General features: G+C 37.3%; 3 protein-coding genes and 1 long non-coding RNA gene across 4 annotated transcripts in view; 2 read left to right on the top strand and 2 right to left on the bottom strand.

Moving 5' to 3' along the window:
• LOC139128730 (neural cell adhesion molecule 1-like) overlaps positions 1–2,346 on the top strand; it is an 8,242-nt gene extending 5,896 nt beyond the window's left edge. Inside the window, exons 7-9 of the mRNA XM_070694460.1 lie at positions 301–426; positions 1,363–1,668; positions 2,210–2,346. Of these exons, the coding sequence (XP_070550561.1) occupies positions 301–426; positions 1,363–1,668; positions 2,210–2,346 (569 nt within the window). The remainder of the gene's footprint in view (positions 1–300; positions 427–1,362; positions 1,669–2,209) is intronic.
• Positions 2,347–14,415: 12,069 nt separating this feature from the next.
• On the top strand, positions 14,416–16,561 carry LOC139128729 (tyrosine kinase receptor Cad96Ca-like). Its single transcript, XM_070694459.1, has 5 exons — positions 14,416–14,569; positions 14,891–14,999; positions 15,842–15,972; positions 16,146–16,242; positions 16,447–16,561. The coding sequence occupies exons 1-5, from the start codon at positions 14,416–14,418 to the stop codon at positions 16,559–16,561; spliced, it is 606 nt and encodes a 201-aa protein (XP_070550560.1).
• Positions 16,562–45,552: 28,991 nt separating this feature from the next.
• Positions 45,553–53,826, bottom strand: LOC139128733 (neural cell adhesion molecule 1-like). The gene is made up of 14 exons (XM_070694462.1): positions 53,564–53,826; positions 52,770–53,041; positions 51,511–51,770; positions 50,959–51,220; positions 50,382–50,645; positions 49,819–50,127; positions 49,005–49,277; positions 48,536–48,679; positions 48,311–48,335; positions 47,902–47,996; positions 47,420–47,541; positions 46,930–46,972; positions 46,428–46,468; positions 45,553–45,913 (listed from the first exon to the last, which is right to left on the bottom strand). The coding sequence occupies exons 4-14, from the start codon at positions 51,140–51,142 to the stop codon at positions 45,776–45,778; spliced, it is 1,638 nt and encodes a 545-aa protein (XP_070550563.1). The 5' UTR covers positions 51,143–51,220; positions 51,511–51,770; positions 52,770–53,041; positions 53,564–53,826; the 3' UTR covers positions 45,553–45,775.
• Positions 53,827–53,973: 147 nt separating this feature from the next.
• On the bottom strand, positions 53,974–56,578 carry LOC139128704 (uncharacterized). The gene is made up of 3 exons (XR_011551385.1): positions 56,408–56,578; positions 54,896–55,179; positions 53,974–54,243 (listed from the first exon to the last, which is right to left on the bottom strand). It is a non-coding gene; the product is annotated as an uncharacterized lncRNA (long non-coding RNA).
• Positions 56,579–72,089: the final 15,511 nt, after the last annotated feature.

The following is a 72,089-nucleotide window of genomic DNA, read 5'->3' as shown; positions in this document are numbered from 1 at the left end:
CATGTCCCATCATCATTGCACAAACAAAATAAACCCAAGGGACGTTTTTATTATATAATCGACATCCGACAAGCGTCTTACGACTAAACGCAACATTAATACTATTAATGCTTTTTTGTTTTCTTTACATAATTATTTTGTTTTTATTTCTGTTATTTCTCAAGATCCACCATCAATCATGTCGCTCAATGGCACGTACGCAGAGAGTACGAAAGTGTCACATTTACATGTGACGTTATAGACGCAAACCCGATGAATACACTGTTCACGTGGTTGTCTTTGATGGACAAATGACCACAGGTTCAGAATTAGATTTACATAACGTTACACGTGACAGGACTGGAGAGTATGTATGCTTCGGAAATAACACGTACCACAATGGGGAAAAGGGAACCGGCAGTAACACAACGTACTTCGATGTCCAATGTAAGTTGAGAGAGAGAGAGAGAGAGAGAGAGAGAGAGAGAGAGAGAGAGAGAGAGAGAGAGAGGAGAGAGAGAGAGGAGAGAGATGCATGTTGAGAATTCATAGTAGAAGACAATTTGATGCATGTACTTAATGTTACCACATCCCCACTTGTCTTACATGTTTCATTTAAATAACAAAAGTCCTTATGCTGGTATTTCTTCGGTTAAAGTATCATAAAACACTTTTTGAATATCAACATCAGCAAAATAAACATAAGAAAAAACAAGGCTTAATTGTTCCTACAGACGGACCCGAAGTTATGGTAAGGGAGTCAAATATCAAGATCAGAGAGGGCGCAGGGATGACCCTTACTTGTGAAGTTGATTCTAATCCACCCGTTGACAGTCATTGTTGGATGAAGAATGGTTTACAATCTCTTCGACTTTGAGTTACACTGTTGAGGTGGTGAATCGTAATGACACTGGTGTATACAATTGCACAGCAAAGACAACCTTCTATAACGATGATATTAATATCGGACACGACACGACCCACGTCCGTCGTTGAGTGTGAGTACATAAGGTTAAATCGAATACAATAAAAGCACGAATTAGTCTGGATTAGTAATAAAGCATATCTATTCTCTTTCATACGAGGGATGTACAACAGAGTATATCTATTTATACCCTTTATAGAGAGAGAGAGAGAGAGAGAGGAGAGAGAGAGAGGAGAGAGAGAGAGAGAGAGCGAGAGAGAGAAAGGAGAGAGACTAAACACGGGTGCAACGTCGGCTGATTACGTCAGATTGTAGAATGTTGGTTGAGATTTGATTTACGTAGTGAGATGTATTCGTTGCAAGGAATATCTTTAGACAGAAGAAGTCAATGTCTGAAGTTTGCAGGATGCTTGAAACTAAAGTAACAACTTGAAGTATTGTTTCACACCCTTCAACAGACTTGTCAGTTGTTGACATTCTCGGACCATCAGATGCAGTCGAAGAAGGCAAAGACCAAGTCACGGTCACGTGCACAGTGACTGACGGGGTACCTGATCCTAATTCCATTACACTGTTTCACGTCAATGAATCTGTGAACCAGATCGACAATGTTGAGAATCAGAACGGGGTCACGATTCATACCTTTGACCTTGGAGTAGTGCACCGCTGGAACAACGGAAGCTACTATTGTATAGCAAACACAACATTTGCAGACCAAAGTGTAGACAGTGCAATTAGTACAAAAATACCCATCATTGTTCATTGTAAGTATTCTAAAAAAACATAACCTGGGGACATTTTCAACAAAGAACTAAGAATTAATTGACGTGCAATTAACACTTTCAATGAAAAGAGTCTGGACTTGTATTCTTCACAACTGTGTTTATCAGTCTATATTTGAAGGGCTAGTCTTTGTAACTCGTGACGATCAAAGCTTCGTTAACTTATTTTTGTTTGTATGTGGATAAGAAGTCAAAACTACATAGGAACACAAACTATTCAGCTTGTCACTACAGCGTAATCATATATGTTTAGCCATAATCGTTGACATTCAAACTGCTTTCTTGAACTGGTTTCACATCAAGCTATTTTATTTTATCAAGGAGTATAAAAAAGGGGTTTCAATCATTATCAAACTTGACAGATAAGTATGAATGATTTAAACAAAATTTATCACCAGTATTTGAAAAGAAAGCGAGTGGACCGATGTAAATCAAATGGAAAGAATGCCTTAATACTCGATGGAAAGTTTGACATGTTTTATTTATTGAAATGTTCGTACATCTTCATTCTCTTTCTTTCCAGACAAACCAAGCATTTTAGACGAGGATAATGAGACAATCGACGTGACGATAGGGTCCTTTGTGAGTCTTAACTGTACCGTTGATGCCTACCCAGATGCCAACGTAACATGGAAAAAAGATGGCGAAAACTTGATGTAGGAGAAGACAGTGCTATTTATACCATCACGAGTGTCGTCGAAAACGATGGAGGGAAGTACATCTGCATTGCTGAAAACTATCTTGGAACAGATCAACGTGAAATACAGCTCAATGTAATTTTATCAGGTAAGGAAATTGCAAATATGCACAAATGAATATTGCTTTTGATACGTATTGAAATAAAGTATTTACCGCGGATATGAAACAAGTTTGGTGTCTCCAAGCGGGTTTGAAATCCCTACTTCGGTATTCTGTCACCAAGAGGAGAAGAAACAGAACCGCTCGGCGAAATGCCCACGCTAAAAGATTGGCTCAAGAAGCAGGTGTAGTTGTACCGGGAAGTTGTCACATTTTGCTGACTTTTTCCCCTCCAGACGTGTGTAGTTCAGAAGTACGCTCGCAAACTAACTATTACACATCGTACACTAACTGTATCAAAGCCATAAATACATCGCTGAAAACTGAGCGAATGACAGGTCAATCGATTATAGATATAAGCAGTCAGTTAAAGTAGCTTGATACTTTATAGACACTTTCAGACTTTTAATTTTTCTCACTTATAAAGTCCAAACCCACTAAAGTATACATTTTCTGAAAGCCCTGATATTGGGAGATTCGACTTTGAACAGTACATAATCATTATTTGCATAATAGTCATATTACAAGGGTTTTGCTTAACCTTCCAAAAATCGTTTTACTTCCCTATTCATTTACACGTTTTGGTAATACCCTTCGAACGCGTGTCTGGGGTTTCCTTTGTTTGTATTTGTGTTTTTGGTTATGCACTATTAAATGTGTTAAAATATGGTGCTTTTTAAGGAATTGTAATTGTCGCGCCCTAATTTGAATGGGGATACGGAGAACAAATCGCATACATGGATTTGAGGGTATTGCTAATTTATAAAATAAGGCTCGTCAATGCATAATTTCAACAGGAAATCGTGCAGCGTGTTCGCTAAGGGAAGGATAAACTTATTTAGGGAAAACGTTTTGTCACGTGACTATTATGCAAAAAATGACTGTATAGTGTGTACGGTCGGATTTCCTAATATCAGGGCTTTCAGAAAATATATACTTTATTGGGGTGTGGGTCTTCTATAACTGAGAAAAAAATACAAATCTGAAAGTATCCATAAGGTATCCAGTTACCTTTATGAAGATGTTGATTAAAGAAATGATCATAGTTTTTCTTTCCAAATTTACTCGTAATCATCGTAAATATATAAGTTCGCATTCACTATTGAATCAATTGTAAACACATTTGTGCCCTTTGTTGGAATATTGATGGTGGATCGTGATAAATTGTTGACAAAACCTACTATTAATGACGTAAGATTTACCTTGCGACCCACACCCAATCAAAATTCTATGTTTTTGCTCATTTGCTTCGTAAAAACGTTCATAATGTATTACAGTTGTCATTTTGCCTTTTTTCAATGATGTAATTCTCTCTTCAAAAAAAAAGACAAACAGTAGTTGAATGATGTTTTTATTTTAAATTGCACGATGCTTTGTTGTAGTCAGAAAATATATCTTGCAAGGTTTTTTTGAATGGCTTTACTAAATATTTTGTTATCGTAAAATGTATATTGATAACAATAAAGTTTACAGCGCTTGCCAGAAAAGCTCTTTCAAATTTATTCATATTTTTTTCGTCTTTACCTCCTTTATATCTGATAGTATTTAACTATTTGTCGAGAGTGTTTTTACAATTTTATTTGGAATTCAAAACAAGATAAAGTAAATAGATTACGCCTCTGTTGTGATCGACATGGTGGCTTACGAATGACTCATCTCCCCTTCTTTTATACAAGCAGTTCATGTGTCATGGGTTCACAGGTTGGATGTTAAATCAGGATTCACAGTGGGCTAAATTGTTTACTTATTTGGGGTGGTATCAGTCTCACTTACCTTTCTCACTTTTCGACCGACCAAACTATAGATTTTGCAAAGAAAAGATTTTCGAGACATAATTTCTGGTATTCAGTTTTGCTAAGTTGGTCCAACCTACAGTGTGAGAAACCCAAGAATTATGTATCATTCCAACTTTTCCCCACACACAGAAACTGGGCAGTTTGGATTATTCATACCTATCTTAATCCTACTGTTCGTAATGTTTATGTTGTAAACACATCTATCGCACACTTTAAACACCTTTTCCCGGGTTCTTGAACCCGGTTGGTCAAAATTGGCTGTTCTGGCCTTTTTGATCACCCTCTTAAAATGCTTGGATAGTTGACTTGGAAAACAATTAACATTAAAAGTTTCATTAGCAATTAAGCCAAACACCGGAGACATCATGAGACACGAACAATCGCAACAACACCAATTCAAAGAAAAGTCAAATTGGACTCCACGAACAGCAAAAATACAAAAACCTGAAAGCTATCTGAAGCTGCTAAACTCGCACTTCTAGAGATACCCTTTCAAACAAGGAAACAAAACATGTCGCGTGCCCAAAGAATCGCGATAAACCAGCTTGCAAACAGTAGACAAATTACCGTAAAAAACCTTTGACAAGGGTCGGGTTTTGTCTTTGTCAACACAAAAGATTACGTACACGAATGCGAAAGGCAATTACGCAACACTAAGTATTATACACAACTAGCCAGTGACGACACAGAACAAATAGTAAACAAAGTACACGAACTATTAAACAAATGTACGAGAACAAACACATCGATCATGATACTTGTAAGTATCTTGATCAAGAAAACATAAAATCCGTACTCCCGCAGTGGTAATTATTGCCTAAAAATTCACAAACCTCGGCAAAATTCTAAAAGACACACTATTCAAAACAAAATTTACTGAAGTAAAGAAACATAGAACAAACAAACTGAACCACCAAACGGACTCACAACGAGACCCAAACATTAATATACTTGCCTCGCTACTCGAAGAGCAAGACCACTAAAATGCATTAAAATAATTTTTCACAAACACAAACTAAGGAAAGAATCTACACTGCGACTGATGAGAAACCACACTCGGGTTTCGAAACGCAAGCGTCAAAGGGCCACTCTATCAACTCTGTAACACAATAGGTCCGGCTGCGTCTCGCCATAAGCTTTCCCCACACAAACAAAACATTACCGTACACACTGATCCAAACTTCCCTACAAATATCCGAGGCGAACAAACATTTTTGTTAACACAAACAATCGGATAAGAATGTAGGAACACATTTTTGAAACGAATCAAACACAAACTCGACACAAAAACATTTTGGATAGTTAGGTGGGAGCGTCTTTCACACTTTTTACATTCATTGCTCTGTGTGGGGGGTTGTCAACCTGATGTAATCGCAAATCCTCAGATTTCCATCTGATATAGGTATGTACGTAAACAAGAAAAGTAAACTCATGAATTTTAATAGACGGGGTGGCTGAGACCAATTTCAATAGAGATTGGTCTCAGCCACCCCGTCTAAGTCTGTGTGGGGAAAAGTTGTCATGTATCCCCAAAGTGTATTTGGTTTAACCCGGATGTGAAGGTGAATAAGACCACGGTCTTTTATTCAAGTTGGTATCAGAACGGAGTCAAGTATTTGTCAGATCTTTTAGATGAGACTGGCTCTTTTTTGACATTTCAAAGTTTTTTGCGATAATATAGTTTTACTCCGAACTTTTTAAAATACATGGGATTAATAAATGCAGTTCCAAGACGTTGGTTAAGGCACTTCCGTCAGTCACGTTTTAATTATGTAAATGATACACTTCCAATATTTTTTTGTCAAGGGGATCATGTAAAACAGTTATGCGATGCTATTTGAGATATTTTCAATGGAACACTTGAAACCAATGAAATGCAAACAGAAATGGGAACGCCAATTTGGGCACTTTGATTCTAATATATTTTTTTCTTTACCGTTTACTATTACAAGTGATTGTACTTTAAGCAATTTTCAATATAGAATTATCTGTAGAATTCTGACCACTAACAAATTTTTGAAAATAAGAGGAAAGGTCGATTCAGACAAATGTTCCTTCTGTGGTAATTTTGAGAAAAGCATTCTACATCTTTTTTTGAGTGTGAATATGTTCTAGATCTATAAAAACATGTAGAGATTAGATTACAGAATAAGTGCAACATACGATTGAGATTTCTCCTTTTGACGCTTTATTAGGTATTAGAAAAGATTCTGATCTGTACTTGTCCAAGAAAACTTGGAAATCAATGAATTATTTCTTATTGCTGTCAAGAAGTTTTTGTTTAATTGCCGCTGTAAAAAAGTGAAGCCAAGTATGAATGGACTGATATCTTTTCTGAATATTGTACAAAACGCAGACGCTTATCAGGCAAGAGTGATGGGAAATGACATTCATCTGAAATACTGGAGTGATTTCACGCATTTTCTTGATTTAATTTAGTATTATATATTCAGTTATGTAAAGCTTTGAGTAAGTGACAATAAAGGAAAAAAAATTAAAAAAAATGTATATTGATAACAATAAAGTTTACAGCGCTTGCCAGAAAAGTGCAACAGAAAATGTTCTCAATTATATGTTGGTTTTTGTTTGTAAATTGTATTTATTTCATCATATACAAGTGTCTTACTCTTCTTCGAAAAGTGTTAGAAATGAAAAGGCAATTTTCTTACTTCTTGTGCATTGCAATTGCATAAAAAACAACCTTTACGATATTTATGGTGTTATATTAAATATTTGAAGAAGTTATGTCTCCAAAACGTAGTAGTATATATGGCATTTCTTATGATAAACAATTAAAATATTAGTGTTCCACACCAGTAAGTCGAAGTCATTCTAACTCCTCAATGACACCAGAAATGACCGAGCTTGTTTTCAAATTACAGTAAACTATTAAAATTGTTTATTTTTTATTCAGGATGCAGTTCTTAAATAATTACTTACGCTACTTTTTGAAGTTACAGTCTTTGTAGCAAATGGTTAGATTTTGAGTCTGATCTTTGTATTACGGATAACAGGCAGTGTTGTCTTATATTTAAAAGTAGCCGGGTAATTTAAGAAAGTAGACGGGTGGACTGCGAGGAAGCGAAGCGACCGAGCGGCGAGTGAGCGTAGTGAACGAGGGTGGGGAGCGCCCTCTGGCAAGGCAAAAAATGAAATTTTGGAGTGGAAATGGTGTTCTCTGGTGGCATCTGAGGTGACATTTAGCTGAGACTGAAACAGTAGTTTTGTTGTGTGTCTTAGACGTGGCTCACATACAACACAACAAACAAACAAACATGATTTTGTTTTGTTTGTATTATTTATGACACACTTATGGTTTTATTTTCAGTGAAGATGTAACTATTAATCTTAAATCACCCGCTGTCTGCTCATTTCATTGCTCATTTCCCATTCTTCATTACCACATAGTAGTTTCCGCTAACCATCAAACTCATTCTATTCTACACATTCGTTTTTCTTAAGAAAAACATCGGTAAGATAATTCACTGTAACATTGTTCGCATTTACGAAAAAATGCGAATAGAAACTCAGAACAATGAAAAAATGCGTAGAGAGTCGATCCAATGCGTAATAATATTACGCATTGGATTGAGTCTCTACGCATTTTTTCATTGTTATGAGTTTTCTATATGCAAACGGTTGCGAAAGCACTCTCCGCGACTGAGCTTAGGCGACATCAAGACGAGATGAGAGCCCGCTTAACATTAAATTTGTTGCAACATTTCTGTCAGTCACTCATTTTATGTGGAAAGTTTCGGATTCTCTGAGTGTAGTCTGAAAAATCGGCATCGTCGAGTCAGAGGCACGTTACCATGTCAGTTGCTAATTTTCAGGCTAGCGATAGTTTCTGAAACTTATGACACAAAGTGCGTGATTGACAGAAATGTTGCAACAAATTAAATGCAAACCGCGCACGATCATCGCGTTTCGCTGTCCCAAGCGTCAGAAGGAAACAATTCTATTTTCTTTCAAATTTGCTCCACGAGTCCGTGAAAAAAATGATTCAGAGGGTCCATCGAAAGACACTATCGGGCAACCCAACATGGAGAACATGGAGAAGCGTAGTGAAATTGAACCCATGCCGGAATCCACGACGTGTTGTCCTGTTGTCTTAAGCAATAGAGGATCAGCGCCACGGTGAAGCCGTGAGCCGTGACGATGATGCGCCGGTCGGCAACGGTCGGCAACACACATGCCTGTCACCGTGGATTCTAGTACATAAAAATAATGAACGAAAAAAATACATATTTAAATAAACAGTTGCTTCTAAAAAAATCAGTTCTAGCTCATTTTTTTAAATCTAGAAAATGCGTCGGTATTGCTCTTAGAATAACTTGATTTGTTGAGAAGATCATACTCGTAGTGACCGTGACGTTGGCAGCCAGCGCGGCGGCGGAAAACTCTCAGTCTCATGAACTTCGAATCGTCGATCAAAATCACATCTTTTCGGCGCTTTTTTCTCACAAATTCAGCGAAATTGAAGTTTTTCATACATAAACTAAATATATTTTTGGAATCAAGTATACCTTTCGAACGGGCTTTCTTTGGGTAAAATATTCCATCGGCAAGGTGCCAGTGGCCGACGCCACATTTCTTTTTGACGCCATCGTTAAGGTAGTATGCACCTCGAAAGTGAAAGGCTTAAACTTTTGCTCAAACTTTCCTCAAGGAATCTTTCAATCATTCTCTTTCAAAATCAAGAATAAAAACAGGGGGTCACCATGCAAATTTTGGTACTAGAGAAACAAATTACCCAAGATTTACCGATATTAGAAATTCAAAATGGCCGCCATCCCTGTGTTAACTCTATGGAGAATTTTTTTTTTTTTCGAATTTCGAAAAACTAAGCCAGTGAAAAGTTTTCTTTTACCAAGAGCTTTAAAATGAATCCCCACATGCCGTATATCAGAAGAGAATTGTAAAAGTTTGAGAGTCCGAATGTCTGTCCCCGAGGTGCGTTCTACCTTAAAAATCATGACCTAAGATGACCTTCATACTAATCAAACCAATTGCACTGCTCGTAACAAAGACAGCACCATAGGCGCGTCCATCAGCCAATCACACTATTTAACAAATAAAAGATCGGGCTCAAAAAGCCACAAACGGGTATTTAGAAACTGTTTTATGTTTGTGCAATCCCGAATTACAGGTCTATAAAACAATCTAATGACGTTAAAAGTAGCCGGGAAAAAATGCAGAACAGCCGGGTTATTTACCCGGCACCCGGCTTCTAAGGACAACAATGAACAGGTATTTATGTACATGGTCTTTTTTTCTGCCCTTTTGAGGTGGATCCTCAGTCGCCGTACGGTTATTTCAACGCTCTTTATCATCGTGGTTTTAGCAGTGTTGGTTGTTGTTTTTGTAGCCGTCTGGAGAAAAGAAAACGAAAATTAGTGCAGGATAGAAAGGTAAGCGGCATATTGAAGTGAATCGAAATTAACTGACCTGATAATGAAATCTTATGGTGAAGAAATCGCACCTTAATTCTGAAACCTCGGTGATGTTATTAGGTTTGGATATTCAGGCGTGATTTTGACAGTTAAAGTATATATACATATTAATATGTGGGTGGAATACCTCATAGCAATTATGTCCACTCTTTCCTGATTTATCGAATTCATATGTTATAATGCAGTTGCAGGAAGATATAGATCATCCATATCAAGAGATTGCCCTGAAAGATATACCAGAGGTAAGATTTATCACATTTGTTTCTCACTTTAGGGCACGCTTATCATATCTTGTATGAGAAGTCCACAAACATCCTGTCGGAAATACAGTGTGCGGATAGGAACACTGGACTGGTTTTGAAAATTGCGTATTGTAAGCCTGCTCAACTCTGCGCAGTAATAATCTCAAAAAACAGGATGGTTGGACAGTCTCATATACATACGTTTACTTTTCTTGTACGTGGCACACAAGTTGTGTAGATAACATTGTAGATAAAAGAACTGACTCATTTGAGTGTCTGGATAGAACACACAAGGGAATTGCTAAGTTACTTATCGAGTTGATAGTAGAGACCGAAGTTAATTAGGATAGCACTCAGCTAACAATAAGACGTACTGATGCCAATCTTTTTTTATAGACACACAAAGATAAACAGTAGAGTGGAGTGTTACATGGTTAGTATTTCATTCAAATGAGTCGGTTCATTTTATCTGCAATGTTATTTACAATTTGTGCGGGACGTACAAAAAAGTAAACGTAATGTCTATGAGGCTGTCCAACCTACCTAGTTTTGCTTTATATATATAATATAATATATATATATATATATATATATATATATATATATATATATATATATAGATATCGGATACGTACACTCTGTGGCGTGGAAACGTCAGGCTCTAGAGAGGCAACGGGTACACAAATATACTCTAAGTCGTAGCACTTTATTCAGCTGAGTAACATAAGTTACACGGTAAAACTTCTATGTCTCACACTAGTCTAATAATAGGCGTCGGTCACGGTCAGTGTCGTCTCGAGCGTCGCAACAGGTTCTACAAAGACGTGGTCCACCACAGTCAAACAGACTGGGCTTCTCACTGAGGTCAGTGCGTCAAAGTCTCAGAGCGTCTACATCTCTGTACAGGAATGCGTCAAGACGTGAAGTGAAGTGTCTCTCTGTCTAGAATGTGTACAACTTAAATCGTCTCTAAATCTGCATATTGTCATGCCTTTGGTATGCATCTTATAATTAACTAAAAGAGAGTGAAAGACAGGAAGGTCGCTCCCATCAGTACATCTGTCAACATAGCGCAGGAGGTCCTGCTAAAGTGTCCGGTCGGAGTTAATTACTTAAGCTGTTGTCAAAACAATACGTTCACTAAAGACGGATGAACGGTTACATCAAAAGGTCACGAAAATAAACAAGTGGAAATCATTCTCACGATGTTCCTCTGAGAAGGGGTTTACCATAGGTCACAGTCATTGTCATGCAGTTAATTTAGTGATAAAATATTAAACTATGAAGGGCTATGTCACAAAACATATAAAACATATATATGTATGTAGGTATATATAATTGTGTCTAATTTGAAATGCAAATGAAATGTACTGTTATGTACGTCAACGATAACTAAGCCAAAGTGATACATTACCGAAAGACATAATATTAATTAAGCAGTAAATCACACCAAGCGATGGTATATCACGAGATTTTGACCAGTCCATGACATATAAGCACGAGCGATAGCGAGAGCATAGATGACGTGAACTAGTCAAAATCGAGTTTGAATATCCAGGTGTGATGTCTCCGGTGACAGTACGTACATATAATAAGTAGGTAGTATACATCATCGAAATATGCACCGTTTCCTGTTTAATCTAATTTATATGTTTCAAATGCAGTTGGAGGGAGAGAATGATCCTCAATATCAGAGCTTGACTTGCGAGATATACCACAGGTAAGTTTGTTTTGTTTCTCACCTTAGGGCACGAATATCTTGTATGAGAAGGTCAAAAACATTCTGTCGGGAATATAGCGTGCGAATACTAGAACATTGGATTGGTTTTGAAAATTGCATATTGTAAGCCTACTCAAGTCTATGCAGTACCAATCCATACACACACACACCACACACACACACACCACACACCACACTATATATATATATATATATATATATATATATATATATATTATATATATATATAATATATATATGTGTGTGTGTGTGTGTGTGTGTGTGTGTGGTGTGTTTGTGTGTATATATACATACATAGACCTTGTTATCATTATAGTATGACGTCACACTATAGGTATATGACTACAATGAATCCATATTCCACATGTGGGGGACATTTGACCCAGACTACTTTTAAACGTAAACAAACAAACTTAGCTGTAGAGGACACTGTCACTGCTATCAAATTCTCGGAACGCACAAGATGGAAGGTAATTAAGTTTAGGGAAATACGGGATATTAATATACATTGTGTAAATATAAAAATACGCCCGATTCTAGAATTTTCATTAATTTATGTGCGGGATGGTAAAAATTGTAGTCTGCTGTCACTTTTTTGACGATTGAGTAGACAACACAGTGCAGTCAAGTAAAAGTTTATTTGTTGCCACCAGAAATTCTGGATCAACACCATACAAAGTGATGGCAATGAGTACGAGGCATCGATCGTTACCTTTCAGAGAAAGGCTACCATTACTCCATTTGTAGGGATAGAGTTTTTTGAGGTTGCTCAAGATGCGATCTTAAGTGGAAGGGCAATGGATGTATTTCCGGTATGGTGTTGATCAAGAACTTCTTATGGCAAGAAATTTAAATAAACTTCACATTGACTGCACTCGGTAGCCTGCAAAAAGCTTATGAACTGCTTTACTGATATGTCCGTGGCGTTAACCTGTGTTTTTCGGCGTTGATTCGCGATGAATCGGTCAATTTCTTCACCACTGACATTTACGTGACGCTGCTCCGTTGCCGACATTTTGTGTTGTCTACTCGATCGTCAAAAAGTGACAGCAGACTATAATAATAAATCTCGAGCCGCCGAGCCACTGGCGGACAATGACAATAAACTTATGCTGGAAAAGAATTACGGATCGCCACCTGTGTGACATAGAACAGGACGGATAAGAATTAGAATTACCCCTGTTCTAAGTCAACAACCGGAACTTTTTCCTGCCCTTTGCCGTGACGCTTTGGTGCATAGACCGATTTGTTGCGATTGATTCCGTAATCTCGTGACATTTTACGAAGAGGTAATGCAATAAATCCAGGTATGGAAACAAGGAAGGCATGTCCAATGAAATTTCGAATCGCTAAAGCTTTTGTAGCTAGTATGGAGGTGCGCCAACGCGGCTGGTGCTCCTGCTCGGACGGACGCTCATGTCACTGTGACATCTTGAAACCTTGCGTGGCAATAAAACCCGAAACTTCGAATCTACACCTCAACTTAAGTTCAACTGGATAAATAAGTACCGTATGAGCTTCGGAAAGTGGCGTCGAAGGCAAATTTATCAAATTATTCGACGAACAACAATAAATTTCCTTCATCACATAAAAGTCCGTACATTCTCGATCGGAATCGAACCCCGCAAGTTGCACTGTAGCTGAGACATAAGCTGTCAGTTATAGCTCTAGCCTGAACTCTTCAGTGCACACCGTTAGCATGTATTTTCGAAAGTTGACTCGGGCAACAGAACAGTGTTTCTTCAATTGACAAAATTTGAAGGCATCTACAGGCGACATATGTGTCACTGCAAACATCAAAGTTCGTAAGACATAAACATTGACGACCAGGATCGGGATTGACGAGTTTGACACCGGTGGACACCGGTACCGGTGGTGACGGTCCGTGTGGCCACGTAGATTTGGGTCACAGTAACAGTAGTTGCCATCGAACAGAATTTTTCGGGTTCGCCAAGATCGTAAGTTCGCGATATTTTGAAAGCAAAACCATATCCTAGAATACGAACTACTGTTTCGATCTTGTTGTTGCCTTCCCTTCATAAATATATTTCAAAATATTATTCTTTTTATGGCGTGCTGAAAAATATGTCTGATTACCTGAGGTACGCGCCCGACGAATCCGCCGAAAAATGCAACTGAATGATGAAATTCCTGGCTTGCACCATGCATTTTAGGCAAGTATGAGACCTTGTCGAAATTCAGAAACACACAGACCCCTATTGGCATTTCAAAAACATGGTGACCCTGTTCCGAATCACAGGCGATATTGGGTAATACCGATTTATCATATACCCATGCCAGTATTTTTCTTATATATATCTATATATATATATATATATATATATATATATATATTATATATATATATATTATATATATATATATATATAATAGATATATATAATCGAATAAACTGTATTTGCGCCATCAATATACTGGTATGATAGCTTGCAAATATTCCACAATCACTCTCGACAGCATATAATCTAGTGACATCATTGCCAAGCCTGGTACAACGATATCTTGAAAGTTTGTATTCCAGCAATAGACCCAAGTTATTGCAATTCATGTTCAACTCGGACAATCAAACTTACAAATCCAGAAAATCCGATTTACCTACTACAGGTTTCTGTCCACCCGACCCTTGAGCAAATACTTCTCTGTCGAATACGAAGTCGGACACAAATACAGAGTATGCGATGCCTGGCGAGATCGTCCTTGAGTTTCCAAAAGAGTACGTCCGCCAGAAAGATTTGATTGGCGAAGGCACGTTTGGCAGGGTTTTCAAGGCTGAAGCATGGGAACTTTGCGACAGAGACGGTGTGACTGTGGTAGCATTGAAGACTATAAAAGGTATCGATGTACTCTCGTGTAATGGAGAGAGAGAGAGCGAGCGAGCGAGCGAGAGAGAGAGAGAGAGAGAGAGAGAGGAGAGAGAGAGAGAGAGAGAGAGAGAGAGAGAGAGAGAGAGTGTGTGTGTGTGTGTGTGTGTGTGGGAGAGAGAGAGAGAGAGAGAGAGAGAGAGAGAGAGAGAGAGAGAGAGAGAGAGAGAGAGAGAAGAGAGAGAGAGAGAGTCATTGGTTTACTGATGTATCGAACTGAAAATAACAAATAACTAAATAAAAAGGTCTAGACTTCTGATTTTATGGATTCTATGTTCTTGTGTGTGCTTAGATAATGCTCCTGAAGATGACAAACAGAAGTTAACAGATGAATTGGAGTTACTTAAAACGATCGCCAGCACAAGAACATCCTATCCCTGGTGGATACTGTACCAAGACAGGTCAGTGTGACATCAAGTATTTTAAAGAGAATTGATCTCGTCTATTGTTTGCTGTTAATTCCATTGACAGAGGTTTTACTTTACAGAACCAACGTATTTGCTGTTGGATTATATGGCACTCGGCAACTTGCAGGAGTATTTGAGGGATTTTCGAAAAGCAAACGCTGACACTACACAAACGCCGAAGGAAGATCGCCGCGTCTTAGTAGCAGCGATCTTATAGTTTTGCCTGGCAAATTGCGAGTGCTATGGTTTACCTGTCATCGGAGAAGGTACGCTGTGGATATGTAACTTAATAATCGGGTTTTAAAAGAGTTGAGAATACCCTTGAAAAGCGTTGCATTTTGTAAAGCGTTTTGACTGCAGATTACAAAAGTTACGCTAACCAGGAGAAGATACAAATTAACCAAAACGCAAAAGCCGGAAAGAAATTTGATGTAATATATTGATAACATTCTTATAACGTTAAATGCTGTATTGCATGGAGGCATGTTAAGAAAATGAAATCTTATAAGTTGATACACAAAAAAATATAAGTGAAAATAGCATTCACTATTCTTGTAAATATATAATATCAATGTCATCTTGAACAACATACAGGTAATCCATGGTGATCTCGCTGCGAGGAATGTTATGTTAAATGACAACAAAATTTGTAAAGTGACAAACTTTGGACGAGACTGAACAATTTAAGAGGCAACGCGGACGACAACGAAGTAGTGCGCCTCAAAGACATTCATTGATTACAGAACGCACCAAGTAATATATTTGATTGGTGTTTGTATTGTCAAAAACAGTAATAGTAAGGGGGCCTTACATTTTGAACATTTTTTCTCATAAAGTATGCGTTTCATGTTTCAGATGCGATTACCTGTACGATGGATGGCACCGGAAGCACTGTGGTCGTCTGAATTTTCTGTAGAGAGTGATATTTGGTCATTTGGCGTGGTCGTCTGGGAGATAGTCACGCTAGGTAGGTGCACAGACAAAAAGTGGTCGGTTGCATCAAAGATTGCCAACGGATATTAACGGATATGTCTTGATCTTCTATGTTATCCGGTTAAACATATTTGGCATTATGTCACGTATAAACTCGTACGGCATCAGGACTCTATGTTTACTTTCTTCATATTACTCGCATTACAGGAAACACACCATACCCAGGAATGTCAGCCAAAGAGGTGATCGAATATCTGAAGCAAGGGAGTAGAATGGTCAGACCTAACTACTGCAATGAGGATCTGTGAGTTTAGATTTTTCTTCAAATTTGAGTCCCATATACTTGGACATGGAGCAAAAGATTAAGGAATGGACTTCGTTCAGTTAACACAATATTTAAAAAAAAATATTCACGTTTTCAAATAAAACATCACTGATCGTACAAAGGTAGTGAATATGTTAGCATATCAACCATTTAAGTATCCCGCTATCATTCCATCTTGTGTAGGTACCTGCTTATGATGAACTGTTGGTCACAAAAGCCGACGCGGAGGCCAAAATTCAAGGACCTCGTTCACGAGCTAGAAGAGATGGAGTGCGACACAGAGGTAATTGCATACTAGTGAAATGATCTTGTAATATTTTAAATCTTAGACACGTTCTGAGCAGCAGTACCTAATTTCGACAAGTAGTTTGCTAAAAAGAGCGAAACTTGGCAAACTCGCTCGTCTGTTTGAAAACTTTCTTTCATTCGTTATACAGACTTGTAGCGAAAGGCTTGGGAATTCTGCGTTGACATTAATTAATATGTATTTCATCCTCAATTTGTTCGTACATCTTTCAGGGCTCATTACTATTTGACATAATGCAGTGTGAGCTGAATGGAATTGAATAGTACTGTGTATTTTCACGTATATACTCGAGTGTGCGGCTATAGGGTGTCTTGATACGTACACTCTGGGGTAGAAAATTGAAGTAGAAGAGACATCAACAAGTACACATAAATACTCTAAGTCGTCGTACTTTATTGACTGAGTAACACACAAGTTACACGGTACAGTTCTATACCTAAGCCAGTCGAATAATAATCTTCAGGTCCTGGTCGTCTGTCATCTTCAAGCGGCTTTCAGGCGTCTCGGAGATTAAAATGCCAACAAGTGGCTCCGTGTTGTTAGTATGTGATTTTCATGAGTCAACAGGCTGAAGAGGGACATTTTGAACAATTGGCGTATTTGTTTTTATCATTACATAAATATTGCTGATATCGCCTTATGTGTGGAATATGACCAGGTCTGAGTAAGCAGTCGGGAGACGAAGTCGTCTAATACTATAAATGACTACTTTATTCAATACTAATATAGTAGACAGTGGCTAATACAGTGAAGCATAACGCTTGGGTGAAAGACCGTACACAGAGTCCAGTGATGTGAAGTGTCTCTGTTAAGGGTGGAAAAGTCTCTGATTTGGTAAGGCGAGGTTCCCGATGATAAAGCAGTTTTGGCGGGAAAGAGTCTACGAATCAGAAGAAAGGCACATGATGGATTATACATATTTCCTAGCTGATGAAATCTCTTGTTGATAGAGTAAACAGTGACAGGAAGCGGTGCCTCAAGCTTAGTCTTTGACGGAATGCTATTAGTCGACTGAAAATATGGTTTGACCCTAAAAAAATTGCTACAAAAGGTTTCTCAACGGTTTTTTATAGAGTCAAATGTGCTTAATAACATACTAAAAGTCTACCAAAATCTGACCACCGGAAACGCGTCATTTTCAAGATGGCGTCCAAGATGGCCGCCATATACTTAAAATGGCCATAACTACTTAAATATTAAACTAGACTAGTGATGTCTGTATCTACCACAATGTTTTAGTGGTTTAGGAATCAAATACCATATCTAGATTATAGACAAGTGGTCATAAGTCCCATAATTTGCATATTTGTACATGTTAAAAAATAATCACTGTCACATTCTTCGTCCGGAACATGTTGTTCATGTGGATTTTCACAATTTCCAAGGTTAGGTAGTAAAGGGAAATCAACTCCACACATCGTTCATGTTTGGGTTGTTTGCGTTTTGTGTATAAAATTGTGTATAATATAAGTTTATATCATGCTTGGCTGTTTTAAGTAAATTGTGGCTTAGCCATGGCGAGACGTTCCCGTAATCTATGTGTCTTGATGTTACTCCACACTGGAGTGGAGAGACTAGTGTGACACTGCGATCCTTTGGCGCTGTGTTTCGAAAACAGAGTTTTCTTACATCAGTCGCTTAAATTCATTCTTGATTCGTGAGCTGTGTTGAATGGTTGATTGTTTTTATTTGTTAGTATGTTGTTCCACTTACGTTTGGTGTTCAGTAGGGAAGCTAGAATGTCCACTGGTTGGTCTTGATGTGTTTCTGTAGGTTCGTGTTGAACCTGAGTTCGAGCTGTTGTCGCTTTGTGAAGCCTGGCGCTTATAAGTGTATCGCCTATATTTCTGTTCCTTCTATATGCGATTATTGGTTGATTTTGGAACAGTTTTTTAGTGTTTCATCTTTTACAAGTTCACTCAAGTTTTCTGTTTTCGTTGTTGAATGGTCGATTGTTTTATTTGTTAGTATGTTGTTCCACTTACGTTTGTGGTTCAAGTAGGGAAGCTAGAATGTCCACTGGTTGGTCTTGATGTGTTTGTGTAGGTTCGTGTGAACCTGAGTTCGAGTTGTTGTCGCTTTGTGAAGCCTGGCGCTTATAAGTGTATCGCCTATATTTCTGTTCCTTCTATATGCGATTATTGGTTGATTTTGGAACAGTTTTTAGTGTTTCATCTTTTACAGTTCACTCCAGTTTCTGTTTTCGTTGTTGCATGTTCTGATGTATCGTATTGTTTCATCTTTGATCAGACTTTGAATGTTGCTGCCGGATGGCATGACTTTCTTTGTAAGAACTGGAATGTATCCGTTGTTTTGTGTGTGTCTTGGTGTCGAGAATGTTCTCTTTGTTGTATCGACGACCTTTGCAGATAGTCAGGTCTAAATATGTGATTTCTTGAGAGGAGCTTTCCAAACGAAAATTTGAAAGCAGGATGCATTTTGTTGATGTTTGATATGAATTTATTGAGTTCGTGTTGTGTTCCGATGAAAATCAGAAAATCATCATCCCTGAACCTCAGCCAGGTCGGCATTTGTTGTTTTTCTTTACTGTATTATTCTCATTTTTGTCTCGTGAAATGTAATATCTGCTATTTTCGGAGACGAGAGATACCCCATAGAGCACCCTCATATTTGCGGTAGAATTCATCATTGAATTTAAATGTGTTGTATTTTAATATTTTTTTAAGCAGAGCTATCATGTATTTCGTTGGTGGCTGCTTGATTATGTAATTGTTTGATGATCTTTCCTGATTTCATGCTCTGCCGACTGATTCAGCTGCCTCATTATGTGGTGTATTTGTGTTAATTGAAAATACATCTAGTGTTACTAGTGTGGCATTGAACGGAACTTTGATTGTTTAAATTTTCCGTATAAAGTCTGTTGTATCTTTGATGTATGTTGGTTGTTTCTTTGACGATTTGTTTGAGAAAGTGGTCATGAATTATAATATGTGAAATGTTGGACTGGAGCATCCACTTATAATTGGCCGTCCTACGAGCTTAGTTCCTGGTGGCGGCATTTTATGTATTTTTGTAGAAGGTACCAAAGTGATGTTCTTATTTCTCTATTGACTGATTCAAATATTCAAAATATGGGATAGTCAATGTGTTTTTCATTGTACATTTCTGCTGTGAGATTGTGTATGTCTTCTATTGTAGTGTTTGTGTCATCTGTTGCCAATTTTGTGTACATCGTTGATCGCTAAGTTGACGTTAGCATTCTTTTATGTGATCATCAGTGTTTAAAACTGCTGTCCCCCGTCCTTTATCAAACGGTTTTATGGTTATCTTCTTGCTCTTCGATAGCGTTTTCAACGCTATTTGTTTTACATGTGCCATGTTGTTTTTTGTGTTTCGAATAGGTGTGTTAACATTAGCCAATTTTGTCGCTTCCAAATAATTTCCTAGTTTTTAGTTCTCAGTTGTATGTGGGATCCATTTTGAGTTCATTTTGAATGGGTGTTGTAAGGTTATCAAAGACCATCAAACAATACATAATCAAGCAGCCACCAACAAAATACATGATAGCTCTGCTTAAAAATAATCTTAAAATACAACACATTTGAATTAAACGATGAATTCTACCGGCAAATATGGGATGCTCTATGGGGACTCCCTCGTCGCTGGAAATAGCAGATATTACATTTCATGAGATAGAAATAAGAATAATACAAAACACAAAAACAACAAATGGCGACCTGGCTGAGGTTCAGGGACGATGTTTTCCTGGTTTTCACGGAACACAACACGAACTCAATGAATTCATATCAAACATCAACAAAATGCATCCTGCTTTCAAATTTTCGCTTGAAAGCTCTTCTCAAGAAATCACATATTTAGACCTGACTATCTACAAAGGTCGTCGATACAACAAAAAGAACATTCTCGACACCAAGACACACATAAAACCAACAAATACATTCCAGTTCTTACAAAGAACTCATGCCATCCGGCAGCAACATTAAAAGGTCTGATCAAAGGCAAAACATTACGATACATCAGAACATGCTACAACGAAACCGATTTTACAGAGAAAGTCACACAATTTAGTGAAAAATTACAAGACCGACAATATAAAAATACCGCAATTATATGGTGTCGGTCACATTTGATCAGAATTGGTACATACCAGTGTGGATACCAAAGTTCAACAATAAATGTTGTTTCTATCTGTTCAGTGCAGGAAAATTCTACGTTGATGTTGTGACAATGATTTCTGCACAGTATAACCAGAAAACAACAAGAAATATATAAACCAGAATAAACAAGAATGACAAAAGTAAATAAGTCTGAAACTTTAGGTACTGGAGGTCAACTTTAGCAACATGCATAGCAAAAACAGCTAGTCCCCTTTAGTTTGAGCAGGTCTGTTAATAAGTAACAGTTCAAAAACAATGACAGGAAATGACTCAAGGTCAGTGGAGTAGCCTGTTTCAGTCACTGGCATGGAGTGTTGGCTCCTACACATTTGCACATTTTTGACGTCCATTTGAGCAACGTCACATCTCAGCCCCTGCATCTATCTGTACACCGAATACTGAGATGATAGCTTTGGCGGTAAGGGAACTTTTGTGTGTAACGGACATACATCCGCACTAACACACCCACATACATACATAGAGACACACAGACGCCACCGACTCACCATATAAGCTGTTTTTGTTATTTATGTACATACCAAATATGAGCTAAAAATGAAATAGAACGCATTATCAGAGAAACAGATCATAAAAGCAGAAAAAGACAGCTTGAACAACAAAAGAAAGAACGCCACAAACAATACAGTAGTCTTCATAACAAGATATAGCCCGTACATCAAAATGACAAAAATCAAGCAAGCCCTGACAGAAAACTGAAGTGAACTTGAAAAAGACGAAAGACTAAGAAAAACTGTTCTAAAATCAACAATAATCGCATATAGAAGGAACACTAATATAGGCGATACACTTATAAGCGCCAGACTTCACAAAGCGACGACAGCTCGAACTCAGGTTCACACGAACCTCCACAAACACATCAAGACCAACCAGTAGACATTCTAGATTTCCTAATTGAACACCAAACGTAAGTGGAACAATATACTAACAAAAAAAAACGATCAACCATTCAACACGTCTCATCAATAAAGAATGAATTTTAAGCGACTGATGAAGAAAACTCTCTTTTCGAAATGCAGCACCAAAGGATCGCAGTGTTACACTTGTCTCTCCGCTCCAGTGTGGAGTAACATCAAGACACGTAGATTACGGGTACGTCTCGCCATGGCTAAGCAACACTTTACTTAAAACAGCCAAGCATGACATACACTTATATTATACACAATTTCATACACAAAACGCAAACAACCCAAATATGAACGATGTGTGGAGTTGATTTCCCTTTACTACCTAACCTTGGAAATTGTGAAAATCCACATGAGCAACATGTTCCGGACGAAGAATGTGACAGTGATTATTTTTAATACATGTACAAATATGCAAATTATGGGACTTATGACCACTTGCCTATAATCTAGATATGGTAGTTGGATTCCTAAACCACTAAAACATGGTTGTAGACACAGACATCACTAGTCTAGGTTTAATATTTAAGTAGTTATGGCCATTTTAAGTATATGGCGGCCATCTTGGACGCCATCTTGAAAATGACGCGTTTCCGGTGGTCAGATTTTGGTAGACTTTTACTATGTTATTAAGCACATTTGACTCTATAAAAAACCGTTGAGAAACCTTTTGTAGCAATTTTTTGGGGTAAGGTCTTTTTTCATAAATGCAGCCGACTATTTCAAGTATCTATAGTAAGACACTGTACTAATAGTGACGTAATACAAGAATATATTTCCTAAAACTTTATTTCACAAACCAGACCAGCACCATATATACAGGGAAGAGAGACATTTTAAGTGTCTCTCCCCTGTATTAAAAATAAGCATAATGCCATCAACAAACAAATGTAAAGAAAGAAGTCGTAACACAATTAGTAAAGCAATTTCTTTTAACAGAGGAGCTTTTCCCTCTGATAATAGGCGATACAATAACAGAGAGAAGGACAATTTTTCAATCAAAGAGAGATGCTTGTGATAAACGTCGCTGGTGTGGTTTATTAAAGAAAAGCGATACTACCAACATGTTCCTCTTCACTTGGACTCAAGAGAATCATATAAAAATGACATAGAGCGACTTTTGCTGTTCAGGTAGAACACTGAGTTTGTATAATGTATGCCAAATAATCAGACCATTACCAACGAGTAATAATTTATTTTGATTTCACGAGTAATAATTTATTTGATTTCGCTATTTTAATGTTTGTAGGATTATGTTGACATGAAAGGCGGGATTGATGACGCACAAGAAGATGTTGAAACAACAGTTGAAACAAACAGTTCGGAGGTTTCGGATACAACGCTTCAGTCACAGTGACTGTTTTCTCTAAACCCTTACCTGACATCGTCTTTTACTCAGCATTTTAATCAGTATTTTCTATAGTTATATTTTGAACCTACCTACCACATAATAATATGCTTAATTTTCCTATTAACCTGCAATCTCCTGACAGAAGTAAAGAGATTTTTTAGCTCCACACTCTTATTTGTGAGGTCGGGACGTACCATCTAGTGGTATTAAAATTCGATAAATCTATCATGAACACACATAATGTGACAATGGAATGATAGACATCGGAATGCAAATTCTATTTCAATTTGTTTAGATACCAAAGAGATATATTTCTTGAGGATTGCGTAATTAGGTGTGCTTAGAGTTCTTTTGCGCAAAATAAAAGGAATAAAATGGAATGTTAAAGGAATTCACAGCTGGCGCGTACCAAGACAGAATACATATTTTGTTTCTTTGTTGTTCATTTTTACTTTATTTGAATTCATTGCAATCAGGTTAACAGTTCTTACTACATTTAAATTGAACTATCCGGAAATGTAGAAAATAATGGCAAGACTGTATATACTCACTTACAAATGTTTTTTCTTTACCTTAGATTAACTGGAAAAGCACAATATAGAATTCACTTCCATCAAAAAAATAAGATTCAATCACAAATACTTCAAATTACTTATTTGCAATATTATTTATGTATTACACATATATATATATATATATATATATATATATATATATATATATATATATATATATATATATATATATATATATATATTATCCAATTAGTGTATTCACAGCAAAGTTGTTAGCTTAACTTAGCTTTACATTTCTCTCTTTTCCGTTTGCTTTCTTTGGCGATATTCCGGTATGTTGTGATGTTTATACGCAATGTTCTTCATCCTTTGTTTTGAATTTGAACGAGTTTTTTTTTAGACCATTACAATTCATTGTATGCACGTAATCAAGGAAAAATAGAGATAGCTTCTTTACCTATACATGGGTTGTTTGCCAATTTTATTGATATGAAACTTACGCATTGATGTCAACATACATAGGGTCAGCAAAACGCCTCTTTAGGAACATGCACAATGCGCAACTGAAGATATTTCTGCATTGTGTATAATTATGCTAGAATGCGTCCCAGTTCCACACACAAAACAACTAAACATACTATACACTTACAGTACACACATCACAATGCACAAAACACAATCAACCAGATATGAATGCTGTTGGGTTGCTTTTCGATTGATTGCAAAAATAATTTTGTTGAGTGAGGGCAAATCGATAAGTCGGGTTATCGTTAAACTTGGCTTATCTAGGAGTTTTTTCGAGATTGAACGTCGAAGAAATGTAACAAAGCCCAACTTTTTGCACAGAACACAAGCAGGCATATCACAAACAGCAAGATCCGATTTTGAATATCACACATTGGTATACGGAACCTAACACGTTTGAGAAATTTGAAAAATATGAAAATCCAATTATACCAAATTAGTTCCAATCGTGTTATAATAAAAAATTAAAGAAAACAGTTAGTCATCATGCTTGCTTTTCTACGCACATTCGACGAAAAGTCACCGTTTTTCACAAAAACACTAATAAATAAATATATAAAACCGTTCGTTTTAAGTTCATGCAGTGAATAAATGTTTACATTCTCATTGTACAATAACACAAATGGGAAGTTTGAAAGTGAAAACTGGATCAATTGAAGTTTTCTTATTTTAACCAAGTTTGTCATTGTGACATCCTACATTTTCAGAGTTTGAAAGTTTTATTTGATTGACTTTCCAACCTTCCGGTTTTTTGTCAATTTTTAAAACTTATGTAAGTATCAGCTAGGTCATATATGTCTTGTACTTTTTATACTTTTTTGTAGGTCACAATGTTCAGTTTTTCATTATATGGCAAAACGAAGGCAGGAATTCATAATTTGCGTAATCTCTAATGATCGATATCCTTCGTGTTTTTCGGCGGGTTTCATTGTCCCATCGTGGTTTGAATTATTTCGAGTCGGCTTAGACTGATAAATCCAAAACGTCAACTGATGCATTTAACATGAATCAATTTAAGAACTTGCTTTTGGAATATGGCTCTACAAACTGCTGACTTTGTATAACCACTGCAGAATATTCACGTGTGAGTTGAAAAAACGTAGTGTCGATCATCAGGCAGCGGAATTGCGCAGTATAAGTTTATTTTTTTCTTCGCATACATTGCTTAGTAATCATATTCTGCTGTATGTTAATGTTTAGTTTGTTTTTTGTTGTTGTTTTTTTTGGGGGGAAGGGGCTTGAAAATTTTTGATCATAAAGACGGGGGCTGGATCTTAAAATCCGACCTTAAAAATCTGATCAGATCGCCTCAGCATTGTTTGTGAATAAACCCGTATCCCCTTGCATTGATCTCTAATAAATAGGCAACCTAAAATGCTGAATACTGCAGCTTACAGTCCATCAACTATTTTGGTAAAATCATTGTTCGCACAACAGTTATTCCGCGAGAGGACGTTTACGAGTTCAGTGTTGAGTGTTGGATTGAGCTGAGGATTATGCCATGTCGATGCGGTCTCAGCGTTGTCTGTTAGTTAGTTTTAGGAACATTTTACAACGAACTCTAAAGTCCCCGATATGTCGCAAACAGCTCCCAGGGTCTAACAAGGGGATGGAAATCCTGTATGTCTGCTCTAACATATGAGATTGCTTCTTGCATTAAATGCGATCACTTAATTACAAACACTAATATTGGCAAGACCATGTTTTGCCAGATGCATGGTCCAATCTTCGTCATTCCTTAACGGAAACCTCCCATGTTGACACCAGGAACAAAGAAATATATTATCTTATACTATGACTTTTTTAATCTCCCTGGTCTTTGTTCACCGCCAGCAACTTGAAAAAAAATTCCCTGCTTTCGGCTATTCCTTAGTCGGGTGTTGGCATCTACAAACTGTGACATAGTCCAAGGAAGAATGCATTTTTGAGTCATGGGAAAGTAAAAAGGGCGATTTTCGTTGGGGGCGCTATTCACAGTCCGAGTTAAACTTCCTTCCATCCGCGTTATGTATTACAATTTTCTAGGTGATCGCCCAAACTGCCTGCCACTACGGTATTCGGTGCTGATTGCTTCGTTTTGCATCCATTACGATAATAACCACTTTAAAAATAGGTTTAAGACTATAAAGATTTGAAAAAAAAACTTAGGTAATGTAAAAAAGACGCACAATCAAATATCCTAACCGAAAAGAGATGGCCTTCTTTCCAACTTGAGTGGGGGGGATTGATGACGAGGGAACTCTGCTCAAAGGTTTGCAAGGGACCCCTACAACCGATGTAAACACTGTATCTAGGGTACTTGACGATTGATGAAAGTTGAAACATGTTTGCTAACAATGAATATCGTAAAACTGAAATGTTTTAGCTATGTGGAAGTGATACACCTAAAGATCATGCATGAAATTCATTGATACGAAAATCGCTCACGCGCAGTTACGACGACCGCCTCACTTAAAAGAATAATACCCCACGGACGGGGTGGGTTGGGAAAAACATTATGAAGATTTCGTTCTTAGATTAAATTTTCTATCTTCATCTCGTGACGACTTAGAGCAACACAAAATAGCAGGACAAATTAGCGACGTGTATTCTAGACTGACGAAAAATAATTAAATATTATTTTTCCTGAATATTCCATAGTTCCTACAATAACAACGTGAAAGATTGAATATTGACGCTGCGAACAGTGGGCACCAAGTTAAACTCTGAAGCCCAGGTTATTTGGTTTTGTATTTTTAGTATTCTTCTATTCGCTTATTAATGTTTCTATTCATTGATTAGTCAGATAAAGACGTGGTAATCCTACATTTCTGGAATATGCTCTCATGCAATATGAATCTCTTCGTCGAATTTGTGGACTTTATCAGAAAATATCACGAAATTTTACGCCAGAGAAATTAAAAAAAGCACTTTCTGCTTCATGTTCAACAGAAAGTGCCAAAATGTTTCGTAAAGATGTTTAAAGAATAAGTAAGCATGACGTCGGATAGAATTAATCTTTCAAAACTCACATCGCTCATACGCCCTCAATGTATGTCGTGTATTATCATGTACATTCGTTTTTCATTTGACCTAACCTTCAACCTTTATCCCAGTGTAATTCATTTCACTGCTTTATAAATAGACCGTATTTTCTGTGACAGGTTTTTCCGCGTTCCATTCAAATGAGGCAGAGACGCGTAAACTATTGAACTCTAGCTGGCAACGCACGCATGTGAATTCAGATCAACACATATTTACCGCCGAATGTATTCCTTTAGTTTTAACTTTCATTTTTGAATGTCATTCATCTCAAAATTTCCACACAGCAGTTTGGAAATTTAGATGAACAAATGAACAGATCAACAAATTAAACAACATTAAATTTAAACATATTCGATTTTAAGACATTCTTTGTGACCCGAGTTCTTTAAGGAAACGAAAGGTGGTGTTTGCGAGGCGGGGTTAATAAAAATTGGAAATGCCAAACTGTTTCCGCGTGTGACCTTAACTGACCCCTTTGGCCGAATAAGCACTTAAACGAAAATAAAAAAAAACAAACAAAGCAAGAAACAGAGCGTTGACGTCGTTAGAATCTTCTCAAGACAACATTAACAAGGATTTTGCAGAAACGTCTTATTTCAAAGTGGTGACCACGACAACTGGAAGCAGACCGAACGAATAAACGACACTGACTCGCGTACATTCAGGTAAGGTACATGGCCCGTTCATACTTTAGCGTCAACAAGCTCAGTTTTATCGTCTTGACATCGCGGAAGAGGCAAGTTCAGGCTGTAATCTAATGTTGTCAAGATAAATAGGGTGAGAGCTAGCGAAAGCGCTTTTTTGTTGGGGGGGGGGGTCAGCAATGTCTGTCAAGTGCCCACGTGTTGTACATCTGAGGTTATCCGGTCTAGTGCTCCTCGAAAACACCATTGTTTCCCGCAGCCTAAGACACGTCATCCGGTCCCGGATTTAGACAAAGTGCGAGTCATTGAAACTGGGAAAACCCGTTTCTTCTACTTTCTAAATTTAGAAGGTCTTATGAACCACAAACACATAAGACATTCTACCAATTTGAAAGGAAAACCACCGAACAGGGTGACATAAAGCCTTAGCGTCCATACTTCCGTGTCTCAATGATTGAGCATATTTCGGGGATATCTCTCTGTTAGGGTTTTCAACACTTTCATGAATCCTACGCTGAGCGAGGAGATGATCATCATGAAGGGATAGAAAATCACCAGAATGCACCACGTGAACTGAACTCGACGCGTTACAAATAGTTTGTCCCCACAGACATATAAACTGTAATGTAAAGGGAAGCTGAAATAATGTATGTGACTGAATAATTACAAGGTTTGGCAGAGCAGGAGGACGAGGTTGCGAGTACGTTTTTGATATACAACGTCAGTGCTGACGAAGATGTTGTTACAGTCTGAGAGTGGTGGCTAGAAAGAACCCACGCTGATGAATAGTCTTATAGTTGCTAAGTTGGCAGAATATGCGTGCCCCGTCACCCAAAATTATCATCTTTCTACAGGTGTTTCAAGACACTTATAAATATGTTTTGTTAAATCAACAGGGCTGCTCGGTAAATGCCGCTCCGCTCAATATTTGCACTTGTTTTACTTGTCACTCGCAGGACAGAGTTCACAGTGACTTGTTTACTGTGTACAGAACGATTGACCTTTACACAGGTCAAACCGACATCAGTATATTATGCGATTTAAAAGGCCATAATTATTCCACAGTCTGTCGATAACAGCATGAAAAACGGTAATGCCCCGCCCACAACGCAAACATGAATGTTTGTAAAGGTCGTTTGGATGCTAAATTTATTAATATGGCCGCTTTGCATCTATATAGTCGCCATTAAGGGGGGGACGTAATGTGTTACTCATAACTGCAAGGAGAATACGCTAATTAAACGGGTGTAGAAATAAAATAATGAAAGCTATATTCCCTATGAAAGGTTTGTACCGAATCGCCGTACTGACATCACAGACTGAGAAAGCGGCGCTTATTCGTTGCTCAAATACATATATATATCAGTCAGTGTTTTGTCGTGGTTTCGTAAGACTTCTTGAAAACGCAAGTGTTTCTTGCCACGACCTGTTGACTATATATATATCGGAAAAGGCAACCGCACTCGTTTACTTCGGGTCAGCGGTTTTTCGACTGTAGAACTATGACTCAGTGCACACCCGAAAGGAATAATGTGAGTTAAGAGTATTGAAGCCTGTCAATGCGTTTATGCTGACACTCTGTCGTCTGCACAGAAGGGGTGGACTGTGATGTATAGCCAATTATCACTAAACACAATTGCAACTCCGGAGCTACATTGTCCACGCCAAAGGGACCGTGACGCAGTAAACTATACTTGCCGAATTCGTAGCTACCTAAAAATTAAACACGATGGCTGATTTTGCGAAGAACACGGCAAATTGGGTCAAAATTCTCTTAAATTACAAGCTTACTAGTGTACGCCGAGTTGTTGTACTGTAGATGGTTTGCATTCACTTGTGGGGGGAATTTCCCGCCAAAGTCCCAAGGTGATTTCCTCCTTCGTAAAATGCGAACGTTGGTGTGTGCTCAATACTAGAAGGAGGTATTGGTAGTAATAAATGTCTTCTCGTAAAAGTCATTTCGTAGAATCGGTGTCAATAGCCAATGGCGGCCATTGTACTTCAATCATGTCGACTCTAAATATCTGAAAAATGACATAGTTGCTTGACATAGAGAATGTTACCCGTCCACCAAAAAGGTCGCAAGGCAACTACTTTGGTCTATATAACCATGCACCCCAGTCCAAACAAACAAGACAATAGCAGAACTCGAACAGTAAATGCTCTGATTATAATAAATTTATAGTACCAGCTGCGCCGCCATATCATAATCATCGCAGCCACGCATATGATTATCATAGACGGAAATTGTTTTCTATGTACAAGCTTCTCATGCAGTACACGCTTCTGTTGGCTACCGCATACGTCAGCCATTATGTCGTCTGTAGCGTGAAAGTAATACTTTAACGCCAAACAAACGCTGATATCGGGATATTTATTGCCACGGCTTACTGAGCACATATCTAAAATGTAAACATAGGATAACAAAATCCACGTTTACTGACGCTGCGCAAACACAACCCGGTAAATCTTGACAGCGGGAGTCATTGAATGTATATCAGTTGCCTGTGGTGTTGTGGCAGGCATCCGCTGCGGCCATGCGGTATCTCGGTTTGCAACACGCCACGTCACGGCAGTCGATCAGCCTCCTGCCGTTCTGGCTGTCGACTCCGCTTCCAAACACAACATAACCATCTATCAGGTGTGGCCGACAACTTAGTTCCGCTTATCGAAATTAAGGCAGTTCATGTCTCGAAATTGAAAGATTTAAACTTCTGCTCCAAGTTTCCGGAGGGAAACTTGAAACAGTTCCCTTTTGAAATCAAGAATAAGAATCAAGAGTCATCTTGCATAATTTGATAGTAGAGAAGCAAATTTATCCATATTTATCGCCTCTTGAAATTCAAAATGGCCGCCATCTTTGCTTTTGTGTTAGCTGTATGAGACAAAATATAATTTTCGATTTTTAAAAGACTAAGACTGTGAAAAGCTTTCTTACTTCACAAGCTTCAACATGAGCCCCCACAAGTTGTAGATCAGAAAAGAATTGTAAAAGTTGGAGAGTCGGAATATTTGTCCCGGTTGCGCATTCTACCTTTAGGCTATTTAAAGAAAATTCATTGTTTGCCGTCCTTGGATTTCTGTAAAAGCTACCTGCAAGCCAGGGAAAAAATAAACACAGACAAAAACACAAGTGTATTTACATAAGCTCATTTTTAATTCTGTTTCTTTTGGAAGAACAATATTTTTTATTTGTAATAATGTTAACATTTTGTTTTTGTTTTCTTCAATTTCTCTGAAAAACTCACCACAACGCGGACGGCAAAAAAGAATTTTATTGAAAGCGCTTAATCACCAAGAGTGTATACCAAACAAACGACTTCAAGTTTGGACACGCATCCGTCAGAATTAGGTGAATGACAGAAATGTACAAGACAGTAAGATTAACTTTAGATATGGGGAGCCGGCATTCATGTCCCTACAGAAAGGCGACACATATGTGCAAAGGGAGTGACACAAAAGAAGAAATTGAGGCCAGGTTGCCGTCTCTATATCCGACTGACAGCTAGCTACAATCAATGAGTTGGACTTTAGCGCATTGTACTACAGAGAGACTCTCTTTGCGGTTCAGACCCCACCTCCACTCCCTTTGTTCGTCTCATATGTAGGCTTTTTACCAACTAGAAGGAATGTTGATAGACTGAAGAACAGACTTTGGCGCCTGCTTTTTACCAACATTTTGTTTTAAATGTAGATAATCGCGTGTCAATATGTTGCCAATAATGTTGGCTTTGTCTGACCAAAATTAGACGGAAGATAGCAGACTTTGTTCCTGCATGGTTGAACTGTCCAAAAGTACCGCAAATTGGAGATTGCACTTCCCTTGCCCACGGCTAGACATTTGAGATATAAATAGTTTCCCTATTCTTTTGCTTGTTTGTTTGTTTGTTTGTTTGTATTTGTTAAATAGAGTTCGTCGTCTTAATTCTAAAACGTTTGCAAGAATTTTTTTTCACTTCTATAATTTCTATCCAGAACGTATTTATTTATTTATTTATTTATTTATTTATTTATTTATTTATTTATTTTTACAATGCGATTTTATACAGGACATTGGGCATTGGAACAGATTGTCGACATAATTTACTCTGAAAATTTAAAGTATGTTGTGTGTACACAGCTTTAGGAAATGAACAGTGTAAACAAACACTTGACATTACGACATGAATTTGGTATGTCAATGGATTTAAAATGAAATGCAGGTGAGGGCTATCATTTTGATGAATGGAAATGCGAAAATATAACATACCGCTCTTAAATTCACAATGTGTGTGCAGGTGTACGATTGATCCATGTGGAAAATCAAGTCTTGATAGACTTACAAACAACGTCATTAGCAACCTTGATATTTCCGGTACATATTTTCTTCTCCACTAAGGTGTCAGCAAATTCACAGTGCAGAAATGTTACTGTCAATGCAGTTTTGTCTGTGCCTAATAAAAATATGGCCCGGTGGTATGCCACCAACGGAGTCACTTATCTCCCGGCGCATTGTACGACAAAATAAGCTACCTACTAGCGGCCAGTATAGACCCGCTGTACTATGTAGAAAATAAGTATTTGTGACACATATGCTGATGACATAGGTCGAAATCTTCGTATGCTCATTTCAGTGGCCTGACAAAAATAGGAACAAATAGCTGCAAAAATGCACAATTGAAGATTTCATCATAATTTAAACATATCAAATTAAGATCATCCCTAAGAATATGGCAACAAAAGTATTAGATGAGCAGATTTTTGAGAATCAAATTTTCTGACCAAAATGGCAAAAAATTGCCTCCACACAATAAAAACTGTTGATTTTATCATGATTTCAATATTCATGTTAAAATAACCCATTGGAATCTGTTTGCAAATAACAAAGCTATCAGACGAGCAGCTTTTGAAAAGATTGTTTTGACCAAAAATGGCAAAAATTATGTAAATTTCACCACGATCAAACCTAAGTGAGGTCACCCAAAGTGAACTGCATATCAAATTCCATAGCAATCGGACTTGCAGTTTCAGAGGAGAAGGCAATTGTCGTCGGACGACAGACGGACGACAACGACGACGACGACGAAAAGTCAGTCTATATGATAAGCTCTGCGTCATTTACCTTGCAGCTTAACACGTGTCGTTTGGTGATTGTCGCACCGCGACCGGAAGTGATTGGCTAGGTACCATACTGCCCGGTCAATCGCTTGCGTACCCTGAAAATATGTACTGGAGCACATGGCAACACTTTGTAAGCTATCGGTCGATTGAGTAGGTTATCCTGCATCAAACCAACAATGAAAAAAAATATTGCTTCAACATTAAATCGATAATGTAGCCTCCAACTATTTGGATTTGAACTGCGGGTAGAAACTTTACTTGCATTAAATGTGATAAGACGGCGATACATTGTTTTTGAAAACGATGTTGCCGCAAAAGCTGAGAAACTCCTGCCGAAAATGCAAACATCGGTTACAATGTTAACATCTAAGATTGATTGTCCATAGAATACTTGCATCATGACCACGGTGATTATCTCACTCTGTTTAGTATGCAATTTGACAATTTCTTCAAATACTACAAACAATTAATTAATGAAACAAACAGCAAACAACAACAACAAAAATAACAAAACAAACAAACAAACAAACAAACAAATGCCTATTGTTGCTTTTATTTCGAAAGGCGGACTGCACACTCGCCGATTTAGAAAAGATTACTGAAGACATTGTGGGCCCTACATGTCGGACGTGTCCGAACGGCTCACTAAAACACGTGGCGACATTGTGACGTCAACAGTGCTACATAATCAGACAAACTGTCACCTAAAATTTTAATTATGCCCTCAGATATAAATAGCGGATGTTAAAAAATAATATATCTACATTAGTGTACACAGAATTTCATCTGTTGTGCAAAGGGGTTGCTTGATAATATAAGCCTGCTTTTTCAGAGGGGTAGCGTGATTGACATTTTGGAAATGTGTGTATCGCGGAAGCATTATCAGAAATAAGGCGAGCGATAAGAGTCGATTTATCATAATTATATATGACGTCGTTCATTGATAGAAGCTTTACAGGGTTTCGTTGGGGTGCAGACTGAACTATGCTGACCTAAATTTTAAATTTTAATTAAGAAATGAAACTGCGGTGAAGTTGGTTACGTTACATTGTGAGTCACATATTTGTTTTATGGGTGAGTACTTCCACTTGAAGAGTACTCGAGGGAATTACGTCACCTTACTGATCTTTGCCAGATTACATATTGTGTCCATTCACAAGCTGAAGCATGTGGTGCGTGACCTCAAGTATCACCTCATGCTTGGTCAATGTAAATAGTTATTACCATATCTGAATATTTTCCTCTGTTGTACTTTTCAAAGTTAATCAGGGCTGACTTGTATTGGCTCCAGTGACCAAACAGCGACGTGTCTTATACCATAATCTGTATGAGCATTTTTGAAAGAGTAAAAAGCAAAATAAATAAAAAATAAAAATTATGACAAAAAACAGAAAAATAATATAAAAAAGGAGTTGGTGCAAGTGCCCAGCAAGTTGCCTAGGAAGTGCATCTGCACTGAAAAAGGTTGTGAAATATGAATATTTTTTACTGTTTCAGGTTAAAAAAGAAACATGTAATGCGATGCATAAATTTCTAACATAAAAGAAGAATTCTTAAAAGTTTCCAAAATGCTCAAATTATAATCAATAATCGATTAAAAGTGCTTCAGAAAGACTTTGGAGTCAATTAAGTACTATCAACACAGAGTAGTAAATTATGATATTACATAGGGTAGACAAACTATCCAAATAAAAAACATATTTACATTTTATGAAGTCATATTGAGAAGACTTTATGATTCAGGACAATTTTAATAATGCAAAATAAACGTTAACGCAACCGTGCATGCAAAACGTAAAACACTTAAAATGATGGAAGTCTACGATACAGTCATAGGGTACATCTGGTTACGACAGTTTATTGAAATGTAAATAATATCTTTTGAGATAAAAATTCTGACAGTAAAGCAGACAGAGGAAGACTTCACAATTGCAATCGCGTGATCTCTAATCGTTACCAGAGGAACTAAAACAAATACGGTCTACAGGAGCATAAGTCATGTTGCTGACAGATGTACTAAATGTTGGCTTAAAATACTAATGAGAGGAACATAGATGACATGTCTTCCTTGTTTATTTCCTCACTTTTATAAACATCCTTTAAACAGAAAGGAGAACTGGAAATGGACTAGGTTTGGAGAAGTGAGAGATCGAGTTGTAATCTTGCAATGCATGGAGTATACTGTTAGTATGTGTTTATATAGAAATATGACTGTCAACAGACCGACAGATAGAACCACGGCCAAATTTGCAGTTGAATAAAGACAAAGACAAATTACAAAAATAAACCGCAAAAATACAGATTACAAATTGTCAACAAATTTCATCATACAGTCAATGACACACAAAACAAATCAACCACCCGTGGGGATTAAAACCAATGCGTAGGATGCCAAGTTTCGAAGGAGTTTGACAAGTCGGATATGCCTTGGCATAACAAAGTGTTTGTGCCATTTTTTTAAGACGTCAAAAAGCGCCTTAGGGCAAATAATCAGATACGTTTATATATAGTACATGAACAAAGAGTGAGGTCAGTTAGCAGGAAACTGTCGAGTAATATGGCCCTGTAAACATTGTGAGTCGGGTTTCCATTTTTGGTTGTGACAGAGAAGAGCTATATGCGTCCATCGGGTTACAGTAAATATAATGTTACAACTTTCCCTTTCGAATGGTGTATTTTTATTTATTAAAGGCATTTCATCTGCCTGGACTAAATCAAATGTCATTCCACTTTGAAATGTTCGCAAGTATTTGCGTTAGGCAACTGTATTTATAGCACTGACGTTCTCTTCTTGTCATCGTTGAGTGTACACGTTATTCGATCACGGCTCTGTAATCTGATATTCCAGGAAAACTGAACTACTTCATTCCATCATTCCATTTTATGCATTCCAAAATACTTTTGAAAGTTTCTGGAGGAAAGAACGGAACGATTGACACCTTTGCCAAACATATTCGGTTCGTGTGAGCAGAGTTACTGAGAATATTATGTTAGTTGAGGAGTTGTTTCCTGTTAACCTTGACTTCAGCACATATCTGTGAATGTGAGAGAGAGAGAGAGAGAGAGAGAGAGAGAGAGAGAGAGAGAGAGAGAGAGAGAGAGAGGGGGAGCGTGCACATTGTTTTACCTTCTTGACATCTATCGTTTGATATTCAACCCGTGACCAAGATTAAGAATTGCCGATTTCTTCAACCTACAGGGACAGGCATGATGTGCTAAATGACTTCAATCGGTCGCGATCGAACGAAAATTGCGAATTAAAAAAACCTCGCAATTTCATGGCTATGGTTGCTTTGAGCCAAGGCAAGTGATTTGTCAACAGTTTTCAAAGGTTTCCAAGTATTGAGAGTGATTTTGGTTGATACAGTGAGTTGCAGCTGTAATATTTTCCACGAGACACTCTGTCATACTGTTCAACTGTTGAGGCAATTTAACAGACATCCAGTGTTCCATCTGAAATAAGATGGCATGCATTGATTCAATGCATGCGTTCGAATGACACACACATACATATCAATTTTCATTACCAACTATCAATATAATGTGACACGAATTCAGGCTGTGATAAAGCCTTCTTCAGGCAAAGCTTTCTGCTTCGTCGCATATTGGGACTAGGGCCTGTAAAAGGGAACAATTAAACGCAGGGAAGTTTGACATAGTAGATCTACATCAGACTAACAGGGGTTATGTGCCACTTCAGATTGAGAAAAAGACATACTTCGCGGAAATAATTATATTGAAGGAAGTTACTTTACTTTCAAGTCATAGAGATAAACTAGAAGTGAGAAATGAACTTCTTGGTCACAATCAAGTATGATTCCGTCGGTTACTTTCATTTCAGCAGGGGCTGTGACACGTGGTGTGTGACCCAAAACTATGAACCCTTCACTGCAAGCGCATGTAAGGAATATTGCAATGCTAAAAATTTGCATTCCCTCGTCTCAAGTACTTTAACCTTAAATAAGTGAAATAGGTCACTCTTGAACAGTTTCTCTCACTGACCGACACTCGAACAATTTATCCTGCAAAGTCTGCTAGCATTTTAAAGGATAGCGAAATCCAGGAAAGACAATTTGCTGCAAATAGCAGCAAATGAATAAGCCGAAGGGTGAACTTCCTCACTAAAACAAGACAAGACTGAAACGAAAACATCAAGATGACGGCTCAACTCAGCCTGGTGTTTTATCACGGCAAAATCGCAAATATAATAAATAACCTGTGCCATATACATTGAAGTGATAGAGGGACCGTAGTTGAAGTAATTTAGAGTTTTAACGTGCAGTCAACTTGTGTTAGAGTGCAATCTAATATGGCTGCCGCTGACTATTTTGTAACGATCTTTCCTAGTATGGATATTACATTATTTGCACAATTCTATTTGAATTTATACATGTATAATGTCAAATGTACAATAATTCATGCGTCAACGTGCCAAATGATTATAGACACGACAAAATTATAACAGACTTGAGTGTCTTAAAATCATATTATTACAGAATGGTCACATACACTAAAGGGAAAAATGAGACTGGAGCGAGAACTCTTTCTCACAGCTGGTGAGAATCTCTTGTCAATTATTCTCACTGGTTGGCAGTGAGAAATGCACTCCTTGGTGAGAATCAAGTATGATAACAGATCCTCAATGGTGAGACTGGAAATTCTCACAAAGCACAGTGAGAATGGTGATTTTCTCAGTAAGAAAATATCATATTTATGATTCACTGGTGAGAACCAATCAGACTCGCCGTTCATTGATAAGAATCAGTTAGAATTGTTGTTCACCGGTAAGAATAAATCTGGTTAATTGTCAGCAGTGAACAACAAGCTTGTTAAATCTGGCTGATCTCACCTATGAAAGGCGAGTCTGGTTAATTCTCTCCAGTGAATTATGAATATTATAAACCCTCACTGTGCTTGGTGAGAATGTCCAGTCTGCCCGTTAAGAATCTGTTATCAATGAATGCATTTCTCATTGCTAACCAACGAGAATTAAGTAAATATCACCGATAGCTGTGAGAATAATAACAGTTTCTCGCTCCCGTCTCATAATTTTTTTCCTATAGTGATATAACTTGTTTCCGGGTGTAGAGGAACAATCCTCTTCAAATCCAATCTGAATTAAGGCGGCACATAATGCATGCATTCTAATGACACACACATTCATGTCAATTCATGTTACATTACTGTCAATAACGTAAAAACGTGCGTACATGCTGCGATGAAGCCTTCTACATGCTAATTATGCTGTCTACTTTGTTGGAACTCAGGCCTGTGAAAGGCAACAAATAATCACAGGGAAAATTTGACATAGGTCATTGACATCAGACTTACTGGGGCTATTGTGTGGGAGTTCAGATTAAGCTAGGCTGACCCCATTAAAGGAAAAATATATCTGAAAATTAGTATACTCTAATATACTTGAATACTTGAATATACTTGAATATACTTGAATAATCCTTTAACTCACATATGTAACTCGACAATTAAAGTAACTTCCTTTACTGACTGAATGACGTCGAATTGCTATGGTGTTCGAGTTCATACATTATTTTCTTTCGTTTCAGCATGAGCTGTAGCACGTGGTCCGTGACCCCGACAATAAACCATGAACTGTATCTAAAGATATTGCCACGTTTACATTTAATGTTTCCCTCCACCTCAAGTACTTTAAAAATATTAAAAAACAGCAGGTTGCTCTTGAAAGGGTTTTCATTGACTAAAACTCGAAGATTTTATACTGCAAACTCTGCTAGCGTTATAAAGAACAGCTATATTCAGGAAAGATGTTTGCAAGTAGTGGCAAATGTATAAGCAGTAATTACTTACTAAAACGAGACAAGACTGCACCGGAAATACCCCGTCCTTCAATATATGTAGTGTGCGCATTTTTTTTGAAAATATGCCCATAGTTTTCTCTGAGAATACGGCAATGTCTTGTTATGATGAACGTCACGGATTATCGTTTCATGAAATTTGATACAGGCCTTTTGAGATAATAGTAAAGGTTTATGGAGTATCCCCCTGATCAATACTTTAACATGAAACTGCAACAAGCCTTCATTCCGAATAAGCAATATTAGATCAAAAGTACATTTAAGTTTCACCAAAATTGCATGTGATCAGAAGCTAGCAATTAACTGACATGGATCTGCAAAGTTCACCATTGTCGTTCCTGCATTATTTCGTGCTTGTCAAAGCTAATGAGATTATTATCTGGAATAACCACAATGAGGACGTGAAATTTAAATTTAGCTAACTGTCAGTTAAGAGACATTAGGCATATGACCGTTATGAACTGGATATTTTGTTTATTTTTGGGTTATGACACAATAGAGCTGAAAGTATCAAAAGGGAAATGTAACAAGAGAATGACCAATCTGTCTTTCGATTGGTCTTGTTCCTGAAAGAAAGTATATCTGCCAGGACGTAATCAAATAGCTTTCCTCTTCAGCAGATTCGTTCCTAATTGCGATAAAAATTGTATTTATAGAACAGACTTTCTCAGGATGTCATCATTGTCAGCCTACGTAATTTGATCGGCATAATCCGTTTTTCCTTGAAATCTGAAGTAATCCCCATTTATGCATGCACATACAACATTTTAAGGTCAGTGAATGAACACACAGTAGGGTGCCCAGTTTTCCGACATGTTAAAGAGAGAGAGAGAGAGAGAGAGAGAGAGAGAGAGAGAGAGAGAGAGAGAGAGAGAGAGAGAGAGAGAGAGAGAGAGAGAGAGAGAGAGAGAGAGAGAGAGACAGACAGACAGAGAGACAACAGACAGACAGACAGACAGACAGAGTAGAACCTCGCACGCATGACTGTGCCTTGTCGATACCGTATGGTATCCTTATCGGTGACACCGAATAAGAAAAATACCGCCAATGATACGGTGTTGCTTACATTTGATCGGAATTGGTACATACAGTTCGCGAGTTTTGATGTTGACGGACATACTCTACGTACGGACATGCATGCATACCATTCATATAAACATGCATACAGCCGCCACCGACTTTAGCTTATATGATAACCTCACATTGGTATACAAAATGTGAGCTAAAAACACCGTCGTTCAATCAACACCAGATACTGTAAAGAATGTTGAGAAGGCTCCGTCTCTAGGTACGAAAATATTGAACAAATTACAAGATTTGTAATGACTGAGTTATAACATGTTCACCTGGCTGAGATCGAATAAAACTGACTGACATTCTGAAATCCAGCTGTCACAAGGTACACTGTAGTTGCTTGGAGAAATGGAGTGTAATGCATTCACCATTCTCGAAAGTTGCCAAACAAGCGTAACTTTAATTGTTAAGGGGTCTTCCGTGTTGCTATGGTGATGAATTGCAGCTGTATTAACCACGACACAACTCACACTACTGTCAACTTTAGTAGTGTCTACTTCAAGTCAGCTAAAAATGGCGGAAACAAGCCTCTTCACATGCTCAAGATATCGCTTTTTGAAATATAACCGTCTGAGGAAAACATAAATGAGTTGAGATCGAGACTCGAGCTCACACATGATTTTAAACACATATTGTGCAATTACAAAAACATCTCCATCGTCGTCCCCCACCTGTACCAAAATAGTGATATAGTAAAAATATATAAAGGAAAACTCGCGACGGTTGACCAGCAAAGTACGATTAAACAACCAAAAAATACCTGAAAACAAGGTGCAGTTTTAACAAGCTGGCAATATATTTCATGCAGGTGACAGGTAATACCTGATAAACATTGAACGCTTGCTGGTTGACCTGTGCGAGATATTTGTCATAGTCATTTTCAGGGAGAAATAATACGAAGACCCAAAAAAGGGGGAAGTGCATGCTCTGGTTAAGCTTTCGCTCATAAAGGTGAAAATCTTACTTCTACATGGGGAAAAGGCGACTATTGAAAGTGTGTACGTTTCACGGCATTTGAATTCAAAACATTTATTTGTATGGCGGTATCTGTCCTCACATTCGACCTGCATTGTGTCCCAATCGACCCCCTGGATACTTAAAGAAAGGTGAGTGGGCGCACGCTTTTCATTTGCACAGAAGTGTCCACGGCATTTTCTAATGCTCGTTGTGAGAGCTCGGGTATCAGCGATGTTTGGCTTGTTTGCTAGCACTGTCAGGCCCGCCTGAATTTATTGTTGAGCCCATTGAGGGTTTATTGCAGCCACGCCAAACTTTTCGATAAGAAAATTCGCAATACCACAGGCAGGTACTGCTCGACTTCGCAGACAAGGTACGTTCGACGTCGATTCGTTGAGAGGGAGAACGACATCGACGCCCATGAACGTATTATAAGCTATAGACTTCATTACCACAGATGTTAAAATTATAACTTCTACATATTGATGACCAGAATAGACCAAAAAGAGAGAACCATATTGCCTTATTGGTTATCAACAAAATAATTTGTCATTAAATCTTTACTATAGCTATTTAGAATGAGCTATGTTCATGCTCGTTTTAGTTTATGGATTTTAGTTCTGCAAACTAAACTGAACACTCACATCGCAAAAGCGTCGTGTTTATCAGGTTGACTGTTTACACCTGGAAAATGACACGTGGTTGCACAGAATATTTTCATGACTGCATATAACCTTAATTGCACCATGTATCACCAGCTGGCAATAAATCACATTGCAAACTCTGACCTTTGCAGGCATGTCGTACTTGTTCTTGCAAGAGATTAATCTGATATTATATTAAAGCCTGCGAGTTGAAAGGTGTGTTTGTTTTAAACATATTGAGCAGATCAGTCAGGAGTTACGACAGAATTCCCATAAGGTTGTAAAATAGATAATTCCACTCTTAACGATACATTCAACATAACATTCAAATGTATTCTGCAGAATCATAATGTTACAACAGTGATGATAAGAACAGCGTATTTTAATTTTGTAGCTCTCGCAATCTTCTATACCAAACGATTGTGCTTCTTAAAATTTTAGAAGAAGCGTATTTAGAGTTCCACCTCTCAGTTGGAACAAAAAAAAAAAAAAAAAAAAAAAAAAAAAAAGATTTCCAAACCGTGTCATCATCTACCAAACAACATAGGTGAATAAGAATCTGTTTCAGTTGAATCGTCACGTCAATGATTATCTGCTAATAAATTAAACAGAAATCGTTGTTATGAAAAGTTTGATTCATATAATTCAACATTTTCCCTCCTTACATTGTAAATTTTGCTTTTACGAACTCGTACATTATAACACCTACAACTCTCTGTCATAGAAAATATAAAGAATATCACACTTACCTGTCAAATTACAATTACTGTTTAACATAGAACATGAATACAAACAACTTGCATCATAAGAAACATTAATCAAAATAGGTGCCATTGAATAAAGCAGAAATACATGAGAATAATTTCGATCATAAGGTTATATTTACTCTTGAGGGCATAATTCACAGATTTTTGCTTTTCTTTGTTTTAAGAGTGTCAAAAAGTAAACAAGGTTTATTTTACGTTACACCTGTGTCTATATTACATAGACCGATTGTCAATGTTCTGATGGTCAGACATGTGTTTTATGTGATTTATTTCCTTGCTAAGATTTTTCCCACACAAAAACCTGGTTGCAACCATCTGCAACGTTAATGTTGAAATAATAACAATTATTTTACTTTCCAACGGTACTACTATCACCTCTTAAGACCTAAATAAAGTGAATGTTAATTGAAGTGAGCATAAAACACTGGACAAAATGCTTGATAAACATTAAGTATATTTGCGTATATTGACGTATATGACACAATATTAATGCATACGTTACGAATATCGTTCTATATGGATCATTCCAATACGTTGATATGCTTAGCGTATATGCAGATTATGAATATACGTAATGCAGATCTTTGCACACTAAGTGTACACTGTAGTTTTGCATTTTATTGGTACACGTTCTCGTATACTTAACGTATTTGACATATATACAGAATCAGTATATGTGTATATATTCTTTTTTATCAAGCATTTTGCCCAGTGAAAGATGTCACTCTATGTCTCGGCGTTGAACAAAATTGTTGTTTATACTGATTGTGAATTACTATTGAGTAACGGATTCTTAGTATATCGGTATGCTGCTCTGTACATTACTATGCGTTTTGATATGTTTCTGTTTCAACTGATTAAAAGAGAAATCAGCACTTTATGTACGTTTATGGCTGTTAATTTTATATGCTCTTATTAGAGGTATAATTCTGTCTCACATTGATGAACACAAAAAATTCCGAATATTGTTCTAAACTGAAGCATAGAAGTCATTCACATAATTTCAACTAAAGCTTTCTACGTAAGCTTTAACCTAAACAACACAGGTTGCGCCAAGAACGATTGATACACTTGTCCTATATAGGCTTATAAGAAGTGTGACCCCCTCTGACACAGGTCATGACACTGCCTGGTATTGAGGAACGAGGAAACTGTTCAGACTGACAAAAAATGCCTGTTGTACGAACAGTTGTTGCGCTTCCAGATTCAAATTTATAACATTTATCTATGTCAAATTAGTTGTTTCCCCGCACAGATTTCTTACATAAATCATAGTTTGACATTTGACCTTTGACGGGCTAGTAGTCCTTTCTATACAGAGGTCATGAGTTTTTATCTGATTACACAGAAGACAACATTCTCATATTCGACCGAATACCCAAATTCCAAACATGTTGTTTCTGACAATTTACGCAAACTAGCCATTGATATTGTACCGAATGAACATTTTCATAGAGCATATTGAATTACCGCCGACGTCCACGCTAAGATTGTTAGGATCAGTAGTCAAGTAGATCACTTTGTACTCATCATCCTGTTACATTTCAGTTGCCTAACTCACTATCGCCACATCTCCATCCCATGGCAACCACCACAAAGGCAACCCTGTCAACAAATTCATCTCTCGTCATCACATTATCACCCTCAGACTCTTGGCTACCACTAATGTGAAATATTTCAATGGCAGTAAATAAATTCAACAATATTTTCAAGAGAGAGAGAGAGAGAGAGAGAGAGAGAGAGAGAGAGCATGTTTTAAAATTTTATTTAAATTTATTCCAAAGACAGAAATATACATAAAGCTTTACAATCAAATAGCCACCTGAAATGTATTTTTAAAAATGACTAGGCACTTTATGAATGTATAGTACAGAAGTTATTCAATTTCAGTTTTACAGGAAAAACTGATTTGTAATGACACACAAATGAAATATACTTCCTTCTTGCGTATAACTTCAACCAATGGGAAAAAACATTCAATTTTTGTCTAAATAAGCTCAGCTGTCACAAACTTCATCTCTTGACACAATTTAAAAAGTAACCTCCTCTCGTCGAGTTCAAGAAGGAAGTAGAATTATCTGTGTTTGGGATACCCAAAAGTTATACATGTAATAAGACACTTTTGAAACACCATGTAACTCGTTTAAGTGGACACAAATAGTTGGAACAAGCAAAAGAATCAGTGACCTCAAGCGGTTTGCTGTATTTCCAGCCCCGAATTCAAGCCTTCAGAAAAAACTAGTCTACTATTGAACAGTGTAGAACGTTGTTTGGTAATCACTTATGCCAATAAAATAAATAAGACCTGATAGATTGCTTTCCACACACACCCGACAAAAACTTTCTACCGAAAAAGTCAAGTTAAAAGGTCAACGTTGGTCATTACAGCGTTTTCACTGTGTTCAAAATTAAATAAGGAACAACACAATAACCATATAAAATTGTTTGCTGTTCTAAATATAGCCCGAATTTCTAACCAACGCATATTCAAAATGTCTACTGGCGCAATATTTTGGATATTATTTTATAGACAGATACAACTCAGATTCAGAATAAAAGTTACAACGAAACTTTGGAGCTGGGAACTGGTCACAGAAGAATTTAAATACTTTAATAACACGATTGGAACAAATTTGGAATAATTGGATTTTCATATTTTTCAAATTTCTCAAAAGTGTTAGGTGCCGAACAGCTGAGTGTTGCGATATTACAAATACTCATAAAAACAAATGTGTAACTGAATAAGAAAAGCAGATGAGCCTACATTTGCAGATCAAATAGACATTGCTTCACCATCCAATTATCCCGAATTAGTTCCGATCTTGTTAAATGCTAAGGTGACCTCACCACATTTTTACGATTAATATATATAAAACCTAAAATGCTATTTCACTACCATATTTTTCGTAATGAATCGGAAGGAAAATACAATGCGTTATTCATATTTTCTAATTTACAATGATATTTATTTTCACCCCAAGTAACTCACCTACATAACGTTTCAACTCTTGATCTCAAAATACATGAAAATAACTACTCATATATCAAAATGATCTTGGTTTTTAAGGTTTAAAATTGCTTACATATATTCATATTTTGGGTTTTACAAAAGTCGTTTGACATCACGTCTACATCCCAGCTATTTATGTCGTAAAATTCCGAATATACTTTTAAATAAGTACAATATGACTCTGCGGTAAAGGACAATTCAAGCATTGTAAATATGTAGGAAAGTCCATTACACAAATATAACGCTAAGATTGACGCATGAAACTTATGATATCGAGCACATGAGGACATCTGTATACATACATACATTACTCTCTCTCTCTCTCTCTCTCTCTCTCTCTCTCTCTCTCTCTCTCTCTCTCTCTCTCTCTCTCTCTCACACACACACACACACACACACACACACACACACACATATATATATATATATATATATATATATATATATATAATATATATATATATTTTTGCCTACTTCTTACAATAAGGACAAATTATCAGTGTTAACATATATGACACTATTCAGTACTCTGAAATTACTTTCTGATATGCTGAAACACAATTGAGATGTTAATACTGAACTAAAAAAAATGAGGATATAGAACAGTTCTCCGACCAATAACACTTGGCAAGTCAGCTAATATAGTGATCGAAAAATACACAATTCACTGTCTTGAGTTAACATTCCTTCATTTACGATTAAGCCATTTTGCTGAAATCGACCCTGGCATACTCAGTCGTGTCTTCTGGTGGCTTCCCAGGTGCACCTCGACCGGAGTCAGGAGCAAAACCCAAGTCAGCGTAGGTGATACCTTCGACGTTCTTGTCCTTGTTGTACTGTAACAAAATGGAATTAATCATAATGGTTATCTACTTTATTGACCGTCATGGACGTTACTAGGTGACTAGGTGACATAAACAAATAAACAATAGTAAAACTCCTTCGATACATTCAATATGCAGCAGCCTTGTAAGGTATCAATGAAGCGCCAAAGAAAATTATGTAACCACATTGTGATAGTCACCACTTCCGTCTGTTGCAGCCGATCAAATGCTGGGCATTCTCTTCAAATGACAAATATTAGTCAGTTCTCGGTAGACTGGTGTCAAATAACGATTTCAATATGACTTCTAATATGTTGTCGATAGAATCGTGTAGTCGTGCAAAGTCACCCGTCTTCCCGAGACCTCAGTGAGTATCCAAAGTCAATTCATTAAAATCACAGTATTGCAGTAACGATTTGTTACAATCGACATTAGGACGAGCCAAGTACATTAAGATGATCTCATGTAACATTGGGATCTGCAAAACTAAACCTTCGGCAAATTAATGGTAACAATAACAGCTTACCATTCTAGGGGGTTCTGCTGGTGGATCGTATTCTCCAGGCTCTGAGATAACAAGAAAACATTGAATGGGAACATGTGTTTGCAAGTAAAATAGCTATATCATTTGCCTATGGAAAGATAGCCTGATATCGGGATTGAAATACGACAAAATGTATATCATACCTATTGATCGAATAGCCATACACAGGCAATCAAGATGACTAACCGGTTAAATTGTGTTGTTTCCAGTATACTCAGACTACAGTGCAAATATCTAAATTGGAATAGCGTATATTTATATTTAAAAATAATATAAGTCGATTAATGGCCCCTGTTGAATGGAATCAAAATATATTGATGACGCTTAGTAACAATTTTCTGACAATAACTTATTGTTTTAATGTTTGGCTTCTCTTTAAATTTAAATACTATCAGCATTTTTTCGCACATTCTGTTAATTTTTTTAAGGAATCTCTTTTATTGCTGTTGTCAGTTAATTTGCTATAAAATCGACATGTACTCACCCGCATCGAATGGCATTGAATTCCTAGTCTTAGATTCATTTCCCTGAAATGATCAGATAGCAGAAATAATGCATTAAAGGCTTGGTGCGGTTCAAATAGGTTGAGCATTCGAAAGATAAGGTTATAATATCCTATGACAACGTAAGGGTAAGCAATTGAACATGTGAATACACCGATGGACAAGGTTGAGTAACTGGGAGGGGAGGGGAAGAGCAGCCAGGCAGGTAAACAACCAAATCTGTTCACCTGTAAGACGTACGATTGGTTTCCTCTGAGAACTCGTGATCACGGTCTTGTCATTATACAAGAGTCTTATAATAACGAAATGCATGAAAGGGAGAATAAATGAATACATGAACGAATTAATGAACAAATGAATAACAGATGATTAAAAATAAAACACAAAAAACTAATCAAACATGACGCTAAAATTAAAAGCATTCAACAGTGTAAATTCAGATAGAAAAATAATGATACCAATTATTCTAACCTGACGTGAAGATTTCCCTAGTGGCTGTGCATAGAGTGCAGCGATGTCGTCCACGTCATCATCTTCGGTCCTTCCAATATTGTTTTCTTCGTTGCCTGTCTTAAATGTTGACATAGGCCCCTCTTCAAGGGATGTAAAGAAGAATATAAATGCTCACGTATTTTAACTCTTGTTTCGAAATCTGTCGCTGGCTTCAAATCTAGTAATCAACACAGTCACAGAGAGAACGCACTCCCTTCAAGGCAATGATGCACAAACAAATATTTTGCAAGCCAGAGAAAGACCAGCAATGCTTAGCCCAGCTGTGTCGTTAGGTAAAATCATGGAATGTGGACCCCGATGTTCATTTACAACAGCAGTTGTAGCGTGAGAGCTAGCGCTGGCGATCCAAAACATACAAATTTAGTATATTCTAGCGTACGACGTCAGTAGATTTGGATAAATATCCCACGAACCGATATTGAATAGGTGACATGGTTTACCTGTATACATGTTAGAATTCCGCTTTTCGTTTGTTCCATCAGACTCATTCATGTTGTTGTCCGGATTAACATAGGCGTCTAATACCGGAGAAGTTCTGTGAGTCAAATAGACCGAAATTTAATGATAATTTTGGCATATTGATTGATTTATTATTAAATCTAATGAATTCAACTTCGTGTAAATAAAAATGAAAACGTAATTTTGAAGTTAATTTATCGTGTGACGTTGCTTACGTAATAACATTGCCCGTGAAATGCGATATTTTAACAAATTCACCCTATAGTATTTCTGTCAATAAAACATTTAAATTGCCTTGCAAGATGCCATTTACTAAATCAGTGTCTCTGTTTGTTTCGGGGCTAAATGATATTTCCCGAATTTTGCAATGTCATATTTCACTGCACTTACTGTTGTTGATCCAAAACAGACATCTCTGAAAAATCAAGAATAAGATGAAAAACTAATGAGACTAGCATAGGGTTTATCAACCTAAATTAGAGGTATGCAAATAGTTTATTTCACTGAATGGCTTCGACATGAAAAGATGCTATGTGTTAAATCAGATTGAGACTATATCATAATGTAAGAGCATATTTGAAATAAATAAGGCTCTGATAAAGAACATATAGTTACCTGCTTCGTTCTTTGTTTTACTGGTTGGCTTTTTCTGTCGATTGATCATCACGGCGAGCACGATGATGACAATCAACAGAGCAAGTATTCCGGCAGATATACCAGCAATCAACGGGATATCAGGGTCTTGGCTTCCTGACGGAGCTGAGAGAGAGAGAGAGAGAGAGAGAGAGAGGGAGAGAGAGAGAGAGAGAGAGAGAGAGAGAGAGAGAGAGAGAGAGAGAGAGAGAGAGAGAGAGAGAGACAGAGAGAGAGACAGAGAGAGAGAGAGACAGACAGACAGACAGACAGACAGACAGACAGAGACAGAGAGACACAGACAGACAGATAGACAGACAGACAGACAGAGACAGACAGACAGATGTAATTATAAGTTATCGGTCTCAAAATATCAGGGACAAGATGACTTTAAGCTGTCTATAGTGCGATTTGTTTTAACTCAATCAAAGAATCGGTTCATCATGCTTACTTGGCGTCGCTGGTGCTACTATGGTAAGAGTGATTTCATGACTGTCGAATCCTAGGTAATTGGCCGCGGTGCACTTATAAACCCCCTCATCACTTTCTTTGGCGTTGGCGATATGCAAAGTAGTGCTGTCTTCTCCTGGATTTAATTCGTCATTTCCCTTGGTCCAGGTCACATTGAAGGTAGGAGAGGCATCTACGCTACATTTAAGGTTCACAGAATCTCCTTGATTCCTAGTGACTACCTCGGTTGGTGGATTTGTTATGATTGGTTTATCTGGGAAAATACAATTGAAAAAACAGTGACAGAATCAAAACCCATTTATCGTGTCCTCATGGATATACCCATAATTGTTTAATATTCCAACTATATTCTCCTTTAATAAATAAATAAAATAAATAAATTTCTCTGTGTTTGCCATATAATATTTGCCTCTAAGATGTGGTGACCTCTGTATATTGATGAACCTTATTTTATATTCAACGCATCAAAGTCTAATCAAGGATATGAGATTAATTTCTCAAAATGTTTCAAACATTAAGAATTTAAAACATATTCAGTTATGCAGGGAGGATTTAAAATCAACATAATTCAGTAAATGCAATTGCGGCTATAGGTGTTATGCCGTCTGAACTAATCATAACGTCTACTAATTTGACTAAACGTTTGACTTATTTCTATCTATACCAGGCTTGCAGTCGTAATAACAATGTTAGCGAAGTTTTCTCTTCATTTGACTTTACTAAGTGTCCTCTATAAACATTATCAGGCGTAATATCATATATGTCATCAAAATTTTTGGTGCAGGTTTACTTACAGTGAACAATCATTTGTATACTTGTACTTGTTCCAAAGTCAACACTCTCGTCATGAAATAGTGTACTGGCTGCACAATAGAAGCTGCCATTATTCCAGTGTCGGATGATCTGGAGGTCGAATGTGTGATTGTTGAGCCCTTCCATATTTTCGACAGTATCAACTTCGTTTTCTGTTCCATTGGACCAAACATGGTACAGTGTAATCGAATGCGGATCGGGTATCCCATCTGTAACCGTACATGTGATTGTTGTTTTCGTTCCGTCAACGACTGCAGTTTCTAGGCCATCGATATCGACATTTGCTACATCTACAGAGAGACATCGATTATAATAATTGAGACAGAAGATAAACAGACAACAACACAGATAGAGACAGATAAGCAGACAGACAAAGAGACACAACGACAGACAACAGATACGTAGACGAATATTTTGCCATGATCATGTCAGTCTCCACTTCAAAATTTGCATGTATATGGTTCGACACACTTCAGTGTTACAGCGATTCAATAATATTATCCAAACTCTTAATATCAATTTCATATTGATGGTCCATACTTACACTCAACAACCAATTCTGTTGTGTTGTATCCCATGCCTTTCTCGCCGTCATAGAATGTATTCACTGCTGTGCAATTGTACAAACCAGCATCACTACGATCAGTCTGGTCAATGGTGTGAATTAATTCAGACGATATTACATCACCATTGAGTGTCCAATTGTGGCTATCCGCCGGCGGATTTGAATCTATCGTACAGTTAAGCGTGACAGGTGCTTCCTCCCTGACTCTCATGGGCATGCTCTGTAGAAACACTTTGGGTAAGTCTGTAATCGTCAAAGTACATGTTACGACACGTTTTAGAAGAATGGGGTACATCAAGATTCATGACTGCTCTCTATACCATATTTGACTCCCGATGTACTGTAAAAAATCGTAAATATTCCTTCTTCCCGTGCTGATTACGAATTAAACGTTTCACAAAACAACGAAACAAAGTAATTTGTTCTTAGTGTGAAGTAAAAACGTAGACCAATGTTCAGCATTTGATAGACAAATTTACTTAGGGATGACGGAATATTTTTACACGGTTTTATCTTTTATAAAGAAAGTTGTTTGATGTGTGATGGCCTTACTTACATTGAACATCGAGGATGGTGGTGTCACTACCACTGCCTTGTTCACCATCATAATATATGTTGTAGCCATTACAAACGTATTGCCCTGCGTCGTCGCGACTTACTTCAGTTAACGTAATGTTAGCACTGGATACCATACTTCCATTTTTTAAAGCCACACAATATCTACGTTCATCGGGTTGCATCTTTTACTTCGCAGATTAAGGTCACACTCTCATCTTCTTTGCAAACATGTTCTGATTTCACTGCAATTGTCGGCGGATCTGATGGAAAAGAGAATTTATCAGTGCCGTAGGACAATTCTCCTTTTGAGATCATTTACTTATTATTATATTTATGTATAGATTTGTGATCTCTATGTGTCTTCCATCGTTTCAATGTTTTTGTACACTTAGATAGGCATTTGGCGGGGTTGCTCTATTTTATATATTTTGCTTGGTATCGTATTATTAATTTAGGATCTTGACATCATCCTTCTTTAAATTTACAAACATTGGAATTCTTACGAAAAGTAAACAAAGACAAAACAACGCAATAGTAGAGTAATACATACATTGCACGTCTAAGTTAAATGACTCCAAAGTAGTTACTGTGATGTTATTCCAAAATGTGTTGTTGGCTTCACAAGTAAATTGCCCACTTTGGTGTCGTTGTATTCCTGTGCATGTCAATGTTCCATCGTCCGATAACACTCTCCAACGTGTTTCCAAATAACATTCGGTGGTGGATTAGCTTCGACAGAACATGTAATCGTAAAATCTCTGTCTTCAACGGTAAATATGGTTTCATTGAAACTCTCGATCTCTGGTGAATCTGTGGACGAAATGGTCAGGTATATTAGCAGAATAGATAAAATATGAACATCACACAAACTGAGACAGCATAATGTTGAATCAAATCAAAATCGCCTATCTTCTCATTTTGTTATTTTTCTGTAAATATAATGGCTCTTCCTAATGCACAATATTTATGTTCTACCTATTAATAGTTTGAAACCTGATAGAACGCCATGCCGAGACAGTGCAAGCGTGACGTCCTCGGTGTATGTGCACAATAGTTTACGTTGTGTTCTGCGGCCCTCCCTGAAACAGTGAGTAATTAGTACGAGGCCAGCAGAGTAAACCGCAAGCATCAGTGCTGCAAGCCTGCAGACTCTCCAAGGGGATCTATAATTATTACATTTGTTAAATTTGAAAACACACATAAAATATTAGCTGCATACAAACAAAAATATGCAGTTATGGTAGACTATTTTCTGTCGTTGCATTGCTCTGCAGATAAAAGTTATACGCGCACGTAACGGTACAGGTGAACTGTTTTAATACATGTAGACGTTAATCACTTATGTGTAAGAGTGTAATTGCATTTAAGCATATTAATGAGCACTCTAACCCTGATACGTTTGTTTGTCAACGACTAGTATCTTATAAGTACACCGGCATCTAGCTGCGCTACTTCCGAACCAAAACATCCATTGGCAGAGACGAGTTCAAAGACGATAGACAAATATTACTGCATAATTTCAATAGAGAGATAAACTCACATTTCTTAAAGTTTCGATATAATAGTCTGCATTGCTATCCCAGCTCTTATAACTTTTGGTTCCAAATTCTAAATGCGAGTTTTCTTCTAACTTATTCATAAAAGTGTAATGTTTTGAGTTATTGGCTTAACAGATCTTTGTCCACATTATAGGAAACAACCAGCAAAAAGGCAAGGGACAGACATATTTCCAAGCAATTATCGCGCGATTAAAGTTAATGCATTGGAAGGGAGTTCGGTTCAAGCGGTTCATCGCACTGGAAAACTTACACTGCACGTCAATGAATATCGATGTATTTCCTGATCCTGTTGACTCGTCCCAGAATGTATTGTTTGCCCTGCACGTGTAATGACCAGTATTCTGTCTCGATATATCAGTTAAATTCAGCCAAGTGTTGTCGGCCAGATCACTTTCCCAATACAAACATCAATCGATGGGTTGGAATGACCGACCATACAATGAACCATTATGCTTTCGTCTTCAATGATTTCTCCGTTAGCGCTTGCATTGCCATGAATAGAAGTTGTCAAGATAGGATTATCTGCATTGAAATGTGAAAGAGAATATTTGCAACGCAATCACCATGATGGTACCATATTATTCAAGAGATTCGATATTAATCAGATGGAAGGCTCACTCGCCTGTATTATTAAACACCTCTCTCTGGCAAAGAACATGAAAAGTAATTGAAAACACTTTCTAATAAAAAGGTAGACAACCGTTTTATTTCTAATAAATAAGCTACGATGACATTAATACGACGAGGTCCAGGAAAGTGTAGAATCGTCAATAAAATGGAAATACACTTAAATGAGGTAAATATCAAGACTGGTAATGTCTGAATGTCTTGAAAGCATGATCAACTTAGCAATAATACAGTCACGTCGATTCACCTATTCATTAAACCATCAACACTTTTGTGATAGTCTAAAAAGTTCATCTGTTTATTTCAAACGTAGATCTTGATCCTTTTGAAGCGTTTACGAATACACAAATATGTTGATAAGTATACATAAATATGTCGTCATAATGCAATGTACAGATATTAAGTTCTAATACTTACATTGAACATCTAAATGTACAGTCGCATTCGCATAACCTGCTCTACCAGTAAACAAGACATTTGTTGCATGACACGTGTAGTTACCGACGTCCTCTCTTTTTGTGTCTATGATTTCTAGTATATCGCCAACGGCGATACGGTCAACTTTAGGATCAGTCCAGTACAATTCCGCGGCTGGATTTGCATCTGCCTCACAGTATGCGGTGTATGTTTGACCTTCTATCACTGTGGCAGCACTGACATCAGAAATGACAGCTAGTGGTACATCTGTAGGTCCAAACGCAAAGCCAAGAAAAATTATGCACAGGAGAACAAGACATTTTTGCACATACTTGACTTTGCAAATAAGGATACAGACCATTTTTGGCTTTATAAAAATATCGTGCCAAGTGCAAAATACTTACAATGAACATTCAAATCCACCGTAGCATTTCCGTATCCAGTACTGCCATCATAGTAAGTATTCTCAGCAACACACGTGTAAGTGCCATTTGCTTCTCTGGTGACATCTATCAGATATAGCGTTCCATTATCGTATTTTGCTCCATTGGGAAAGTACCAATACCATTGATCGACGACATCCGGGTTACCCCTTTCCTGTACCCCACAAGTGGCAAAATAATCTTCACCTTCGAGGACAGTACTCGCTGTCTCATAGGTAGTATTTACTATGGGTGGGACTATAACGAAAAGAAGTGACAAGGGTTGCGTTACCTAGTTTGACACATTGGAGGAATAAAATTAACCGTGAAAAATACTATCACTGACAATACATGAATGTTTATAAATGATTGTTATAGAATTATTTTTGCCATGTTCTCTGTATTTATGTAGCAATACTTCCTTGGAACTCCGATTGTAGCGAATCTCTTTTTGGTACTGTGCTTAAATGTCAGTATTTGCTCGATATCATAATGGTCAATACTGATGAAATATTGTTAACACTCAACGCTAGCATTTCAACCCGTTAAAAGCTCATTTATTTCTTTCTGTTCTGCTAAGATTGTTCACGAGTATCAGCAGGAATGGTCGGTAAATATTCGGTGTTTCCAGCCTAACGTGCTAGGTTATGAACAAGAAAATAAATTTATGATGTCGTATATCCCTGTGTTTATTCACAGATAGATAGATTTAGTTGAACAAATGCCTTGGGTACGTTGATAAAGCGTTGAAAAATTGAAAATTAGTTATAATTATAAAGAATTCTATTACACTTGCAAGAAGGAACAATTAAAAAATGACAGAAAAAGTCTGAAGTGTCTAAAAGCTTTGTAAATTTACTTAAAACTCAAGAAAGCACGAACACAAATATAAACGGAACAGGAAACTTACATTGTATATCCATTGTAATTGGTTGCTCACAAGTCAGGCCACTCTCTTCAGGCGGTGGCAGAGTTTGATGTATTATTCCACAATTGAGAATAGCGCCATTATCATATCTGTCAAATGATCTTGTTATCGTATGAACTGAAGTGTTGCTATTGAGACAACTTTGTTATTTACAGTCCACACTGACTGACCAGGGGGAATACCATCGACAACTGTACAGTTAAACAATGCTGTTTTGTGAGCTATGACAGTTGTTCCTGGAAAAGCTGAACATAACGGTCCATCATCTGCAGAGAAGAACATATTACAAATATTTTAAAGTTGATCATTGTGTTTCGAGGGAAATAAAAGTTGTCTCACTATATCCGCTGTCTCTTGGCATCATAATTAATATCTTCAAATGAAATGCGAACAACAGTGTCACAAATCTCATGAACATGTAATGTGGGTTTGCACAGCATGAGAGCGCCCGGGCTAAGGGACGAACCGGCGAATCTTACATTTAGGCAGCAGAGGAACTTGAAGGGCTAATTGAGAAGATTTTGGTGCAACCAATGAGAAGGACACTTTTGCTTACTTCTGCGCAGAGAGTAACATTATCATCACCGCTACGGTGAATTGGTCGTCAAAACACTCGCAATGTATTGATAAAGTGCCTATACAAGATGCGCATTTGAATTGATAGCATAGGATAGCATGAACATATCATGTTTTACAAAAACACATATCATGGCGTAATTCAGACAATAGTGCCAGCTTATTACCTCTCAATGTATTTCATTACAAGAAACAAACAACTCAACCTAAGGCATTAGGCAAAAGGGATATATTTCTGCAAATTCATCGTTCCTAAAAGTAATAAAAAGGCATTGAAACCTTCATTATCATATTATGTGTATCTTGCTTGAATAAGAACTCAATAATATCCACCATTACGCACAGATATACATAACATATATCAGTATTTAGGCGAATACATGTATATGCTGACCTCATACCTACTTACCTACCTAATACCTAACTACTTACCTACCTACCTACCTACACACCTACCTACACACCTACATACATACATACATACATACATACATACATACATACATACATACATACATACATACATACATACATACATACATACATACATACATACATACATACATACATACATACATACATACATACATACATACATACACAGACACACATACATACATACATACATACATACATACATACATACATACATACATACATACATACATACATACATACATACATACATACATACATACATACATACATACATACATACATACATACATACATACATACATACATACATACATACATACATACATACATACATACATACATACATACATACATACATACATACATACATACATACATTCGCAAATTTTCAAAAGAACCGTGTACCTCTGGTGTTTATTAAGGAGGATAAGAAAAGATACATGTTGATTGGTCTATGTTAATGTCTAAATTGAAACTTACTTATTATACTCAATTGAACATGCGGCGACACTTCATCGAATAAAGCCTGGCAGTAGTAGATGCTCGCTAAGGACAATATCACTTTCGGGAAATACAGGTGATACTCTCCCCGTGTATGATTTCCTTCAACTCTGTATAACGACGAATTCAATGATACTTCACCGAATGTTATCCTGTTGTCTCTATCTAGTGTGTTCACATACCACTGCACTTCTACTGTGTTTGATGTGATATCGACAGTACAATTTAACTGTGCGTCGGATCCCTTGATAGCCAGTGTGTCTATGGGATGTTCAATGATTTGGGCGTCTGCAAAACCTGTTTGTACGAAAAATATCGAGGAACTGCTAATATAAAATAGCGTATAAAATACATTATATATGTTTCATAATTGTCCTTCTCTTTCGACGGTATTTTAAAGATCTGGTCGACTTATGAAGACTACTACCCACCTGTAATATTTGACAGAGCCATTAAGAGTACCAATAATTCTCCGAAACAGAACATTACCATCCTTTTCTGTTAAGCTACTCCGAATTCGGCTCTTGGCGCCAAACCGTTTGCTGTAAGGAGTCGTTGTCGTTACAAAAGAATAGGAATTCGATGTCAACACAGCACTGGCTAATAAAGAAACATAAACCGAATGTACTACAGCCAAAACTAAAGTAATTGAGGGCGCAATACCACATTTTACCCACTAGACATTTGCTCTTCCCCTGTCTACTGTACCACCGGCACGTATAATGTGTTCACTAAAAGTTCGTTTGTCAGTTGGATGGCGAATGAATTGGTGGCGGCGTCAGCGTTCGTTTGGTTTATTTTTGCAGTTTCTTTGTGGATGGTTTTACTTGAAGCTTTTTCCAAGTGTAAACCACATAAAAAAGCGTTGATAAGAGAATATGTGGACTGCTATGAAAGTGCTGTTGAAAATTAGCTAACTCGGAGGATTAAATCTGATTAGTCATATCATGAGGCTAAGTATTTTTGACCCAAGTAATATCGTGGATGTCATTCCTCGTGCTCCCTTCTCTCCTCACAACTCTCAACGTACTTTGACCATTTTGCCCCTCTCTTTGTTCTTGAAAGCTGCTGGGGTTCCAAGGGAACGGCATCGTGTTGATCAAGGCAGATGCCATGGTAGCAGAGACACGAATAGGGACATGTGCAAGTGGAAGTAACAAATTTCAGTCACGATGTGTTACTTTTTGGCGTATGATTATCGTCATGAGAATGTGATGTGACTAACATGATTTGGACAATTCATGCACGAAGGTTTCAGACAAGACAATGATAATTATGACATCATTAATCTTTACATACTTCAAATAAAATTGCCCGTGATCACAATTTTGGGAGCCTTTGATTCCGAGAAAACGTTATTTTCAAGATTACAATATTCAGCTTTCGATCAGTAGCCAAGGGAGAATTGAACATTCCCCAACGTATGACAGAAAAATTACTTACTTATATATATACGTTAAACCTTAAAAATACTAACGCCAATATTTATTGCTCCATTATTGTATTATAGTGAACGTATTGTTTTGACAACTGCTTAAGTCATTAGCATTGATCGGACGCTATGTTGACAGAAGTACTGATTGGAGGAACATTCCTTTCTTTCACTTCTGCCGGCTCTCTTTTAGTTTAATTATAGACGCATTTCAAAGTCATGCCAAAGCCAGATTTTAACTCAATATAAACTCTGCATTTTATTGTGGTAAGAGAGAACCTGTTGCGACGCCGAGATGACATTGACCGTGACCGACGCCTATTATTAGACTAGTGTAACTCATAAAAGTTTTACCGTGTAACTTATGTTACTCAGCTGAATAAAGTGCTACGACTTAGAATACATTTGTCTACCTGTTGCCGTCTCTACTACTGGAAGTTCCCTGCCACAGAGTGTACGTATCCGACATAGCTACATCACAAACACGCTACGTGATAATACATGGAACTGTATGCATGCATACAGACCTTCATGCATACATGTATGCATGCATACATGCAGTCATAAACACAAGAGGTAGAAAATAAGAAAGGTAATAAAAATGGGCGAAAGAAATAAATACAGAAAGAAGAAAAGGGTAAAACATAGAAAACCGACGTTTGTTTTCTTTATACCGACAAAGTCTATTGCCATAATTGCCTCATGTTTTCTCAACTGACTCCAAAAACTCCCGGAAAGTAATGCCTTATTCTTCCTTTGCAGCTTAAAGGTGCCGTTCTCAATCCCAGGTTCTCGCACTAGCGAATGTGTTAACAGCCCTTTAACAGTTTGTCATTGTTTTGTTTTCCATTGAATATTTCATCAAGTAAATAATATTTATATTAGATAAATCTTCAGGTCTGCCAAGCAAGGATATGAAACACATTGTCTTGATAATGAAGAATTAGAGAAGAAAGATTTCCGCCCATTAAAAAAGAAAAAAATGCTGACAAAGTAAGATATATCATAGTAGCCAATTACAAGCAAGAAGGCCAAACAGGATGTTTCCCAACTTGATTACATAGCTTTTAGCATCATACCACTTCGATAAGTTAGCAAAAATTGCTTCCCTCTTCATATCATCGAGAAAAAAACGTCGTTATCTAGTAATTATCTAGTTTCGGTAAAGTCCTAAATACAAATAACAATTTTGGATAGGACTCAGTCATATTGACGACCGTTATTCATATAATAATGGATTACAATGCTTACCGTTTACCAGTCATTATAACAACAAACAAACAAACAAACAACAAAGAAACAAAACTAAGAGGTAGGTATCATGACATCAAATCACTGTTTGGTTCACCATTTATCTTAATACCTCATTTATAATAATATTGTTTAGAAGGGCTTGCCGGTTATGGTCCTGTGGTATTTTATGATATTTATCCGAGTGTCACTTTATCTTTTTCCAACAGTCAAGAGATGGTATTGTTTGTTTTTGTTGTTGCTGATAATCAGTGTTAGTGACAGAAATCCTTCAAAATTGTATTTCCTTCTAACGTTTATTTGTTGGCAAGGGCGAGAGAAAAGCCAAAAATTAACGGGCGAGCGTTGCATAGCCCTTTAATTTGGCTTACCTCGAGCCCGCGCCCATTAATAAACTTTAATGGTCAGAGCGGAGTCTGTTATTTCCATTATATTATCAGCGAACCAAAGAAACCGTCCAAATTTCCGAAAACGATAACTGGGCCCTAGAAATTGAACAATACTCGACGCGCTGTCACGCGCGTGCTGTAAAAAATTGGCAAATCCTGAGATGTTTTCAGAAAAAGTATCTCAACTTGACCTACAAGAGCTCCATTTTATTTTGTTATTGATAGTGACTTACGTTTGAGCTATAAAGGTACGAGACTTTGAGTTGTTAATCTTATATTCATATTCACGGGCATGTACACAAACCATTACTGTGTATTTGTGGTCAGTCACGTGGTTCAGCTCGACCAATCAAAATTCGACGGGCAGGGCATGGTAATATAATGCGTAGTTATTTGCTGGTTGATGTCGATTTCTTGATTTGAGGTGCCCAATTGTATGCTGAGAGTCGAACACAAACTCCGGGTTTCTCCGATCTCTTGCACATATGTCAATAATGAGAAACACTTTTCTAATAGTAGACAATCGTAGATCCACAAAGACAAAGCTCTATTTGAGTGATCTTTAGACTAGTTCAATATTTCCGTAATGCTTTTTCATTTATCAATCAATAAATAGCTAATTATTTAATTAGTAAGTAAACATGCAGTCGATTTTCCATTGAACGGTAATGATACCTGTCTTTCACATCTGGTATCCGGCACTTGCAAACTCTTTTGCAATTTTCATTACGATACATTGTTATAGATGTTTCTTATATATTCTTCACACAGTGGGAAACATAACGTAGGCGCTTTGGCGGTAAGATGAATTGCTACGTCTCCCAAAACCTACAATTGCTCACACTTGTATGTACAGTGTGCTATATTTCAGGTAAGGAAAATACTTTTTTTAATCAGATTTTTTTCACGAGAGTCGGGAATGCGAGATTACAGTAAAATAAAGTAAATGACACACCCAAAAAATTTGGATGAGGTCTCTCTCTTGTAACGCACCCTCATTGCTTTATGATCATGCATCGTTGGTGGGGCATTTTAGTTGCTTGCATAGGTGTTGTTTCCCGCCTTGTTCAAGTCTTGTGTTACCTCTCTTGTCATCACACAAGTTGCAACTTTACATATACAAGCTATAGCAGTGACGGCACGGTATGCCCTGACAACCCCATATTATGATAGGAAAGGACGAAGGTGATGTTCAAATACATGTCCCTCGGCCGTGTGAAATCCAAAGACATTCAATAACCGTGCTAAGTTGTTCCTTTTTTTCTGAACGCGAATCCTTCAAAGGGTTGTTAACGCATTTAAAAAGGTAATGTTGGAAGACATCATGCACTTTGTGGAATATTATCATATGATAAGAGGTTTTATCATGAGTTCAGTTACATGATATATCATATTGATTTGCATGTCAATAAAGTGATTCACCATGTTATTTGCATATAAATGGAATGGCGCGTCTCTCTTTCTTTCAATTGAATATTTGGATATAAAAAGGGATACGACCGTTGGTTTGCATAAGAAAACCTGATATGGCCTCTTGTTTGCATACCTGACTACTTACATGGTGGCGCCCGAAAAAAAACTAAAGTGGGAGGGTTTTGAAGCATAGGAAAATGCGAGGTAGCTAACATGTGATGATATCGGATTAACCTACCAATAGTGCCACCAATTTGAATTCACTCGAAATGCAGTAGCACACCGTAAGGGCACTGACAGATCGATGACCGACCAGCTGTTCCGTCCGTGCGTAAGTACAGACGCGCAGACGACAAGCAAATGTGCTATCGAAGGACCGAAAATTCAAAAGCACAACTTTAACAAAAATAATGAATTCATGGTAAATGCGTTCGGAAAAATAATAACAAACATAACATTTGCATGTACCGTACCGATTTGGAAGTAAAATTAACTTCATCTTACATGATTTTCATCATCTGAAATATTTTGTGATTTTCATGAGACACCGGTAAAAGTGTCACTATAACAACAACCTTGTCATTCCACCATGTCGGTCAAAGAAAACCTCCAAGAACTTTTCAGTCTGTCAGATTTGCTAGCTGCGGAGGAAGTTTTTGAAAATTTACCACCCCAACCCGAACAACAACATCAACGGTATGTAAAGTTTATTACATGCCTCGATCTGAGTGCAAATCAGTGCATTGATTTGAATAGGAACATCAGGGGAGTTAGCGGGCCGGTGAACGATGTACTGACCGGTTTCCATGGTTACCCGGTCCAGTGAAGCCCTTTGGACGTTTTTGTCGTCAAAGGAGACGCTTAACTAACTAGTTGCTAGTCATGGATGTCTTTATAGTTTTTATGCTGATGATTCAACATCGTATATGTCTTTCACCAGGGATAATGCCATTAGAATGATTTCAAATCTTGAAAATTGCATTTTAGATGTCAGACTCTGGATGTCTACAAATTTCTCACTTTAAACGATGATAAAACAGAATTTGTGATTTTCTCCTCGAATTGTCCATCTGATAGAAATATCACAGAAATTTGTGTTGGAGATGCTAAAATTCCTGTTTGCTATCAGGCCAAAAGCCTAGGTGTCATCCTTGATTCTCATCTCACACTGAGACCTCATGTTTCAGAGATCTGCCGTACGGCAACCTTTCATCTACGACGCATTGCTCGTATTCGTAAATATTTATCAAGGTCTGCCACAGAACAACTTGTCCATGCTTTTATCACATCTCGTATTGATTTCTGTAACTCTCTGTTGTATGGACTTCCGAATAATTTAATCATTCAGATTCACGTGTTCAAAACATGGCTGCAAGAATTGTAACTCGTTCAAAAATCTCTCTTCATATCACCCCTGTTGTGTACCAGTTGCATTGGTTACCGGTGACACAGCGCATTGTATTTAAGATGTTAGTCCTGACTTTTAAGTGTATTCACGGGCTTGCTCCCAGTTATCTTTCAAATATGATATCACTCTATGTTCCATGTCGTAACTTGAGGTCAGCTGACCAGTTCAGACTTCGTCCGGTTCGATCGCGCACAAAGAAGTATGGAGATCGTTCGTTTAGTGTGGCAGCTCCCATACTCTGGAACAGTCTTCCATTAGATATTCGGCGTTCTCCTAGCCTGTCAATTTTTAAACTAATGTTAAAACTTTCCTTTTAAATCTGCTTTTTAGACTTTGGTTTTAGATGGTTTTATTGTAGTTTTTTTATTACTGTTTTAATTGCTTTTTGTGATATGTAAATTTTATCACAGCGTCCTTGATCACTTTGTTGTGGATATTGACGCTTTATAAATAAATTATTATTATTATTATTATTATTATTATTATTATTATTATTATTATTATATTATTATTATTATTAATGCTTGATGTATAATATCCATGCGCGAACTTTATGTTGATTTTCGTTAAATCTGTTTGATGCTGGTTGTTAATCGTAAAATTGTTTGAAAATGCCCTGCATGTAACTAAATGTCATATAGCATTGACTGTGAAGAGGCATGTAATAAAATATTATTGCCTGAATACAGGGTTTATGTGCCCCCACAGCGGAGACAATTTGCCCTCCTGGCGTCGGGCATATTGTCACCTGCTCTCGGGCACAATATATAATACTGATGGTGACCGAGGGGAGATCGTCAAATCTCAAAAAAAAGAGAAAAAAACTACCGTGGGAAACAGCAACACGGCTACAAAACAATTTCAGCTATGCTGAATGCTATGAGGCCAAACGAAACCTGCCGAATATGTGACATCCCTCCTGCTGAGCTTGACGACTATCTTGCAGCTTTTTTAGGGCTCGCCGAAAGGATGGCAGGCACTATGAATCTGATACTCAAACCAACTATCATAGAGGTATCGATCGGTTTTTGCAAGACAGCGGCTACGGGTTTTCCATTGTACGCGATAAGTTGTTCGAGAAGTCGCGAAACTGCCTGGCAGTCAAAAGAGTAAAACTGAAAAAGCACGGAATGGGAAACAAAGCCAAACGCCACCGACAGACTGATTGAGGAAGAAGAGAAATTCTAGTTGACAAGGAAGTTCTCGGCCGATCAACCCCTGAGGCTCTCTTCAATGCAGTGTGGAAAAATAATACCAAAATGCCCGGTTTCAGAAGCGGGAAAGAAAATCGTCAACTGAAGTGGGGTGCTATAATGCTGAAGAAAACCGCCGGCGGCCTAGAATATCTCGAATTTAACGAGAGGGGAAACAAAGACGTGATGGGGCAAGAAGGATGTTCAACACGATTGTTCAACCCCAAGATATTTGCAACCCCGAACGCCATGAACCGATGCCCGGTCGAGACATATCGTCAATTCGCTAGCCGAAGTCCTCCAGAAATGAACTCTCCGGACAGTTTGCCTTATCTTTGTATCAATTACACCCCATGACTCATATGCGATACAATTAAAATCTAATGGGTCTAAAACGCTGGCTAATGTCGTGAAAACGATTTGTATTAAAGCGGGAATTTCCGCGAAGAAACAAATCACTGTATGCGGAAACGGCCATAACAAATTTCAATCATCATAAGTTAAAGGTGGACTTTCATTATTGCTTTGTACTACCCGAGTTTTGAGAACACTTATGTCACCTGATGTGTGTTTATCTTCCCGTACACAAATCAGTAATTCTGCGAAATCCAAGTAATCTTTTTGGCGCATGATATCTGTTAATTCAAACATTTGGAATAGTTCTTTCCAGATATTCAAAGCAAGTGGTCCATAATCATGCCTGCCATCAAAGAAGGCTTTAATTGATATAAGTCCCGGAATGCAACTATACTTATACGACCAAAGAGTTGATTGTTTGCCATGATTTGTTTAAGTCTAAGGTTGATATAGTTGAACATACCATTGCCAACCATTGAGATTTCATCAATGAAAAGACTTTTAGATTCCTATATTTTGCTTGCAAAGAATTTAGTCTTTCTGATGTTAATGGTCTATATTGAAACCCTTGACTTGCGGGACTTTGCAGTGCTGAGTGAATCGTACTTCCCTTAATATTGTATGCAGCCTGTTGGTGCCATGAGTAATAGGAATACATTGTCAGATGTTTGACCAGGAAAACTTGAAAGATGTTTCAAAAGTACTTGATTGAGTGACTTCAGAACAAGAGATTTACCAACACCTGGTCCACTCGTTACAAACACATGTAAGGTATATGTTTTTGTTTTAATCCAATGAATTACCAGTCTGAAAGATTCCGTCACATGCCGGCGCACTGCGACCTACGACCATTAAAATAAAGGGTCGTAGGTCGCAGTGCACCGGAGCGCCCGCACGCAACGGAATCTTTCAGTTGTATTTTGTCTAAGAATCCATCAAAGGAGAACGTTTCCCAAAATTGTAAGTCAGCAAGTACATTTTAATATGCTTATAGTGTTCTTTTAGTCTCTGTTCTGTTGTTTCATGAATGTCCATGGGTAATGGTTCAAATATCATTGTTCTTGGCATAGGTGGAAGAGAAAAGCTAAATCTACAAACGGACTGACCTTTGAGGTTACATGTTTTGTATGTCTATGCATTTAATAATTTATCAATTCTACAAGGTTTTCATCACTGATTTCATTGCTGTATGTAATATATTGACTCATCTATGAAATTGGTAATTTCATCATCATCATTGTCACCTTATTGTGGTGCATCTTTGATCCATACAAGCATGTGTACATGTGGTGACCCTCTTTGTTGAATTTCGACTCTGTAAAAGTAGTCTTGTATTTCACCAAGTGGATGATGTGAGCTGAGAAGAAAGTCATGCATTATTTGCTGAAAGCAATATTCGAAGTGTCGAGCACAAGTAACGGGATCTGATTTGATCAGTTCCGACTTTGTGTTCAATGGCATATTTAATATATCATTGTCTGTGTACTCCTTTGCATGAACTATCTTGCCAAGAATTTTCAGCAGATGTATCCATTTGGACTCGGCTGATGAAAAGACATGAAGTATGTTGGGATAGCATGCTGGCGTATCATAGCAAAATTGTCTCCCTTAGCATTTTCCCAATATGGCGGCGACCCTCTCAATATTTTAATACCCTGAACCCTTCATCAAGTCTAACAATCTTGTCTACATTTTGAGGAGATTGCATTTCACCAGCTGTTACTGTACAGCCTTTCAGATTACATTTGCGTAAGCATAATGTTGCCTTATCTTTGATTCGCTGAATTTGCAGCTTTTTCAGTTTTAAAAATAATGTTAGGGACAGATTTTAGCAACTCTTCGAGTTTTATGCCGCAGTTCCCATTTGCATAATGTACTGTATGATACTGGAATCACATGTTAACTTTGTTTTGGCAGACCGCAATAGATTGTTGGAAATGAAAGTTCTTAAGAATGCTTTTCTTGAAATATACCTAAAGGTTTGTTACGTTCACCTGGGGCATAGCAAAACGCTCCTTGTGTTACCAGTATTTCCAACATATGAATGACAAGGCATTTTATCTAATGTTCCACCAGCATTATCCTCTAATTTTGTTTCTTCTGTCCAATCATAATTATCTTTATCACTATCATCATCATCGTCATCATCATCATCATCATCATCATCATCATCATCATCATCATCATCATCATCATCATTTTCATTACAGATTACCTGTTCACATAATTCAGAACCAAGATTTGTAGCACTGTTGTCCAAAGATTCTTCCTAATTATCATCAGATCCATTCTTATCACAAACATTCCAATCTGTACCAATTGTTATCTTTTCTGCTTTATACAAAGGACTGTTTTCAACATACCAATTTGCTGCCATTAAAACATTCAGAGGTCTAACATTTTCGACCTGGTAGGCATAATTGTAGCTCATTTTCCTCTTGAATTCGACTGGTATTGTTTATGATTCATTGATAGTTCTGGGTAATGTCGCAACAGTACTAGAGACATCTGCTGCGACATTGGCAATATTGCCTCTGAGACTAACTTGTCTTCCCTGTGGCAATTCTCTCATTCGCATGATAGGATACACAAGGCCACAAATCTTTCTTCATGTGGATGCAATTGTAACTCTAGTGGGATCACTGGATATGACATTTTGTTTGCTACAATACAAGGCGGCAGCTTTGAGTCTTTTAAATACGAGTAACAAGTTCTACATAATGGTGACATTTCATTAGCTGTGGCATTTGCATTTACATGGGTTGATGAAAATAATGACAATTTACTTTTGATATTATTATAGTTTTCAACACTTTCTCTGTACCACAGCACATGCATACAAATGTTGGTCCATTCTGAACTGATTTATGAAATACAGCAATATGCTCTTTAATTGATTTGGCACCACTACAATTTCTGTTAATTTTCTTAGCTCTTGCGTCTGCTTCTTTTTTCAGCTTGTCTTTACATTTCATAAGAACGTCTCGAGTTCTTAAATACAGTATATGGCTGCTGTTCACTTTGTCTGTACACTTCATCAGACCGTCTCAATTTCATTGATTGAACATTTTTCTGTTGTACAGGTTTTCTGTATGCTTCATCAGACCATCTTAATTTCATTGATTGAACATTTTTCTGTCGTTCCCTTTGTCTCAAAACTTCATCAGACCGTCTTAATTTCATTGATTGAACATTTTTCAATCGTTCCCTTTGTCTGACACTTCATCAGACCGTCTTAAATTCATCGATTGAACATTTTTCTGTCGTTCCCTTTGTCTCAAAACTTCATCAGACCGTCTTAATTTCATTGATGTAACATTTTTCTGTCTTTCTCTTTGTCTCAAAACTTCATCAGACCGTCTTAATTTCATTGATTGAACATTTTTCAATCGTTCCCTTTGTCTCAAACTTCATAAGACCGTCTTATTTTCATTGATTGAACATTTCTCTGTTGTTCACATTGTCTGCATGCTTCATCAGACCGTCTTAATTTCATTGATTGAACATTTTTCTGTCGTCCCCTTTGTCTGAAAACTCCATCAGACCGTCTCAATTTTATTGATTTTCAAATTCCTCCGCTGTTCACTTTTTCTCCACCAACTATTAGATCTCTTGATTCTTTTGTATGATAAATCTCTTTGTTTTTCACTCTCCCTGAACTCAAAGAATTTTCTTTTTCTCGCTTTCTCTTCTTGTCTCTCTCTTTTTCCCCATCCCTATAACTTGCAAAGTCTATGTTATGTATTGTAGTGATATCATGTGTGCCTGATTCATGATCAGAGTCCTCAAGGAAGTCATAGTGACCACTATCAATTCGTCCTTTTACACGGATTGCATGATGTAACAGGTGCATTGTCACCAAGGATCACGTTCTGTGTGAAATGGTTCATTGAGAATATCTAGATGAATTGCAATCTTCACATTGTATACTGAAGCAGCTGCATTTATTTCAATATGGCCACCATAAGTTGCAAAACCTGGATCAGATTTAGACATGTACTGCCTGTAGTCATCTTGATTATTTACACCAAATCTATGACATTCAACTTTGACGAACTCTTCATATTCATCCCAATGATCAATTATATAGTTTACAGTTTGTAATCTAACAGCATAATGATGAATCTGAGTTCCAAATAGGCCGCAACTTATAGGCCTTAGTAGACTATTGCCATCACCCTCAATACCGACCTTTCTATAACAATTTTTATAACGGCCAAATGTACACATTGAGCCTTCAAACGACCGAATGTGAGCCTTTTTACGGCCAAAAGTGAGCCTTTTTACGGCCAAATGAATCCCTTAGGTAGTGTAGCAGGACTTCGCCTTCTGTAAGCGTACCCTGCTAGCATGCTACATCCGTCAGGATGTGTCACAAAATTGTCTAAATATTGTACGAAAAGATACAGAATATGAATCACTGTAACAAGTCAAAGCCGGGAATGCTGTCGTTAATCACTTGAGTGACCGAGGTGTCATATTTGGCCACAATGTCGTCATATCGACCGTAGAACTTTTTGAAAGTCCTAACGAGTCTTTTTGTTGTGTATCCTTGTCTCAGTAATTTTGATGCCAATGAGCTGTGTCTCAGTTGAAAATCAGTGTAGGAATCACAAGCCCTACAATACCTGAGAAGTTGAGACACGTACACACTATAAGCAGGTGCAAATGGAGTATTACTTGACAAGTGGGGATAATTTATGATTGTAGGAACAGATCAAGATATAAAGCAGCATTCCTACCCTCTTTTGTTTCTTTGATTTCCAACTCATGAGGGTAAATATGATGTAAGTAATTCGATATGTCTGGATTGTCTAATCAGATCATCGATATATCTGTGCGTGTTGTTAAAACGCCTTGCAAGTTTTGTAGACCCTGCTTTGTAGATAGACTGTAGGAACTCTGCTTTATATGAATATAGAAATAAATCTGCAAGAAGGGGTGCACAATTTGTACCCATTGGTATGCCGATAGATTGTTGAAATGTCATACAGCCAAACTTGACAAATATGTTATAGATTAAGAAATTAAGCATTTTAATAATTTCTTCATCTGTGTATTTGTGCTGGGCATCCATGTTGTTACTGAATAACCTGACCTATGTTTGATGTACCTTCTACTGCCATTTTATGCAGGAAAGCTTGTTTAACAAGAGATGACAGCCTTGTTTTAAGTTTATCGTAGGGAATCGTTGTGTATAATGTGGAAAAGTCAAATGTTCGGATTGAGCTGAACTTGTCTTTCTTCACTTTTAAATCAAGCAACAATTCCTTCGAATTTTTTTATTATCCACATTTGATTCAACCCACTTGTTTCATACACTTTGTCACAATATCGAGAAAGACCATTTTTGATGGTTGTTAAAATTATAGTCAATGATTGTGACAGATGTTTGGTAGTGCAATTGCTTGATCCTGCAATAAAACGTTGTTTGTAAGGGTTCTTGTGTAGTTTAGGTATCCAATACAACATAGGCAGTTTTTTGTCCTTCCCTTTCAAAGGAATGTCAAATTCATTGAGCACAGATGAATGGTTTGAAAAAATGTCTTCATCAGTGAGGGAGGAAGAATGTAGGTTGTTTTACTCTTATCTGAATGAAGGTTTAAGTCATCTATTATACACTGGATGTAATAATTCCTACAGACAGAGATAATGTTGTTTGAAGCTTTGTCTGCAGGAACTACAACATATTCGTTGTGTAAAGCATCGAGGCATGCTGTGACCGATGGATCATCTAATACTGAGGAAGCATTTACATCTTTACTGTGAGAACGGAAATGTGAAATACGTGGTTTTAATTTATTTCTGACTTTGCTCAGCCAGTCAGACAGGCGTTCCACATCAACTTCTTCAACTGCAGCCCACTGTCTTGCATATTTTTCGGCGGCATCCATGATAATTCTGAAATTAAATTTCCAATTAATATTTTGTGGCTCTCGATATTTTGGGCCATATTGAAAGAGTTGCCGAAGTTTACTGTTGGTAATGATGGTCAGGTCACCAGTTATTATGTGACCAAGTGGTTTATAGCAAAAGGGGATGACAAGCAATTGCAAGTTCTGCTGTTGTTTAAAGGAAAGTTGAAATTTTTCAAGACATTGTTATAGTTAAAAAGTTTCCTACCAATGGTTTTTGTGTATGAGTAGGAAACTATAGGTGGTTCTTGAAATTTAAAATATGGAGGTATTTTTTCCACAACTTTCTTATCATGTAAAATATTGCTGATGTTTATTTGGTCAATCCCCTTGTTTGCAAATGGTACATGAAAAATAAACGCTTGTCACTGTTCAAGAGTTCTGTCCTTACTGGCTTAAACAGCCGGCAATTGCTGATATTGATAATAATTGAACTAAACGATAATTAGGGCTGTTTTGGTTGATATTCATCGTTTGAACTCTTTTCAGTAGCAATCTCAATTTCTGCAAGGAGCAACCAAACAAAGTAGTTCTTATTTTGTGAACTCCTAACGGCTGATTAAAATAGACAATAGATCACTGAACTTGAGAGGACTGCTGGTATTACTATATCTATGCCCACGGCTACGTCGTCTTTTAGTGTGAGAGTTAAATAAACCTATCACATTTACACGACTCCCCCTAGGGCAGGATAACATATCTGGCTACGGGATTTTAAAATTCTTAGACAAAAAAGAGAAGAAATATACCAAAAATATGAATTTTTCACCAAATTTCAACAAATCTGATTTATGTTCACCCCTTAGAACCTCTATGACAAGTTTCAGTAAGGAAGAAATTTTGCCCAACAACGGGAAATTCAAAGAAATCTGATTGATATCACACATATAAATACCAATACAAAGTTTCAAATCAATTGGACTTGTGGTTTCACAGAAGGCTAATTGGCCAAAATTTGGGAGAAATTCCCAAAAATACTATTATGCAAATTTCATAAAATAGATGACTTCTGAAATGTTTGAAAACAAAAGTATTTCATGGCAAATTCGCCTCAGAGGGCGCTGTTTATTTACGATTAGTGGGGTTACTATGGCTGCAGATATAGAACATTTATGCAATGAACTCTCGTCCAATGTCTTCTCAAGTCACCAGGCTCTGAGGTATTGAACAAAATGAGACTTTAAATTCAGTCTGTCGTTGCTATAAAATTATAGCATCACCGCTTCCAGCAGATGTGTCCTATTGATGAACAAAGCCACACAGGTTGCAGTAAAAGTGTAGCCCGACCAACAGAGCCCTCACAGGGAGAGTAACTGTGAAATGCGTTTGTTTTCAGACATTTTAGAAAGCATCTTTTTGTTCAAATCTGACTGAGGTCACTCCTTGAAACGTCTAGACCAAGTTTCACTGAAAACAATTGCACCAGCGGTTTCAGAGAAGATGGGCTTTTGAGAAGAAAAAAAAAACAGGAAATATTGCCCAAATATGCAATCATGCAAATTTCACCACCATTTGCACAAATCTGACTGTGGTAGCCCCTATGAATCTCCATACCAAGTTCCAAATAAATCGGACTTATACTTTCAGAGAACAAGATTTTTTTTTACCAAAACTGCGAAAAATTGCAAAAAAAATTCATAAAAATAGAAAAGTTTACCAACAATAGAGCAAAAAAAATGTTATAGAATTTTCTTTCTTTAGCTTTTATAATTAGCATTCCACCTATTTCCACCTTTTGCAAATTTCAAAAATCAAATCAATCTTTAAAAAGACATTAAAATTTGTTGCGCCACCATGAGAATGTATATTCAAGCTTTGTGTGTCACTTACTAAGGTGTCATTGATACAGCACTGCATATTTTCAAAAGTAGATAGTCTCTTTGGTAAGATTCCATGCACAAAAAATTGTAACCTTGGGAGTCTAGCTTGATGACGTAGTTATTTATACAATGGCGTCTCGTGTATTCCGTCGCCTAAAACTCATCGTGAAATTGATAGTCACATCGATAGTTACTCACGAACGTTGATGCATTTTGCGCGAAGTTGTGGAAACCCCTAAAATTTATGATAAATCTGACTGACAAATGAGTTTATGAAGGGCAAACAATGCGACAACCCATCTCTCGAGTGCCAGACTCTCCTATATCCGGTCTTGCGTTGCGTTGATTGACCCATTGTTTGCAAAACCAGACAATGCGCACGAGTAATTGCATATTTTTGATCTGTGCGTTCGATTTACTATGGTGATAAATTATTTCATATGTTATCGAACTCTAACGGTTTACACATTTATGTCAACTTAC

The sequence above is a fragment of the Ptychodera flava genome, unplaced genomic scaffold, assembly GCF_041260155.1.
Source record: "Ptychodera flava strain L36383 unplaced genomic scaffold, AS_Pfla_20210202 Scaffold_66__1_contigs__length_654902_pilon, whole genome shotgun sequence".
Lineage (NCBI taxonomy): Eukaryota > Metazoa > Hemichordata > Enteropneusta > Ptychoderidae > Ptychodera > Ptychodera flava.
Note: the sequence above shows the minus strand (reverse complement) of the source record. Positions and strands in the feature narration are given on the sequence as shown.

What these genes read in the sequence shown, in the direction of transcription:
- LOC139128729 (XM_070694459.1), top strand. Translation starts at nt 14,416, where the DNA reads ATGCCTGGCGAGATCGTCCTTGAGTTTCCAAAAGAGTACGTCCGCCAG. An exon ending in AGCATTGAAGACTATAAAAG is followed by an intron (nt 14,570 to 14,890) that starts GTATCGATGTAC and finishes GTGTGTGCTTAG; the next exon opens with ATAATGCTCCTGAAGATGAC. An exon ending in TGGATACTGTACCAAGACAG is followed by an intron (nt 15,000 to 15,841) that starts GTCAGTGTGACA and finishes TTTCTCATAAAG; the next exon opens with TATGCGTTTCATGTTTCAGA.
- LOC139128733 (XM_070694462.1), bottom strand. Translation starts at nt 51,142, where the DNA reads ATGCAACCCGATGAACGTAGATATTGTGTGGCTTTAAAAAATGGAAGT. An exon ending in TAAAACAAAGAACGAAGCAG is followed by an intron (nt 48,336 to 48,535) that starts GTAACTATATGT and finishes TTGATTTTTCAG; the next exon opens with AGATGTCTGTTTTGGATCAA. An exon ending in CAGCAGAACCCCCTAGAATG is followed by an intron (nt 45,914 to 46,427) that starts GTAAGCTGTTAT and finishes ATTTTGTTACAG; the next exon opens with TACAACAAGGACAAGAACGT.